The sequence below is a fragment of the Strix uralensis genome, chromosome 4, assembly GCF_047716275.1.
Source record: "Strix uralensis isolate ZFMK-TIS-50842 chromosome 4, bStrUra1, whole genome shotgun sequence".
In the NCBI taxonomy this organism is placed as follows: Eukaryota; Metazoa; Chordata; class Aves; order Strigiformes; family Strigidae; genus Strix; species Strix uralensis.
Window position 1 is genome coordinate 3,954,689 of NC_133975.1, and position 72,089 is coordinate 4,026,777.

General features: G+C 41.8%; 1 long non-coding RNA gene across 1 annotated transcript; it reads left to right on the forward strand.

Annotated features, from left to right (window-relative positions):
* Nucleotides 1-1,213: 1,213 nt before the first annotated feature.
* Nucleotides 1,214-12,229, forward strand: LOC141942056 (uncharacterized). Its single transcript, XR_012628506.1, has 4 exons — nucleotides 1,214-1,309; nucleotides 7,247-7,324; nucleotides 11,084-11,235; nucleotides 11,352-12,229. It is a non-coding gene; the product is annotated as an uncharacterized LOC141942056 (long non-coding RNA).
* The last annotated feature ends 59,860 nt before the right edge of the window (nucleotides 12,230-72,089 follow it).

Here is a 72,089-nt window from a genome sequence, read left to right on the forward strand (position 1 = left end):
TTTTTTTTTTTTTTTTTTTTTTTTTTTTGGTTTGCAGGTATCTCAGTGCTTTCTGCTGAGTAGTAGATCCTGGAATAGCAAACTTAAGTTTGCTAACAATAGTTTTGATTTTTTAATTACTTTTCATGGGCTCAGAAGCAGTCCAGAGACCATGTTTCCCCCTGGGATTTGTAAACAACAGCCTGGAGGCAACTGATAAGTTTATTAAAGTATCTGCTGTTACTCTGAAGCCCTGGAGTTCCTATTAATAGCCTAAAGATACCACATATGTGCTTAGGGGGAGGAAATTCCGCCCCCGTCATCTACTCTCGAATAAAGCTAGTGGGATTCTGACGCTGTTCATGTATCTCTGTGGAGGATGGGGCACTGCAGCATGAGCATGGTTGCACGCTAGTACAGCTGAACAGCTTTGCGAAGGTAGATGACTCGTGCCTCATCAGTCTGGACTAGCGGCAGAGCAAGCGTGGGACTGTTTACCGCAAACGTACAGGCAATTTTGCAGTATTTAATCACGAGGCAACATCGTGTCTACCCTAACCAGCAGAGAAAGGACTTCCTCTGTTGACTTTTGACCTGAGTCCAGTCGTTTGTTTTCTTAAGCAAGTACTTTCAGCCACGTCATTCAGGCATGATAGTAAGACTTCAGGAACGAGGAGGCTATTTGTCATAGCCCTTCAAAACTTGTCTTTAACTCCTGCTATTATAAAAAAGAAACCAAACCTTAGTTCTCATTCAAAAGCTCTTGTTTTAACTCCAGAACCTAATTACACATCTTCAGAGAGCTAAAAGATAGGGTCAGTGTCTTCTCTCTACTAATGTAAGAACACATTCAATGTTCTCATTTTGATCTTCATTTAGATTAAGAAGTACTTTCAGATCCAGGGGGTGAGTTACTCATACCCTGCAATGAAGCGAATAATTTGCTCTATTGCAAGGGAACTCTGTTCTCTCAGGAGCACCTGATGTTTGCTTTTTCTCCTCCACTTTTTGTGCCTTAAGGCATAAATCAACACTGACCTCAGCGGGTCAAAGCAACAAGCAGCACACATGGAAGAAGAAAAGGGACGGATGTCCCTGGCTCTGCTCTCTGGGTCTGATTCCCCAGTGCTTTGCACCTGGAGCAAATCCAAACCTCATTTAAACTATTTCAGAACAGTTGCATTTGTGGGGCTGATATTACGCTGCACTTTTACGAAGGAGGCTCTGAGAAGAAGCTGGTCCTGCAAGCGCCTTGAGATGTAGAAGCATTCCCTGCTTTTCTGGCAGAAGCATAAACAACTACAGAAGATACATTAAGGAACCACCCATGGTGAGTCTGGCTCCTAAGATTTCAGTGATTGGTGCCTCTATTGGGAAGATCTTCAGCCAATCTCAGTAATTGCAAAACAATATATATACTTGGGGATTTCTGCCTCAATTAAGTTTCATAACAGAATTTAATAAATGAAGGGTACAGGGGACTGTATTTGAAAGGAGGTGAGATTATCAAGTCCTAAACAAAGAATCTTATTTCCTTAGGCTGTGGCTCATGTAAGAGATAGCATCTTTCCCCAGCCTCAGCTATTACTGGATGGTTTAATGAGAAAGAAACTTTCAGGACCTGGAAAATACACTATTGGCCATAAACATGGGTTGTTCTTCTGTTCTTTCTTTTTCAGCTGCACTAGCTGACCTAATAAAAAACCATGGCTAATACTTACACATCTTGCTTTTTCCGTGCCCTGTGGCCATTGCCTGCACTTCTACCATCACTTTGCCAAATATACCACTGCCACCCTCCTGTGGTGGACCACCAAGCAGTGATATGAATCTCACAGCTTGGACTTTGCAAGCAAGTGCGAGAAGGAAAACAACTGCCTGTCCTAGTAGTGTTTCAGACTGTGCTCATTAAGAAGCCTTCTGCCCAAGAAGCAGGATGCTGCTTCTTCTCTCGTCTTTCTCTCGCTGCACAGATTGAAAGCACAAGCCTTTGTCTAATATGGAAATGGATTCTGGAAAATGTGTTACTGAGAGCAATTTTACACTGCTAGGAGGGAATATCAGTAAGAGATCAGCTCTTTCCCATCTATATATTCTATTATTCAGCATCACAGGCTTGATTTTTCTAAAGCTCTCAGCTAAATGCTTACCTGCTCGTCATCCACCATCAAAGCAAGATTTTCAAAAGAGTTCATCTGCCATTTAGACTCTGAAACAAATTTCCAGAAAAAACTTCTCTTTGTCTCCCCATTTCTAAGCCAGCCCCTTGAAAACCAGCATTAGTGCTGAATGGGAGGCAAGGCTATCTGAAGAGTCTTCTGGAAGCCCAGGAAGGCAAACTTTTGGGTGTATTCCAGAAAATGTGCAGGGATGGTTTTCAATGAGATATCTTGCCACTTCCCTGCAGCTGGAGTGGCAGTATTTCTATTTCATCACCCCTTTTTGTTTTCCTCCCATAGTTACCACATCCATGCGTGTTTGGGGAGACATCTGTGGGGAGATGTGGGTTTCATTCAGGGTGAGAAAATCTCAGCCTGTTTTTCCAATAATGCAGGAGTCCTGAGGACTCTGTCTATGACCCAAAACCTTCCTCTCTCACCTCAGAATAGATTTCAACTTGTAAGATTTCCAACTGAAAAGGAAAACCAATCTATTACTCATGAAGAAGGAGCACATCTCCTTGGTTTTCAAGGGAATTGAAATGGTAGAAAGCATTGCTGGAGCATTGATAAGCCCACATATGTTTGCAGTTAGCAGGTCCCAAAACACACAATAACATCATTGATAGTTAAAAAAAAGGACCAGAAAACACCCCCAAACCCTACTGCAATTACAGGCAGATGTAGTGAACTAGCTTCAAAACTGCTGTGTCCACACACTGTGTCCTCCCCTAGGCTGAGGGGGAAATACAATTTCTTGTATATTTTTCAAGAAATATGTAGTGATTCCCAGAACAAGGCCAGGGTTATGTTTTCTCAGGTCTTTTTTTTTTCTGTACCTGCAATGAAATATCACCAGAGGTAACCTTCCCCCTCCCTTGCATCTGATAGTCTTGAATACACTCAAGAATGTTAACAGACTAGTGTTCCCAGTTTCCAAAGAAATCCTTAATCATCCTTGGTAATCTGAATTTGGCCTGGACGCTTTGAACTCTGAGCATTAAACATCAAGGCAGCTTTTATTTTTCAAAGGGAAGTGCTTGTGTAGGGCTAAAATTGTTGCTATTTTCCTTGCTCTCCTACCACTGTGTTTTCCCCTGTTTAAGCAAAATCAAAAAATAGAAATGAGGAGCTGAGTATCATCCTGTGGTTGTTTGTGTCTCGGATAATAAAGTCTTTGAGCTATTCTGAATCAAAACACTTTGGTTTACATTATGATGAATAATTTAGTTTTAGTGGCTTCCACACTCTTCTGTGTCCACCCAAACTGTTCCAGTTCCTCCCAGGAGGTACATCTTGTTGCAATTCAGATACATCTTGTTGCAATTCCTTGACGTTTTCTGGTCCTCACAATCAGACTGCATCTCCCATGATGTCCTGCAGCCTTAAGGGCAGAAAGTCTTCTTTTTGGTAGGGAGAGGCAAAGAAACAGAGGGATGTTTTTGGAAATCAAAGGGCCACCAGAGGTCCTTGCCTATAGAGAATAATATTCCTAAGAGGTGTTCAAATGCAAGTCTTGGGTACATTTGACAAATGTTCCAAAATAAAATAAAAAGTCATTTCATACTAAAACTTGTCAGATTTTTCTACATGGGGTATGCTTTGTGTCATCATTAAGAGCTGGTTCGACCAAGAGTTGAAATCAAACTTGTAAACCTGGCATTTTGATAACAGTGCATCTAATGACAAGAACCTGTCACTCCTGTCTGCTGAAAGATTATCCTTCATTTGCTGCTTCCCTTTCCCTGAGCCAGAGAGGTTCCTGTTGCAATCCTTTCCTAAAACAGGGGCTGCCATGAAACCTGCTTGTCTGAGTGTAATCCTGATAATGGCAGCTGTCATTCTTTGTGCAAAGAAAGCTTTATCACCACTTGCTTTGCTTTTCATTTGAAGTGTTTTCCTGGTCACCACTTCCATTTGTGCTGCTGATTATATCCCACAACTGTATAAATCAAATGTTTTATACATTCCTTGTATCATTGGTGCAGATTTGGTTTTCAGATAGAGAGAAAAAAAAAAAAAAAAAGCACAGACAACTTAGTAATTAAATCCTAAAGCCATCTGGATTTAAACACAAAGTTCAGACTAACTTTAATACCTTCAGCGGCTGTCCCATGGAGATAAGGAATAGCTCTGATTTCCCCTCCACCCTTCTGAGACCAGTCAGAAAACTCACCCTAAATCATGGGGACATTGAAAATGAGAGAGCACATGAAGAATAGCCTTCCCACGAAGGCAGTCTCTGCCCAGCAATACTCATTCTCCCATCTGGCCTGAGCACGTACAGCTCCTGTGAGCGACGATCTGGCCAACAACTGGAGCATGCAGGTGGGAGCTAGTTAGCAGAGACGCTCCTGAACAGGGTGGTCAAGCTGCATGGACAGAGTGGTACCCAACAAGTGCGTGGGAGGAATGGGTCCAGAGCCTCGTGAATCGATGCTGAAGGTCGCCAATTCCAGGAGAGAGCACATCAGACTGAGGGGATAATGTGAAGTTTTAATCTGTGCTGTAGAAGTTGTGTTTTTACTTTTATGGTGGTTCCAGAGAGAGAAATGGGGATTATTGTATGCCTGACAAAGGCAGAGGAACTGGGTGTGCGCAGGGTATACAGATAGCACTTACTTGGAGATCTCTGGAGTTCAGGGATTTACAATAATGCTGCAAGGCAATCTGAATTCTGTTGAAGGTGTGCTAGTGCCTGAATATTCTCTATCTCCTCTGGTCAAACTATATGAGACGTGAGGGTGGGTGAGAATACAAGCTGCCACAACCCATCTGTGCCCAACAGCAGCGCACACCCTGTGACAGATGAGAAACTTGCATGCAGAACTTTCCACCTGTTTGTCTGTTTCTATCAACTATCCACAAAATAGTTTCCTTCTGACACAAATAGCTGCAAAAAAAGCCCCAAAGCAGGATCTTCTGCCTTCATATATGAATTGCCTACAAGTATCCTTAGAAATAGTTTTTGATTTTAAGTATCCGTCTTATTTTCACTTGTATTTTGTACCTAGGCACATTTCATAGAATATGTATTGGCCCTATCATAGCATTATTGCATTGTTATTTTATTTATTCTTTGAATTGTGAAGTATGTTGTTAGGTAAACTGCTTATTTCTTAGGGTCAACGCCTAGTCTCTTGTTGTTGCCAAACAGTGCCTGGGGTTCAACAAATATGACCATCAAAGTCAATGCGACTGCAAAGAGCATCACACTTTTGCTAGTCCCACATGCCATATACTGAGCTATCACTAGTTTATTTTCAGGGTTTTTTTGGTAAGCTATGTTTTTCAGGAGCTGTAGGTTGAGAAGATGACAGCACAGCATGGTACTAAACAAGTTATAGCAGTGTGGAAACATTCAGAAATGGTAGTTCACATGGGAAAACACGGGATAGTTTCTTGGATGTTTCAGTAGGTCAATAAGGTTCTGTGATTTCTGATGACAGCAGATAAAACTACTGCCGATGGAGGAACCCCTGATCGATTGTACATTTGGCTACATGAGTACTTGTCTGCAAAATCTGTGTGTTAGAAGTGGGGTGTTGTCACTTGGGAATGAAAATGCATACATGTGGAGATATTCAGGAATCACTTTTAATCAGACAGTACTTCATTTTGTGCTAATTTTCAAATCTATACAAGCCATTAGCTATAGGGAAACCAGATGGATCTTGTCTGTGTTGGTCTCCTATTTCTCTATTTTACCCATGCTGAATCTTTTCTGTGTTGTCTGTGTTATGTCCTCTTGGTCATCTTACAGATCAGGTATTTTATTGATGTTTTGCTACTTCTTTTGTTTTCATGTCATCAGTGAATTTCACAGTGCTTGATCTTCACAAGAAAATAAAAATCCTGGAAAGGCAGTGCTGAAAACCTTTTGCTGTTGAGGATATGCTCATTTCGGAAGTACCCAAGATCCTCGGGAGAGGATGGCTGGTTCTATGCCCAGCCTTGGACTGGTGTGGTGGTTTGACCTTGGCTAAATGCCAGGTACCCACCAAGTCGCTCTATCACTTCCCTCCCCTTCCCCTTTTTTTCTCAACAGGGCAAAGAGGAGAAAGAAAATAAGATAGGAAAACAAAACAACCCTTGTGGGTAAAACAACAGCAGTTTTGATATAAGCAAAGCGAAGCATAGGTCCGCTCGTGGAAGCAAAAAAAAGAAAACAGATTTATTCTCTACTTCCCATTAACAGGTGATGTCGGGCCTTCTCAGGAAGCAGGGCTCCAATACGCGTAGTGGTTGCCTCGGAGGACCAAGGGTGACCCCACCCCCTTCCTCCTTTCTCCCAGCTTTATACTTGAGCAGACGTCATATGGTATGGAATATCCCTTTGGTCAGTTGGGGTCACCTGTCCTGGTTGTGTCCCCTCCCAAGATCTTGCCCACCCCGTCCCACTGTGGGGGGGGAAATGTCAGAAAGAGCCTTGGTGCTGTGTAAGCACTAATCAGCAGTAGCCACAACACCAGTTGTAGGGAGTGGCGTTCGGAAGATCTCGCGATGTACGGAAGGAATAGCTGTAGCCCTCCCTTGTTACGAGGTAAGGTGATGGATAGGCTTGTAATGTTAAGGGCACACCCACGAAGGAGGTACTTGGTGAACGTATATAGGTGAGATACACAGTTTAATAAACGGACATTTTGTATCCATCATATTGGTGTTTGTACTGGTGTCCCCGTGAAGGTCTTAACCTCCTGCAGCATTAGTCTGCGATCTGAGCGCCACTGATATGTGGATTGGCAGGTTTAATGAGGCAGGCTAATTGCGGTGTTGCAGTGTTAGTCTCTGCGACCTGAGCGCCACTGACACGTGGAGAGACAGGTTCAAAGAGGCAGAGCTAACAGCAACAACCAGTGTGCTATCAACACCCTGCCAGCTCCCAACATCAAACACAGCACCATGAGGGCTGCTACAGGGGAAAACCAATTCCGGCTCAGCCAGACCCGGTACAACTGGGCTCTGGATTGGATTGCCACTGTTTGAACACCGATGGGTGCATTTTGGGTGTAATAAGAGCAGTTCTGCTACAAAGAAAAGGACTTGTTGGACCACAGAGCATCCCTGAAACAACCCTGAGAAAGTTATGGTCTTTTTCTTCAATCCAGCAATGAGGACATCCATGTTGATGGAGAACCTTCACCCTTTGGCATGCAGATATGGACTGCTAGAAGAGTATTTATGGAGTAAGTATCCTTGTTCATCATGATGTGAAGCAGTTTAGAGGAGGTATGCACAACATCTATGGGAAATAAGGCCAAAATCTTGGATATCTGTACACGGCATAGGACAGTGGATGTGAGGTTGCTTGGGTGATCACCAACCCATCTGACTCCATCAGGGAGTCATTAGCACTGGATTCCCAGAGCACATCAGCCTCTGAAGCTGTATAGACACTTCTCTGCCTCTGCAAGCATTTGGTAATCTTGTGCAGCTGCCAGAGATCAACCTGTTCCCTGAATACTGGTGAGAGGGGCCAGGTATTCCTGTGTACAATTTAATTGTTCCACATGGGGTAGTCATTTAGGGAGTGTGCCTCTTATATTCAGTCCTGATTGCTTGGAGGAGGCTGCTTAAGGAGAAATTTCCTATTGAAAGTGGGGAACTAAATGGAATCTGACCATTTGGCATTTTCTTCTACAAGGGAAAAAGGTGCAATTTTGAACACATGAAGCAGTGACGTTGAATTGCAGAGCAGGTAGTTATAAAAAGATATGGAAAAGTTCTCCCTGCCTGTTTAAGTGGGGAACTCTAGCTCTTCATAGCCTCATGGAGCAGTAAATCATTAACACTTAGTTTGCTTTTACATCATGGACATGCAAGGCAAGGTCTGCTGTTTTTCTGGGCCTTTTCTATAGAAATCTGGATGTCCAGCAAATGACATGGGGTCCCAGGTTGAGTAGCACCATGTGTCAGGGGAATCAGACCCTGCAGAGGATGCAGAACAAGAAGCAAGAGCTTCTTTGACTCCACATGTGAAAAGGAGTGAGGATGTGGATCAGCTGGGCAGCCAAGAAAGAGAGGGAAAAAAGGTAATTTCACAAAGGTTGACAACACTTGGTGAATGATATGACTAAAAGTTTCAACAAAGGCCAATATGAACACAAGAAGGAAACACGTTAGTGAAAAGGAATGAAAAAGTTCAAAGAGAGTCAAAGCTCAGAGGTTTTACTGATCACCAAGAGATCATTCCAGAGATGATCTCTGCGATGATCAGAGATGATCATGATCCCAGAGATCGTTATCCCAGAGATATGGAAGGACTGTCACAATGCACTGCAAATAAAAAGGCACCATAAACCCAAGCCTGACTTCTGTAGTATAGGGCAGACTTGGCAGGACACAATACTTCTGCCTGTGGTGCTGCTTGTGTCGCCTGGCCGTGCTCTGCAATTGTTTTCTGACTTCTTCTCCCAGTGCAGCAGGTCCTTTCATGCAGCAACACTTTTGAATGTCATACCCCAGCATCCACCACTACAATGATGTTATTGATGTTCCAGTAATGCATGGTCAGGCTGGGACACCTGCGTTCAGCACAGCGCAGACATGGGGTAAAGATGAGCACTCCTCACCCCCCAGGAACCAGACAACTGAAAAAAGGGCGCAAGAAACGAGAAGATAAGACCATTGTCAGCCGAGAGAATTACCCCATGCTCTGGGGGATGCCCTCACATGGTGTGCACTGCATTGAGGTGTTAAAAGCCTGAAAAATCCAGAGGCGAAGTTGCCTTCACTTTGTTGGTGTGGACTGGGAAGGCAGGGGATTAAGCAAACTATCCCTCCTCAGTCAACGGCTGAGCTTGCCCTCACTGAAACTGCCCTCCACAAGTCAGTTTGGTGACAAAAAGAGCTGTTTTTTTAGCATGCAGAGAAAACCAGAAACTCTCACATCATCCTATTGTTGCATCTCCACTAATAATCTAAATGGAGCCAGGACACAGCCTATGATTGACCAAACTATTTAATTTTTAATATGTTGCCCCACACACCTTCAGCCAATGGCAACTAAGAGTCTTCCATATAATACTGGGGAAAGTATAAACCTGACCTGTTTTGGGGCAGTAGGTTTTCAGACTAGTCTTGCCTTATTTTATTTATTATAAAAGGTGAAATATCAAGGGCTTTGAAAAGGTCTTGTGGTTACTTAACTACTCTTGTGTGATACTGCTGAAAGCTGCTGTGTGAAATCTAAGCCACACACAGTTTAGCATTTCAGAAAAGACTGATGATTCCAGGAAGATAATGACCTGCAGTAGTCAGAGCTGCTATTGTCCTGGAGGCTTGAAAATCTTTTTTTTATTCCCCTTGTTTTCTTTCTTTTTTTCTTTCTACTTTAGAGATTATATTTGAAAACCTCTAAGGAAATTCTTATAATAGGTACAGAAAATAAGAACTTAAAGCTTCATCCCTGCCTATCAAGATTGTGAGACCTTGTTTTCTTAAGCAAGAAAATGCATAAGGATGATACGATTAAGAGTTGTCCTTAGAACATTCCTCACCACCTGACCTGTCATGCAGATTTATGGTTATAAATAGACCACACACAAAATCAAAATATAAAATTGTCAGTTTAATGGTGTCTGACCATTTCACATTCCTTCTTAAAAGGAGGAAATTCCTTCAAGTGGAATGTTCAACAAGAGCACCCAAAATAGGACTTTTTTTTTCCCTAACCAGCCTTGGCTTCGAGCTTCAGACTCCTCCCAAGCATATTTCATGTAAGGCTCCAGGCAGTCTCGTCCCAGTAACTGGGCACTTGATTGCTTGGCTGGGTTGCCTATACCAGGCTTGTTTGGAAAGACAACAGGTAGACAGACAGGCCAAGGACTGCAGTCCAGGGTCCCTTCCAAAAATCCAAAGGGAGCTGTTTCCTCAGCCAATATGTGGTCTAGTGACATTAATAAATTGCATTATATGCAGTGAAATGAAAACTAGTTTTGTTTAGGCAATGGTATCAAGAGATTAGCTCATGGGGTGATTGAAAGTACTGAGCGTGAGTCATCAAGGTCTCACGCAGCCCTTTGCGTAATGACTACATAACTAGGATCGCAGGCTCATATGTGCTGAAATAAATAGTTACGCCAAGGCCGGCTTATCGGGTACAACTGTTCTCTGACCCTGTTTATGAAGCCATCTTTGCTGGATACAATTTTTGCCAGTCCCCTCAGAGGCTCAGTAAAATATTTTTGCAATTTCTTCTGCCTGAAGCCATGGGAAAGCTTTGCAGTTCTGGAGGGATGGGAGCATCAGGTGCAAAAAAGAAATGCACAAAAGCTGAAGAACTCCAAAACCTGTAGAAAGGACAGAAGTGGAGAATTTCTGCAGAAGAAAGATTTGTAGCAACTGCAAATATAGAGAGGATCGTTTCTAGCTTTAAAACCTCTACCCCTTTTTCTGTGGGTGTAGATTGAGATTCTCACAGAGCAAAAGAATCAAAAGCAACTGTACCAAGTTCAGGAGTTCTCAATACATCCATCAGCATGAAACCTGCTCGCTAAAGTGGCACTACTTAGACCTAGGGAGCTCCAAAACTCAAAACCAGCCCCCCAAAAAGGACCTGTGTCCTAAATGCACTTGGGGAAAATGAGGGCTGAAAGGGGATTGCACAGCTGTATTTTCATACTCCTGTTGGAAAAGAACATCCTCTGTTGCGAGAGGTCCTTGGGTCTACATCTGTATGACACTGCTGCGCTTCTGCACAGACTGCCCACGCAGCTGGTGGGAAAATCAACTCTGTTTGGGACTGAGGAACTGGGGGAAGTCATATAACTGCACTGCAAACCTGTATGTGCAAATAATAAAAAAGCTAGTTTTACAGCATGTGTTAGGATGATTGTATATTAGCTGTATGCACAAACCTGGACGATTTTCCAGGAGAAGGGGAGGGATGAACCTATATTTACCTTGGTAAATCTGTATCTGCCTACCTGTTGATCTGTCTGTAGGATCTGTATAAGCCATCCCACTTTTGTGGATGACGGGAAAGGAGAGCTATGACTTTACAAGGATCTTACAGGTCTTTAGAAGAAGCCCTTAGCCACTTATTCCAGCCTTGGTTTCCTGGATTTCAGGACATGCTGCAAAGCCCAATCTGGAGGTAATCCTTGGAGACTTGAAAGGTGTTTCAGCCTGCTGGGTTACAGAGATTTATTGACAGATAATTCTTTGGGTGGGAGAGATGGTTCAGTATTAATGCTTTGAAGTGTGTCCTAGAACTTCCTTTGAGCAAAGAAAAGCTGGAGTGTTGCCTTGAACAAGGATGCATGGCAAAAGAAAAGGAGGGTTATCAAAAAGGGACAAAACTGGCTGTAGCCATCTTGGACAGCAGAGGTGGGTTGTCCCCAGTGTCTGACACTAATCAGCAAGGTCCTTTTCTCTTCTGGATAACAATATTTTATCTATCTGTTCTCAGATTAGCAGCAGAATTTCATTGCTTCTATAAATATCAAGGCCCCAGACTCTGGTGGGATTTCAGAGTGTTGCTGCACTCTTGATGAACAAGGATCATTCCTTTGTGGTTCTGTAAAAGGAACAAGCTTTAGAAAACTCTTTTCTCTTAGGATATTATTAATAACAGGAATAATTAATAAATAGATATTGTTTTATAGGCTTAATTCATAGAGCATAGGTGCTCTAGGAACAATACTGACAGCTCAATGCAGTATGCACAGGTGCTCTAGGAACAATACTGACAGTTTAAGCAACTTAGAAAGGCTAGGCAAAGAAAAGCTAGACATAGATTAAGTATATGTTAAATAGAACATTTTGAGTCTTTTCTCAGAAGTCTAAAAGTGAATTATGATGAAGATTGTTCAGACGATAAGTAACCATGATGACCGAAGACTGCATCAATGAGCAGTGGTGTCCGAAGAGGAATTAGAACGGAACGATAAGAACTAGTCGAAACTGTGGAATACAATGGACTTTTGAAATTGATGATGAATTGAGAGCTGAAAGTTCCTGGAAAATCACCAAAGACTCTTTGTATTGTATGTTATATCATACATATAGAGGGCGCTTTTTGTTAGCTGTTGCCACTCACTGAGGTGATGTCCCAACTCTGAGTTGTTAATAAAGCCAGCCTAGAGATACCCACAGTCTGGTGAAATCCTTTAACAGGTTCCCTATAAACATCTCTCATTGTGAAGGAAGGCATCATTTGGAAAATTCCACCTCTTCTTGTCTCTGCTGGTCATTTCTATATATTTTGACTCCAGTGAGTAATCCGAGCATCCTGACGACAGTTGAGATGTGAGCTACGAAAAAAATGTGTCTTGGGATTTTAATCTTCCTTGGGACATTTGCTTGCAGACATCTGCCTGTTTGTGCAATCTGGCTTCTTGCAGCAGAAAATTTGTTCTTCAGAAACATTTTGATGAACCCTGGGACAAACTTGCCTCTGGCATGGGTGGTTTGTCTGTCCCCAGAGCAGGGGGAGGGATGGGAAAGGGGGGTGACTCTGGCAGATGCAGGGAAACTAGCTCTGACCTTCCTGTCATTTCAGGGTAGGATATTAGCAGAGGGTTTCCCTTGGGCTTTGTCCACACCATCCCTGCCTCTCTGCATTGACAACGGCGTAAACAACAACGGCTCTAAAGTCAGAAAACTTGCAGCTGCATCCTCCAAGGGAACATGTTAGTGAAGTCACCTTGCAGGTTGTTGTGGGCAGAAGGCAGCTGAAACAAGGCATGTCTGGCCAAGAGCAGGGCTGCCTCCTTGTCCCACTGCAACTCAACTCACCTTCAGCAGGTCCTGCCAGCCACACTGTCCTCTCCACTTCCTGGATAAAATACACCAAATAATACACAAAATGCACTGCTTTTTAGCTGAGGGGCATAAACCCCTGGTAGCAATGGGAGGGGGTGAGCAGCCCAGTGAAGGGGCAAATGGGCTGTTGTGGTTATCCTCCACCAGTTCAAGGTTGAAGGGATGATGTCCCAACAAGGGAAAACTGAGTCTTAAATGGTCTCCTAAATCAAGGTCATAATTAAAGGAGGACTTTAAGATGCCCTTCAAGACAGGCTCCAGGGAGCAGTGGCAGCAGAGGTAAGGACTGGCTGGAGAAGATCTGTTTTGCAAGTTCCCCATCACCTCCCACCATTCATCTGACAATAAGATTCTGTCCCTCCAGGCTGACTCTGAATGATGCACCACAGCATGGCTGCTCAGCAGTCCTGATCTCCTGGCCAAGCACTCCTGCTCACTGCAGTCCTGGGTATCTTGCTTTGCAAATTTACTGATGAGATCAAATCCTGTGAGCAAAGATTTATCTGGTTTTATTAAAGTTGGGGTGACACACATCATTATCAAGAATTTCACATTCTCACATGAGGCTTTCTTAGTGTCTTCATCCATTCACTGCTGAAGCTTCCCTGAGTTGCACAGAATCATTATTCACATTTTACAAGTATGGCACCAAGGAGAGGTTACATGGGGGTATCCATCTCCCTTAACTCTTAGAAATCTAAAATGAGATGTCTCACTCTAAGCCAGTCACTGTGACCTTCCACTAGAGTGAAAAAAGGAGAAACTGGTGCCTCCAGGGGAAAATTCTTTCATCAGACTGACGATAACGCAGTTTAGGAGGAGATGCATCACCCTCTACTATGTCTATGTAGTTTTTCATGGATGCTAAAGAGGTTTGAGGGTGACTAACTTGCACCATGCAAACTGATGATTCTCATCCAGACTCACCTGCTGAGTCTGGAACAGACCTAAGGGCTGCCAAATCCTCATCCTTATTTTCCAGGACTACTCAACTTCATCTCAGCACTCAGCAACACGCTGGAGGATTTGAGACAGGCATTTAGGCTCTACTCCCAGCTGACTCAAATCAATAGCTGTCTTTTATCTTGTTAATAGAAACTAAACTGAATACAACACTGGAAATATGGAGAACAAGGATTTGTGTGGTCTCAAGTGTTATGTCAAACTGCAACAAACAGGACCTATTTCAAGAGAAAGCACCTGCTATTACACGGCTGAGCAGTTATGCTGTCAGTGCAACACTCTGGTGCTGGTTTCTTTACTGGTGTTACACTGGGGTTAATCTGCTTTATTCTGAGATCTGACACAGCCTCTCATGTTAAATCAAGACCTAGGAAATGTTAGCTTTTGTTGGCTCACTGCAGGGAAGCACGGATTTACTCACTGTGGAAGGAGAAACAGGGAATCTGCTTCCTTTTTTATGTTTTCTGTCTTGTGTTTGGTGGGATGTGTTGGCCTGGCAGACGCAGACACAGAGACGACTCTTCTTTCCCCCCAATATAGGGCATGGTTGTACCTGTGCCAGGATCCCCTACATCATCCGTGTGACCTCAGGGATACCTTCTTACAAGAGCATGAAAAAGCCCCTGAAAAACACCCAACCAGCCAGATGTAGCAACAGGAGAGACAGATTCTGTCTGGTTTGGTCATAAAATCACATCCAGTTCCTAAATAACCTCACTGTTTCCAACCTGCCTTCAGCTTCTGGTCTATCTTTCTGAAGTTACTGATGATTCTCACCAGATCGTTCTCTTCCACTAGCTTGGACTTCAGTCCGGAAGTCTTTGTGTGTCCATACCTCTGTGTCCATACACAGGGGTAGGAAATGTCCATACTGCTTGCTTGCTTCCTGCCTTGGCTATTAGCCCTGGATCATTTGAAAACAAAGAGACAGTTTAATCCTTGATATGGGCACCTTGCACCTTCTTTCCAGTTAGAACAGCTCAGGAGAGCAGACAGAGTGAATGAAGACACAGTGATCACACAGCTAAATGGGCAATAGTTGCATGGTTCAAAGACGAAAAATCATGTGAAAATTTCAATAACAACATCTGCTCCTCCTCAATAGTTCCCGCTCACTCCATCTTCATCTAACTGAAGTCTACTGGGAGTTACTGCAAAGAGGAACTTGAGGACAATTTAACAGCACAGGGCAATGCCCTTAAAGGTTGGGTCAGGTCTGAGACATCAGCAAGCCCAGTAGAACTATTTTTATTTGCTGGGAAGGGTTCAGTGACAGCGAGTTGAAGTGAAAGAAGTGCTGAAATCCAAGCATGGGTGACTGACGCCCTGGCTGAGTGGTTGAGTAGTGTGCCTGGAAATGCAAACTGATAGGCAAGTTTTCTCACTATCTTCCCATATGGGGGAGTGTTTTATAGCCCTGCCCTACTTTTGCATTTTTTAAATGACAGTGCTGAAAACATCAAAATACAAGTTAACCTGGAGAGCCTTGGAATAAAACTTTTGATTGTTATGAAGTTCCCTTTTGAGGTTAAATTTTATTTCCAACAAGATTTCCTCTTTTATGCCGGTTAGTTTTACTACTTCTAAAACTCAAGAGTATTTTTTTAAAATTTGCTACATATTTGAGAAAAAGGAATGTTTGTAATTTACAAATCTGAGTTGCAGTAAATCAGGTTCAAGAGGACTCATTAATCTTTTCAACAGATGTGGACAAAACATATTTTTCAGTAGATGGAGAAGTATTTTATTATTTTTTTTCTTTTATGTACTGCAGAAAACATCTGGCCTACATCAGGGCATTCAGACCCTGCTCTTACATAAGGATCTGGCAAGGTAGACTTATAGTTAGTGCACAGATTTTAACTTGATTAGCAATAATTAAAGCTGAGTGAAGATTTCAGTGTTAATATGCCAACACCAGCTTGGAAAGAAAATCAAAGACCAAGACTATTCCTGTCGTATCTAGTTGGTGCAACTGCTCCCATCAGCTAGGGATGAGCTGTCCCACCATGACAAGAGAAGCTCAGCTTTATAAACTGAACTCCCTAGGACATGGTGAATCAATCAGGGAGGAAATCATCATGCTTGTTCTGCTGACCTGCTGTACGACCAGGCTTCTCTGCTCTCTTCTGTCCAAGTAGATTGCAAGGTCTTTAAAGCATGGTCCTTCCTGCCAAATTTTTCTAGGGGTAAGTGGAATGAGGTTTTCTTCATTATTTTCTGGTAGTGTCATGCCACTGATATGGCTTTAGGAAAGAACCAAAGCACTATAAGAAGCTGGAGGCTAAGTGTGTCATAATGAAGACATTTTCAGAGCTGGAAGAAGTAGGAGCTGGGACGAGATGAGAAATTTGCCCACTCCTGCCTTTATATCCTTTTCTCCTAGTTTCCCCTTAAAGCAGAGCAAAACTCTTCACACTGATAGTTCTCTGGTGGTTGGGTGACTCAGGGTTTTTGTGGCAGAGAGGGGGAGACATGGAGCTTTCATTTTCCTGCTCCCAGGAAGAGCTTTCAGTAGCCCCTTGCCTTCCTTGACACAGAAATTCTTCCACTGCCTTTTTTTTACTACTGACTCTTCCAGCTTTGTGTTGCTTTATGTTCTTTTTTAAGCCAAAACCAAATCAGAATCAGCGTTAGCCACCTTTGCCCACTCACAATTTATAGCTTTTGTCTAGCGCGCACCAAAGCTTTGTGTGTAAAAGGAATTGCAATCTGGAGCTGCTTTTTTGACAGCATGGTATTTTCTGCTCTGTCTGGATACAAATGTGACAGCCCCCTTTCAGAAGAACAAGCATCAAGTGCTGTCTCGGATCCAGTTTTTATGGTGTGGTTGCTTTCTCTGACACACAAATGAATGGTGTGCTGAAAATGACAAGCTGCATAATTGATGAGTAGTCACTGTTTGACCTATGAGAAAAGAGCAACATCTTCACGTAGAAGTAATGCAGAAATTCAGAGATGAGCCAGAGACACCATCCTCGTCAAATAACATTTCCCACTGAAAAACAAATGGTAAGGTGAAGAGTTGCTCTAAAAGCTGGGCTCCAGCTAGTCTGCTGAGAGGTGGGCTGGAGTCTTTGGTGCCTGGGCCCCATCTCCTTTGTGGGACAACCACAACCTGGTGAGGAGGGGAGGTTTCTCAGAGGGGCAGCCTTCACAGACCTTTTAATAGAATCATAGAATCACAGAATCGTTTAGGTTGGAAAAGACCTTTAAGATCATCGAGTCCAACCATTAACCTAACAGTGCTATGTCCACCACTAAACCATGTCCCTAAGTGCCACATCTACATGTTGTTTTTTTTTTTAATACCTCCAGGGATGGTGACTCAATCCCTTCCCTGGGCAGCCTGTTGCAATGATTGACAACCCTTTCAGTTCAATTAGGTCCCAAAGCTCCAGTTATCCTATGTTGTTTGTACATCTTTTTGGGGGCAGTAGCCAGTTTGGGTGAGTCCCAGGGTCCCTGGTGTATCAAGCTGGAGGTCTGGGGTGTACTAAAAATCTCGTTTCCAAACACAACCATGTGTTGCCTGATTTGATATCATACTCTTCACAAGTCATTTCCTCCCCAGGATGACTGTCCCTGAGCCTTCTGTGCAGCAAATATTCTAGAGAAGCTTTTGCCCAAGAAGACTGAAGTATTGTTTGTAGTGCAAAGAGACCTTTTTGGAGGTATGTGGCCCTGTCCACAAACCCCAAAGGGTGTGAGAAAGAGGATTTGAATGTCAGTTGGTACTGGAATGATGCATCCTGAACTAAGGTGGATGTTGGTGCAGGAACTGATTCACTAGCTATGGCCTCACTCAATGTAAGGAGGGTAAGGTGAGTGTTGCTCAGCCAATTTACAACCCGCTTGGGATGCAAACTCATCTTTGACCCAGCAACTTGTGCTTTACCATTTTTCTTCTGTATTGCTTCACATTTTAGAGGATGAGGCCAGTCTTACACAGAGCTGGATATCATCTTTTGTTTTGTGCTGCCCCAATATTGTAGGCCACTTCATGTTAGGTTCATAATTAGGAGACCATCTTCTTTTGGCCAGTGAAGAGGGGTTAAAGAGCTGCAGGTGTTGATTCAGGGCAGATGAATCAGTTCAGGATCCTCCCAAATTCCCCATTCTGAGGAATAGTTTTCTTCCACAAACAGCATGGAACCCACTATCTGCATTTGTTAACTGCCTACAGAGGGCTCTGTAGAATGTCTCCAAGAAGGGGATTTCTTCACCAGAAAGAAATTTGCTGGGGAAAATAAAGTGCTACCAAAAAACCAATTCACTAAAATACATTTTTCCATTGTAGAAACCCCTGAGGCAGAAACAATGATGCAAAGTGTTGGAGGCAGTGTAGTCTGGCTGGCTCAGATCAAGGTTGTTCATTTGTTTAGCCTGTGTTGCAGGGTAACCCAGGAGAAAAATCCTCAAATACCCTCCAGTTTCCCCCGCTCACTCACACACTTTTTGTCCAAAGGAAAGGCAGACCATTTGGTTTTGTGCCACACTTTTTGTATTCAGCCCTTTGGGTGTATGAACACTGAAATATACACAAAGCTATGGACTTCACTGGTACTGTAAGAATCAGGCCTGCCAACTCGACTGCCTGATTTATTGACCATTGCTTGGGTAACATTGACCCTAGATGCACTGTAGCTCTGCAGCAGAGTCTGCCTGGCAGATGTGACTTCTTGATTAAACATGTTGTGTTGAATAGCTGTGAGTACAAAGAACTACACGAAGGCAAATGATGAGATCTTCCTGAGACAGCCAAGGAGAGACAGCCAAGTCTGCTGACGTTGAAATGGAGTACTATCAGCTTGCACCAGCTGAGCATCTGGAACTTGTGATTTCCAACCTTCTCCAGCTTGCACAGCTGTAAAATTACATTAGTGGAGTTAGAGTCATCTGTGTTATGAATTTCAGCTGACTGACAATAGGTAAGGATCTTTCTCACACCCACCAGAGAGGTCCATGGATGGCAGCTGGAAACCACTGATGAGTCAAGACTAGTGGTTCTATACTTTCACTGACACTAAAACTAATCCAAACAAATGGAAGATTTCCAATTTTGTCTGGAGTAAACAAAGGGAGACACCAAACTCCATTATATTCTATGGCTCTAATCTCGGAGTATTCACAGTCTAGTTGATGATCTTTTTATGTATTCATAATGTTTAATTAAATGCATTCATCAAATTGAAGACCCCAAGGAAATTTTTGTAAGCATTACTTCATCTACCATGTCACCTCCTTGCAATGTCAGTTTTACATGTCACTCTGGGAATCCAGGCATGGTTTTGTTATGTTATTTTATTATCAGAGTTCAATAATTAACAAAAAATCATCACATCCCTCTCTCAATTCTGGGACCAAAGCTCTTCCCATCCATGGTCACTACAGTTCTTCCCATCTGTGATAACCAGGGAAGCATGCAGGAAATATAGAGGGAGGAGCCACAATATCTGCTTAACAAAAAATCCTGTACTTTCAGGATGCATTTATGATGCAAGAGGTGTTTGTTAGGCCACTTGGTGCTTTCCAGACTGTGTTTCAACTCCAAATCCAGTTCACCTATTCTGCAGGCTCCTATAAGTTTGCTGAAGTGAAGATCTGTAGAATACAGAGGTGATCATATTTCATAATGCCTCTCAAATATCAGTGTCTGTTAAGCAAGAAGGAGAAAAGCTGTCTGCCTGGGCCAGAAGTAGATGGGATGCACAGAAACAGAGCAGGAATATCTGGAGGAACATCGGAAAAAGCAGCTGGCCAGTGGACTAAAGTATGCTTAATCTTCCACAGTAAATCTACACCTAAATGTTTATAAAGAGGTGAAGGGCAGACACTGTGTGATGTGACCACAACCACAGATAATGTCTGTAGTAGAGCTTGTAATGCCCCCCATCCCAAACTGGTGTTTCCACATTCACACAATTAATTTAACATATTCCTACTTGTAAATTCACTGGATCAGATGTGGCAAGTGCTACACATCAGATGCATAGGGAGTTTCCCCTTCATCAAGTCCCACAATGAAGGGCAAGAAACACCCCTGTTAGGCAGTAGAGTTGCTCATATGTTACTACCACTGCTGTTGCCAGGTTTGAGCTTGGAGAGTGACACTAGATAAAATGATAGGACTATTGTTTAAAAGGCTTAAATTCCACCTAGACCATCTTACTGCCATTCATGGGCTCTTCACCAAACAGGCTTGGGACTTTAATATCCAGCAATAACCCATGACATCGTTTGAGTTTTAAAAGTCCTCCTTTTTCCTTTTGGAATCACTTGAAAATTAATTTTTAAAGCTTGAAATCATGAAGACCCATCATATTCCTTTAGAGTGTGCTGCTTCTGAAGCAGTGGTATATAAACTGTGGCAGGGGAGGGAGTGAGAGACTTCACTTAAACATGATGCTGCTGACTCGACGGCAACCATGGATCAATCCAGACTAAATCACCCCCCCTTTCTTTATTTTTTTCTGGGAGCCAGAAAGCCAGGCAACAGCACTAGTGTTCATTTGTTTGAGTGAAAGCACAAGATTTACTCTCTCCTGAGCTTAACCTCCAGGCTGTTTAGAGTTCTGAAATCACATCCTGGCAAAGGGCCAGCTCTAAATAATAGCTCATCACTTCAGCTTGTCTCCAAAGAAAAAAAAAAAACCCAAAAATAAACAAAAGATGAAAACTCCACCCATCCTCTCTGTAATTACAGGCGCTGAAATATTCAGGGCTGTCTTCTTCTCCAGACTTTCTAGCAGACTTTAGAACACAGCAGATACGTACAGAGGGGTCACCGATAATCATTGCTCTTCCATATTTCCCAGTAACTTCACATTGAACATAAGAAGGTGTTGAACATAATGGGTTCTCTCTTCTTTTTATCTCATGTGGAGTTCAGTAGGCAGATAATAAAAACACAGCATAAAGCCCAGCTCCAGAAAATATTCATGTTCAGCTCATAAAACTGGTATCTCCTAGAAGATGGCTGGAAGGGAACAAGACCACTTGACATAATACATATTGGAGCACCTCATTGGTAGGTTAAAACTCCTCTGAGCTCCTCATCTCCCTGGCTCTTGCAGACCTCCAGACCATCAGCTGGGATCAGGTGCTTATACAGCGCTGCCACCCAAGCCCACCACGTACAAGGTAGTTCAGCTGCCAGAGTGACAGGGCCACGGTTCAGTGACAGAACACTGGGGAGAATAGCAAAACACCAATCCAGTTAAATCTTAAGATCTAGGATGGAGGAACAAAGTACCACATAGTACAGTGAGTTTTATTTTCATTTCAGAGTAAGGTTTCTAACAAAGGTGGGTGTTGAATGGGTCTGCTAGGGGTTTACTGGTGCAACTCTCTGCATATAGTTCAAAGCTGTAAATTGACTTTGCAAATCACAGGACACCTGCAAAAGAGGAGGAAAGGTGGCTCTTTATCTTTGTTTCAACCTTTAAAAGTAGATACTTGTATAAAGCAGCAGCTGTTTTATCATGAAAGTTTACTCCATATGAGAAAACATGTTTTTTTCTTGTGGAAGTGTCAAAGATGGAATACGTAATATCACAGTTTTCCTCCTGTTTTTCACAAATTTTCTGTTTAAAAACCAGGCAATTCACTGAAATCAGGTACTTCCTGTAAACAGTTTTGATTGCACAAAATTGGTGTACTCCTGAAAAGAAATCCAAAATAACCTTACTTTTATCCAGTGGGATTGTTGTCTTTGGCAAAGTTTAATCAACTGAAACATGGAATAAAGGATCAAAAAAAAAAATAAAGCCATTCAGTTTTGTACAGAACAAAATCCTGCTTCAGCAATAAATGACCAATCTGAATAATTTTGTACAATGTTTTAGTTCAGCTCTTATGCCCCTGAAATTGGTAGGTAGTTGAGGTCATCAAGGAGGTGTCATATACTTTGAAGTAACACAGTGCTTCCCCAGCAGATGTGTAATGAACCAAAGTGTCACCTGGAATAAAGAGGCTACTCAGATTTACAGCAGCTATAATTATTTGTCCATATCGTTATGGATTTATGCCACCATCCATCTATGTTTTTCTTATGCAGATTTGTGGTGTAATTTGGGTGTCTGGCCTTCACAGAGACCTCTTAGTAGGTTGTGTTTTGAGGTGAACTGGGGTATTGTCTGGCAGCCAGGGAGCAGTCTGTGGGATGGAGGTTGGCATAGCTTGGGAAGAGGAATGGTCCATACAAGGACATGGGTGAGACAAGAAGGACCATAATGAGCTTGAGGGAGTTGGTTAGGTTTATCAGGCTCCACAGGATAAGATCTGATGGCAGGGGAACAAGGCAGCAGAGGGGATGTAAGAACAAGGACGAACATGTCTGGGAGAACAGCAAAGGTGAGTCAAGAGGTTATGGCAGAATTAGGATAACACTCTTATGGCAGTGACACCACTGCTCATTGGAGTCGAGGGTTTGCATTAATGAACCCAAGATGTGCTCTCAGAAAAATGGAAAAGTAATTTCAAAGCAATTTCGAAAGACTCTGTAGAGATGGATATATGTGCTTGCATCTCTATACCTGGTTAGGACAGAAACAGGAGGTCAAAAAGTGCAAGATACATAGATGTCAGTGTGGGCCAAATGGGAGAAAATTCTTATTTTGTTCAGAAAAATAATTGCTGGTTGATAAAGCTGTTGCCTGCTTCTAAATCCACTCCAGCCCTCAGGGATGATGGCGCTCTCTCTTCTGCTTGCTTTGCTGTGGATCATTGTATCTCCTCTTGATTTTCCAAGATCCCATCAGGAGGCCCAAATGCTTCTTCTGGCAACTGCAGAAATGCTAATTACAAGCCTCAGCTTTGTTCTCTGAGCAGTGTACTGGGCCCATTGTGTCTACAAGCATGAAAGTGCATCACCAGGTTTTGTTTCTCCTTTTGGAATGTGCGGGGATGAAGACAAATCAGTTGTTCAGTCATTTAACCGAAGACTCCCACACCTGGGGAGGATCAACCTCATGCACCCCAGGCACCAGTATGTGCTGGGGGCCACCCAGCTGGAAAGCATCTTGGCAGGAAAGGCCCTAGGGGTCCTGGTGGACACCGAGGTGACCCTGAGCCATCAACGTGCCCCTGGGGCAAAGAGGGCCAGTGGTGTCCTGGGCTGCGTTAGACAAAGCATTGCCAGCAGGTCAAGGGATGTGATTCTTCCTGGAGTACTGTGTCCAGTTCTGGAATTCCAGTACAAGAAAGACATGGACATACTGGATAGAGTCCAGTCAAGGTCCATAAAGTTGATGAATGGGCTGAAGTATGTCTCCTATGAGGAAAGGCTGAGAGATCTGGGACTGCTGAGCCAGCGGAAGAGAAGGCTCAGGGAGGGTCTCATCAATGTACATAAATACCTGAAGGGAGAGTGCAAAGAGGATGGAGCCAGGCTCTTTCCAGTGGTCCCCAGTGACAGGAGAAGGGGCAATGGGAACACACTGAAACACAGGAAACACTTTTTTACAGTGAAGGTGACCGAGCACTGGCACAGGTTGCCCAGGGATGTTGTGAAGTCTTCCTCCTTGGAGATATTTGAAAGTCATCTGGACATGGTCCTGGGCAATCAGCTCTGGGTGGCCATGCTTGAGCAGGGGCAATGGAGAAGGTGGCCTCCAGAGGTCCCTTCCAACCTCAAACATTCTGTGATTCCATGACTTAGTTTCACACATCATCCCCAGCCCTGTTTCTTCAGACTGATGTCCATTCATTGACATTTGTAGAGCACACAAATGAAATAATAACATAGAAAATATTAGGATTATTCTGATCTCAATTCCACTGGCACAAATCTGGAATTGTACTACTGAAACCTGTATAGCAAATAACTGAGGTGAGAACTGAATCTGGCTCATTCGACTAACGTCCACCTGGTACTGAAAAGATGCAGTGTTATGTTTCTTTCCAAATCTGAATGCTTTTTTCTTTTCTTCTCCTTGTCCTTCCTCCCCCATTGTTCCCTGAATTTCTGTAGTAGACCTAAGACAGTTCAGAGGGACAGCTGTGTGCTGTGGGTGGTAATGTGGGTGTGATATATGCATACCACGCAGGCAAATAGGTATACAAAAAATAGTATAAATAAAACACTGACAGACTCCTTTTGTAGCCTGCTTTATCATCGCATCTTACAACTTTATGAGATTATTTCACAGAATGTTTGACATCAGTTTGATACACATTGTTACCATGGCAACAGGTCTTTCTTGCACTTTTTGTGTTGCTTTGGTTATTTCTTGAAATATCTTATTCTTCTTCAGGAACTAACATTGTCTCAGCGATGATTATGCCGTTCCCCATCTTTTCAAAGGAATTTAGCTAATTAGGGAAAACTTCTTAGCCTAAATGATATCTCACTTTCTCATAATTTTCCACTCTTTTTCTGTTTTTATTTGACAGTACAAAGTAAAAAGACAAAAAAAAACCCAACTTGGAAAAAAAAGAAACAAACAAACAACAAACAAAACATGTTAACCTTAGTGCATGGAAGGGAAGAGCACTGAACTCCATGTGCAGAGGCAATATAGTGTGTTGTGGTATAGACTGGGACTTGTGCTCTCCCTCATCTGCCACTTATGGAAGATATGGAAGATGGCAGAGGAAATGCCTCGTTACCACCAGGATTCTGGATTTCAGCCCCTCGGTCAGGGCAGGTACATTGCTGCTCTGGTTTATCATGTTCTGACTATGCAAATGATATCCCATGATACCACCCTTTCACACTTCATCCCCTAGTTGTTATTAAAAACGAATCCTGCTCTTCAACAACAGTGCAGACTACATGGAGTTATGGGCCACATATGAGGAAGTTTATTTCTTGACCCTTAATGTTTTTTAAAAACCTATAAGCTCACTCTGCCTCCCTTCTCTTCCTCTGATGGTGTTGCATCAGAAAGAAAACTACAGCATTAGGACTCTTATGTTTCTGTGAGGAGACAAATACATAGGTCAGAAATGCAGAATTTGGTGGTAGGGCATGTGATTGCATCCGTCAGCAGCAACCTTCATCACAGCACCAGCACTAACTAAAAGGTTTTTTGTTTAATGACCTAAATATGAACTTGGGACTCATCCTTCCAAAACTGTAAATGGCATAAGCATGTCACCAAATGGCCAGGCCTGAGGATGCCTGGGGATCCATCTGCAGCATGTGAAGGGGGCAGATACCAGCAGTAAAGGAAACGATGAGGGTGACCCCTCAGGGACAAACACGCAGTGTATCAGGAAATGTTTCATAGCAGTGAAAGCTATTTGGCTGCCAAGCCGGATCCCAGAGGAAGTCCTCTTGGAGGGTCTCCAAACTACTGCATGGGGCTGCACAAACTGCACGTGAACACACTTTGGACTATGTTATCATTGATCATGTGCTTCATGATGGCACCAAACAAACCAAACCACCATCCAATGCAGAAAAGCTAACTGTTGAAAACTTCTGTATGAATACAAGGACTAGAAAGAGCCATAGCCAGGCTGGACAAGGTGCTACAACACAACCCTCCTTCTTTCATGTTTTGCCAGATTTGTGAATGCAATTCCCCTAGGACATCCACCCCAAAACATATAAACAGTCACATCCTTTCCCCCCAGAATAGAATGTTAAAGAGGGCTGGTGAGTTTTGGGGAGCTTTCTTCTGGCACTTGTGCCATGCACTTCAGATGCAGCACTGGGAACCTGCCAGCAGTATCCAGGTTTGCAGGGTGGGACGACTGAATACCTCTGGGAGGTGATGCTTTTCAGCTAACAAGAAAAAGTTACATGTAGGAAATGGGTAAAATATTTAGGAAGAAAAAAAGATAGAAAAGAGCAACAGTGTTTTAAAGGTGGGAGCAATTGCCTTGCTGCAGTAATTGTCCTCTTAGGCAGCTGGAAATGTCTTTAGCAAATGGCACTTTTCAGTGATGTTGTTTAAATGCCTCAAGTTAAATAATTTTCATGTTTTTTCTTAACACAAGAAGTTCAGTTGGTGTCACTGAAAGTTCGTCAAAAGAGAAACTTAACAGAAGACATGATCAGTGCAAGTTGCTCTTTCACGTCCCCAGGGCTTGCTTCAAAAGAGATTCACCCATCCTTGGTACTGACAGGGTCCTCTTAATGATGAGCATGACCAGAACTCAAACATCATTTACCCTTGCAACACTCCTGTAAAGTAGAGCAGAGCAAGAACTGCAGCAGAGGTATCACTGAGCACTATAGAAACTAAGGCCAAATCCCATGGCTCCCAAAGGTACCTGTCTAAATTTTGTTCTTGCAGTTTTAGGCAAGAAGCCGCAAGGGGCTTTTTTTTTTTTTTTTTTCTCAGAAAACCTTCAACAATTTAAATTCATCTTCTCAGCCTACATGGAGATGTGATTAAGGAACTCCACAAAACTATATCAAGCCTAAATAATCCTGGGATTGTCAGAGTAGACTTTTCTGCCCAGACTGCCCCATGGGCATAATCATATCATATTTACAGACTGACAGCACCAAGAGGGGCAAAGAGCAGTAGCCATAATCCTTCTTCAAGCCATATCCAAGAGTAAAGACACTGGTCCCCTTCTTGTAAGCAGTGGTTTGGCTGTTGGAGCTTTCCCCTGCCTGGGGATGTCCTCCTTAACCTTGAGCTTTTAACCTCTATCTCCAAAACCAGTGTCTAGAACACTGGACAGCAATGGGCTGGAACATCGTTGTGATCCTTTCTGTCCATTAGAGTGGGCCACCAGCCATGGGAGACTGAAGAGGACAGAAAGAGAAGCTGCAGGAACAAAACCTCTTCCTGGCTTACCAGCACACTGTAGTGAGCCCTGAGAACCTTTGACAGAGACAGCAACAAAGAATGAATATATTTTTCCATCACTTCATTGACAACTGCACGTTGTCACAGGCCCTGCTCAACAGCTAGCTCTGGTGACGATGGAGGGATGGGGACGCTTTAGGACAAAAACAGCCAGGAGAGGAAAAATAAAAAAAATCCCAACTTGTTAATATATCCAGGATTTATGAATAGGAAATGCTGAGCAGGAGATCCTTTCAGATTGTTCCTACCTGTGAGTTATCAGCCTTGCTTTCGGCAGCTTTCTACTATGGCCCAGCACCATTTTAACTAGCAAGCCTCCTCTACATGCCCACATTTACTGGGAAGAGTTTTATGGCAACATGGAGAAGAGGTTTTTTCCAGCCCCCTCCAGATTACATCTACCATGGTTCATGGCATCACAGAATGCTTGGGATGGGACGAGATCCTGTACAGTTAAATAGAAATACCTTCTGGCCCAAGTGGGCTTATCCAAATCAATAGTGCAATATGCATACCACCAGCAAGCCCATCTTAGAGCTAGTGGTGTATCCTGGCACACACCCTTCCCAAATTTCTGTTCACAGATGCATCACAAAGTTTACCAAAAGCATCCTATGCCACAGTAAAATAGTTGTGCATTTGCTCTTCCCAAGTTCCTTAGCTCTGATTAACATTTGGAGGTGCTGGCACAAAGGGATTGGAAGTGCCGCTATTGCAAGATATTAGAAAAAAAAATAGCTTTAGCAGCTGTCTCTAAAGAAAGCATTGGTCTTTTATCAGAACAAAGAATATTAGCAGTTTACTAAAACATATGCAGCCCGGGCTTTTGCTAATCCATCAGATGGGTTTGAAAATAAATTCATCTCATGATACAGGACATTACAAGTAGATGTGGCTCATTATAGGTTTTCATCTCCCTTTGAAGCAGATAGCACTGATCAGAGAATGAAGCCTAATAACAGTAGTAAGAGTCTGGAGAGCAGAAAAGAGGGGGGTTTCTGAGAGCCTCTACAGATTAATTACACTGAGAACAGATTTTCTTTATGATCTTTCATGCAGTGGAGTTGCTGTGTGACTTTAAATCCCCTCCTATTAGTGTATCATCTGTCTTTGCCTGGAAATTCCTCATTTACAGAAGTACCTTGATAGGTACATAGTAAGATGCCTCAGATTTAAAGATCAGAGAAAGCAACGTCTGTGCCATTTATGACTTGACTGCTACCAAAATGAACTTATTTGTCTAAATTAGGTGCTATAGCCAAGTATAAATAGATCCTGTCTAGACAGACAATGTAATAGAGAAGTGAGATAAAAGGTTTTAACTGTACCAGGCTCCTGACTTTACTATACTGATCCAGAGGCATTTCCAGGCTGAACTAAGCTATCAAGAAGGGAAAGTGGAAATGGTTTACTATGCATTAATCTGTTAGATTTCCATTCCTTGAATTAAAACAGTTGGAGAGATTAGACCCAAAATAAAGGGGGGGGCACAAAACTAGTGAACTAACAAAGGTAAAGGGAAATAGCCTGCTGGGTGACTGCTGCTGTGCCTAAATTCCCATGTCAGGCATCATCTCAGTGTAGTACCATGTCACCAAGAGCACAGTGAAGAAATAACACTGCAATATCTCTGCTGATTTAAATTAAAGCATTTCAGATTTTAGGCAGCTGAAGTGAGAGGTGAACTATCAACAGACTGATGGATGTGGAGTTCCCATATAGGTAGGTTTTGTATGGCCAGGCCAGATCACCTTTCCAGCCAGTTTCAGGACAGGCACTTTCCTGTAAGCAAACAAGGAAAGACAAGAACAATAACATCATCAACAAACTTGGTGTCATTGAACCCTTAAATATAACAAGAGTTCAGAGGCAGTAGGATCAAGCTTGCACCTTCTTCCAATTTATCTTCCACCCATTCCCAAGGAGACCTGATACATCTGCATTTGTGACTTTATTCCACCCCTGTGGGAAATAGTATTTCGTGATCAACAAGGATTATAAACACCAGCATTTTCCCAAGTCTGCCTGGTTGTATGGGCCATTTCCCTCTGGGGATTTAAAAGTACAGCACTAAAGGGCTCAATAACATCTATGGAGGGTTATAACAAAACCATGGTGGAGAAACGGTTGAGTAGCATGAAGCTGTTGCATCTACGGCCAATGCCATGCTTTGACATACTAAAGGATTATCAGATAGCTTGTATTATCTTGAATGCAGTCTTAATTGGACAATTACAGATGTATATACTCAAGCCTGATATTTATATTTCAATGAGAATACTGAAAACAATGTAAAGAGCTTTTCAAAAAGCAGCAACAAGTGTTCTTTAGATTGCGACTTTAATCAAGAGATTTAAAAGCTTCACCATGAGAGTTAAGAGTTGGTTTGCTCTCATCTCTGCAAGTATCTCTACAGAAATACCCTTTCTGAGAGAATACTGCTCTTTAATCTAGGAGAAAAGGACACTGTGATAGGTGGAGGTCAAGCTAGAGTGAACTGCTGGAGAAATTCAGACTAGAAATAAAAACCAGATGTTTTAATAGTGAGAGAAATTAACCACTGGAACAACCTCCCTACAATCTTTGTGATTCTTCATCAGCTGCTTCCTTTAAATCGTAAGGGAAAGTTTTTTTCCTAAAAGGCATGGATTCACTCAGCAGGAAACTGTAGGCATTTTGTCACCTGCCTATGTTATCTGGTGTGGGTCAGGTAGTGTTTTTTTGAATAAAGATACAGGTTTTTAAAATAGAGGGGATTGCCTAAGTCAGAAATTGCACTAGGGGCTGCCGGAGTGGTTGTGTACGAATCAGAAAAGATGTTAGCATGGATCTTGTCTGATGTTGAGTGTTTTGCTCATTTTTGCCTAACCTTGAGTGCATGTGGGACCTGGCCTTGATTTTTCTTGCATAGATAAGAATATGAAACCAACTTTACACTGCCTTTCAAATATGTAATGACAACTTTTACTTTTGGAGGCAGGAAGCACTGATTATCAGAATAAATTAGAGATGCAGTTCTGAGACAAGAAAGGGCCAAAGAGCTACAGAGAGATGAAGGTTCATTTCCTGGCAGTTTTAAACTGCAAATCAAAATGGCAATTAAAAAAACTGTATTGGACTTTCATAACACGCAAACAGTAAAAAGTCTCATTTTTCTGCTTCAGCTTTTAGCCTGGGCAGCCAGGAGTAGTAAAATCACTTTCTGATGTGACCACGCTTTCCAGATTGCATGGGATTGTGCAGATAAGGTGGCAGGCAGGATGACTCATCAGCCAGTGCGTAGGATCGTGCATGCACAAACAAGTGATAGTCCCAGAAGACATCCCTGAGATGGAGATTTAAAAGTCAGTTTATTTCCATTTAAAGTATTCTCAACCAGATTGTAAAAATAGTTCTATACCTGGAGTATAGAAAGAGTTCTTGTTGGAACTCTTCAGAAAGCTAAGTGGGCTAACAAACGTCATCTAAAAGTGATTTATTCAGAAAGTTTTTATCCTGATGGAATCATTGCTTTGAACGTGTAAAGTAATTAGGAGATTGACTTGATCCCCCACAACAGTAAGCACTGCTCCATTTGGTCACTGAAATAATATTTCCTTTTAAAAGAGCAGATAGTGAGTTTACATGTCTGTCATAATGTTGTAGGAGATCAGAAAGTGGTTACCGTGGGGGACAAGCTGATTCTGGGTATTCAATAAGACATTTTCCATCAAGAAAAATAAAGCCTACTTTTAAATTATTCTGGAATCTTGGTTATGGGAATGGATGTGAACAAAACCAACTGTGATAATTATACTGTTCGGCAAGATGACAGCCAACCAGTGAAATCATTTAGGTTTCCAAAAATCATCTGGTGTACTGTCTCAAAGGAACGTATAAGAGTTTTATAATTGATTTCACACAGGAAAAGATACGGGATTTTGAAACCAATACAGGGAGTTTAGCTGTTTGATAGAAATGGCTAAAGGTGTCCTGCAAGACTGTTTCCCAAACCAGTTGTGGTGAATTACAGTGTGCACAGTGGGGAAGATGATAATTGGTAATTGGAGGTATTTGAGCTGTCTTCTCAATCTCATAGGTCTTTTTCAACCCAAGTGTCAATCACAGTAGTCCCACTGCCTGAGCTTAGACTATAGTTGCGATTAGTATCAAGCTCTGAAGATGTCGGAGGAAGGCTGAAAGCCTCAATCAAGTCAAGGATAATCATGGCTCTACAACATCGAAAGAATTACATGGATTTAATGCTGCTGAGCATCCGCAAAAAACCTTTGTTATTTGTGCCTGTATTTTGAGGGAGCTGAAGGGTTTGTCTGTTATTACATAGCTCCCTTTATTTAAAGTTTGGAGAAAAACCAGAAAGGACAAGATGATGGATGAAATTCTGAAGGTTTAGAAATCCCTCAGAAATGCTGAATTCCATGGAGACAAGATTTTACTTCTGATACTCTAGGCAAAAAAGATGGATTTTATCACAAAAAACTGTAGCAAACACTTTACAAAACCAACAATATATATCCCCTTTTCTTATCTGATTTTGAGATGCTCTTTTAATCAAAAAGATGTGCCTTCTACCTGAAATCTCAAGCTCAGGGGTCTTCAGGGTTATTTCTGCTTCCCCTATAAACTTGCTGATTCACCAGACAGAGCCTTTTAGAGATGGCAGGGTTGATATGTGAGACTTGCCACTTCAAAAAAGTACTTCTTTCCCTCTGTTTAGAGGGAGAAACATTTTCCTTTTCTTCTGTTTGGTTGTAGGAAATGAAAATGTATTTTACATTCATGTCTCATCAATGGGAACTATTGAAGTGTGACAGGGTATTTTTAGGAAGGCCGAACGGTTAATTTTAGAATTCTCTGTCTAAAAATATCCCCATGTATTTGAAACACTGCAAAATCTTGGCGGGATTCATAAATAGAATATTTAACCCTTAATATCCCCTTCCTAACAGAAACCATTGAAAAAAAAAGCTGCCCTGGCTGTGAGCTATTCGTGACTAAAAAGGGGGTAAGCACAGCAGTCAGGTGTCCCAGGCCAGGCTCTGAGCTTGATGTAAACCAGGGAGTGCCCAAGTTTGGCCTTGTTTGTTCTGTGAAGTCATTCTTATTGCCTTGAAACTGTATTTGATTAAATCTAAATTTCACATGAAGGTTGAGTGTCTATGATCAATGGCCCAAGTTCCACGGTGGTCTGGAGAACAGCCTTGCCATTCAGAACATTATACTTAAAGCTACTTCTACATGATGTCTTACACATCTCATGAGCTCAAAGTGCTTTTAGCCATGCTTTGTTCATATTCAAGTCTTAATGTCTGAGGTTAGGCCCTAAACTCTGGTCTCCTCTTGGGACAATAACGGCTTCACACAAATCCCAGAGCTTTCTCCAATTCTTTGCACTGTCTTGAGGCTCTTGCTGAACTTGATGTGCAGGAGTTGAGGTAGTCAGAGGGAATTACACCAGGAGCTGCAACTGAAACTTGTCCATCACTACTGGGAGCTCACCAAGATGTTAGTTCATTTGCTGCACCTATAGATGAAGCCTTACAGTGAATTCCTATCATGCTTGTTCCACCAGAAGGCCCTGAAGGTCTTCAGGGTTTCTGCGACACTCTGAAATAGTTTACATGTTATATAAAGACATGCTAAATGTGCCTTCCTTTTTCCATAGGCTGGCAGTGCTTTCCTGACTTTCCTCTCCTTCTGCAGCATTGTGGTGTCTATCTGATTGCCCTTCCTCCCCTGCCTGTGAATGGTTTTTTGTTGGTATTTGGAGATGAATAGACTTCCTCTGGGAGCCACTTCTCCTTCTACCAGTATCCTTTCATGAAGGTCTCATAGTCTAATGTCTAGAAGGGTTGTTCTGCTGGAGAAGTCATACCCCCACAACCTTTTTGCATTCATCTTATTTTGGGGAACTGTGAATTGTGGACTCATTTGGGTACAGTCCAGGCAATTGCTTGATGAATTCCCACCCCTTTGATGCATTATGGTTTCCTCAGGAGTTCATGTTCCCACTTAACAACAGTGGTTGTGTTTTTGTGCCATCACAGGATGCTCTTGCATCCAGACACCTTTTCTTTGGCTAAGCATGGTGTTTGTAGCAAATCAGGGAGATCCAGAGACAGAGTAAATCTACTTTTCCTTTCCCAGCCCTTATGAGGTTTTTCTCCCATTCTGAGAGGATGAGGTTTCTTATCTGATCTCTTCTACTTTCAAAAGGCTAGTAGAAAAATTTTCCTATAAATAACTGTACAGTGGGTTTACTGGTATCTTAGTAAACAATAAAGTTCAGACTACTTTTTGGTGCTCAACCTCAGGGTTGCAGATCAAATATTTAAAGGCATGTAGAGGTAGGGAAGGAAGGATTTACCCCAGTTTACCATTCCTACATCTTGGAAACTTGAAGATCTTACCAGTTTTCTGGAAGCAGTTAGAAAAACAAGTGAAGAGAATTCTGTTCACATTTTTGAGGCCATTTTAATACAGCTAGAAACCTGCCAAAAGACAACTGGGCATGAGAGAGCTTGTGGGTATGATACTCCATACAGAGCAGTGATTATCACATCTCTTTGACAGAAAGTCTTAAACAGTCGTTCAGAATATCCATGGTTGAGGGATTCCCAGCTATTTTTCAGAAGTGCAGTAATTGATCACCAATCATGTAATTACTTTAATTGGAGAAAATTACATGCCTGGCACCTCTTAGCATTACACCTGCCACAAACTGTTAAGAGTCCTGTGGTCTGATTTCAAGTCTGCTTCATCTAAATCATGAGTATTCAAAAACATCACTGCATCATGTCAGACCTCTATCGGTTTTGGTTTTGACTGTAGCTTTGTTGTACTCTATTCCTGAGAGAGACTCAGCCTCATATTTTTTCCCTCTAGCCTGCTAATGAAATTTTTGTTTTTAGAAGCTTAAAACATATAATAGAGTCTCTACATAAAGTAGAACACAATTCCAGGACTGGAGATAGCTCTCTCTAGCAGAAGCCGTGGCTGAGTGCCAGGAAACCTGTATCTCGAAGAAAAGACTACAGTGAGATGCAGAGGTCGGTTCACAACTAAAGGAGCAGTGGAGCCTGGTTTGCTGATGTGTGGCTTTTTGTGAGCACGTTAGTGGGTTCTTCTTTCAAAAAGGACATTAAGCAGAATTTCCCTCTTCTGTGTAGTCACATAATTATAAAGCATAAAAAGTCTTAACATATCTGAGACTGCTCTCCGTCCATAATATTTTATTGAAGTTGCCTTATAGGTTCAAGAGTTGTAGGGTAGGGGGAGTGTATGTCAGGGTTAGTTTCACCCACACATTGGACTTCCACAAGTCTTTTTCCAGTGTCTAATCCAGTCTTGAAGAATTGATAGCTCTGAGGCATTTATTCCAGAGACATTAAGGATCAGTTGAAACACTTTTTCCCCAATACAGCTGCAGCTATTTCTTAGTTTCATATTGCATTAAGCAACATATAAAAGAAAAAAAAAAACCAGATCGTCTCTTAATTTTCATAAGTTTCACACCATTGTTACAGTTATAAGTTAGACAAACAACTCAACTAAGGACTAGCCAATTTTTGTCCCCAGGAAGCTTTAGTTAGAGGTATTCCCAAGACTGTTGCATGATTTTCAGCGCATGGTTTTCATTCTTTGGGTAGTTCTTTCTACACCTGGCAGGGGCAGAGTTAGATCTGAGTATGCCAACATCCCCACTGATGATCAGATACTATGACTGTCTGGAGAGCATTGTGAAAAACCCATTGTGGTGCAAAATCATGAGGATGCAGTGTCATCTATAGAAATGTACAGAGTGAGAACATCATTATTCCTGTGTAAATGTCGAAACTGTAAAAATGTGCAATCAATAGGCTGTAGAAATAGAAAAGATTAAACCAAACCCAATAAAAGTTGTTTGTTATGAAGCACAGCAGGAGAAAAGGAGTCTGAAAGACTGTCTAATTAGAGACTCAAAGAGAAATTTAAGCAAGGAAGGGGGTGTGCATACAAATCTATTCATGAGTGAACAGAGAAACCTTTGTAAAGAAGCACTTTTGACCATAAATGAAGAGCCATCAGTGGACCTGCAGATATAATTTTACTCACTTCTTCAAGGATAATGATACCAAGGGATGATAAAGGTGCAAATGGCACAGGGTTCATATGTGGCTAATGAAGTGCTGAAAGGGGTGTAGGAAAGTGAAGGTTCAGGAAAGAAGACATGCAGTGAGAAGCTAGGATGTCTCTCTTGAACTTTCACTTTGCTTCCCCCTCTCCCTTTCCAGCTTTCCTCTATCTTGCCATCATACTCTGTTCATTTTTTGTATCTCTGTAAGAGCTGGGAGGAACAGATCTCATCTCTACAGGCAAGACAGCGCAGTGTGGAAGACAGCCCATCACTCCCTGCTCTGAGACACCTCCTAGACATGGGTGCTTGTGGGAAAGGCATGTCCTGTGTGCCCCAGAACCTCTTTATGACTTCAAAGTGTAACCATCGTGGAAAATGCAGCAATATATCTGTGGGGTTTGACATGGAAAATCCTTCTCTTGAGCTTTTTTGAATGTTGTAAGCATCCAAGACACCCCTTGTCCACAACTATGGGGAAACTCCCTTTTGGCAGAGTGAGGACTGTTCCTGTGGTAGCCTTGGAAAGTTCATCCACAGTTGTTGCCATTTTTTTTTTAACCTGTGGACATAACGTGTCTTGGCTGTGTGGTGCCCACACTGCCTGCAAGGACAGAGACTGAATGTGAGACAGTTGCCTCCAGGACTAACATTTCCATTCCTGTGTGGATGGTTGTCTCTTTCCAGTTTTGAGGTAGAGCAAGAGTTGGCATTTTGATAGAGTTGACCATGGAGGATAAATTATGTGTTAATGTGGACATCAGACTCTTTATCTCAGTTCTTGTGTTCCTTAATCATCTGAAAAATGAGACTTCTGGTGCTTCTGTAGAAATATCATTCTTTGTGAGGACACTGATAGAGAAAGTTATCCTGATGGGTAACACGGCTACTGTAGAACTGTAAAACCCCATACATTGCTTTCAGAAGAAAAGGACAAGTTTTTTTATTACTGCCTAAAGATCATGTCTTGCTAGATTTTTAAAAAGAAAGTAATCATTGCATGCAACAAATTTCTCTATAAACAAGGCAGAAAGATCACTTCATCTGGGAACAGAATGATATGCAGAGAAGCAGTCATCCAAGTGGATGACTGCTGAATACATATTTTCAGCTAATACATGTGTGTGCTTCAAATGTCATGCTTATGACCCTTTTGCATTCAATCTCTTTAACATTCAAAGATTTTTATGTTTAAGGTCAGGAGTCACCTGAATTGACTTACCTCTTGCAGAACAAAGGCAGGAGGGGGAATTTCATTGAGTTTTAAGAGAACTAAATGGTTGAGCTGCGTCATGTTTTAGAAAACTAACCTGTCTTGACTTAAATACTTAAGAAAAAGTGACTTTGTTATGTCCTGGGGTAACCTGACGTAATGTTTAGTTACTTTGGAATGTAAAAAATGAGAGCCTTGATCTTCCATCTGATTTTACTCAGCTTTCCTGGCAGATATTTGATCTTGTTTTGAATCTTTCTGATAAATGAAAGTGTGCAGTCAAATCAGAAATCTTTACTTGGCTTGGCCAAAGATATGGGATCAGGAAGGCTTCTAACTTTCTCCTGGATAAATTAGATTGAACATCTATATTCTCACCCATCCATGAACTTGAACGACATTTGAAAATTTAGAGAAATGCAGAGAAAAATGTACAAGAATAGCTATTGCAGCACATTAAAACTAATCTAGACCATGACTTTCACTATAACTATTTTCCCAAAATTGTGGTTCTTTCTAATTTTTTCTCCAGCATCCTAACCTTCAGAAAGTGATCTGTCGCTGTATCTTCACTGCTGGCGGCAATTTTGCGTAGAGCGCAGGCATAAAGGAATCATGTCTCCAAGACGGGCATTAAAACCCCTTGAAATGAAACACATACAGTCCATAGGAGGTTGCACAGAGTCCCAGCAGTTCTGCTGTGATCATGCACAAGATCAGTACACTCAAGAGAAAAATATGAACCTATTTGCTCAGTCCTTGCACTGTGGTGTGATCTCCTACACTCTGTCTTTAGAAAGTCAAACCTAGTCAGTCAGTCCCGACAGATCAAGAACATGCAAGATGTCCCCTGCCTTACCCTCCACCACCAGACTTGTAGTTTGAAATATTCCCCAGTTCCATATCCACTGGTATAATGGTCTCATCCACTTTGCAGAGAGGTAATTTTTCATCAATAACTTCAGCACCAACTGACCTGAGGCCACTAAGGAGAGTGTTGTCATGCATTGCTGCTGGTATAGCCATCGCTGTGCTGAGGGCAAACAGCAATCTGGCAATCCACAGTGAAAATGGAGTTCTAAATCAGACCTAATTATATTACCGCTATACAAATAATTACTTAATGTCAAAATCAAACCCCACCCCCCCATACCCTTTAAAATAGCAGAGTAACAGGAGGAAGAACAGCTGCTGTGGTATTTCTTTTTAGGTCAAGCACACACTGAGGAAAGCTAATTCTGAACTCACCTGACTGCTTCCAAGTCAAGATCATTCCAGTGCTGTGAGTTTTCCAAATTTACTCCTGCAATCTCTATGGAATGGAAGATGCAGAAAATGATGCTGCATTTTTTCAGTTCAGCTTTGAATGAGTTTGTACACTTGAAGTCAGTGTGAATCTCACTCCTTAGTGCTATATGCAAAAGCAACCTCATAATGGTGTGCAAAAGTTAAATATATGCCAAAAGCTAACAATCCTGGATTTTTATTTGTCTCTGTTCTAGCATGGAATGCAGGTAAAATAAAGATTTTTGCTACATAATAAAACTATATTCATGACATCATCTGAAAGACTATGAGTTAGTCACAGATAAGATTTATGACTTCAAATCTCTTACAGATGTTCAAGAGGGTTTCAGTCACTGCAACCATGGGCCCAGGGAACTGTGCACTGAGAATTTTCACTACTGAACATGTTCTGCAGCAAGGCATCTGAGCAGCAATCCCTCTGTTAAAGTTTGTGTGAATAAAGAAAGAGAATTAATTGAAAGCTTTTCAGACTTAAATTGCCTATTTTTCCACAGAATATTTGACTGCAATGCACAAGCTGGCAAGATTTCCACCTTACCTTGCCAGCTTTCTTCAGCATCCCATTTTGGGAATATCAGCTAAGACTAGAAGATAAGCACAGCAAAAGATGTGGTGAGTTATCGGCAAGGTTATTTGTCATAATTTTATCCATGATTATTTTCTTATGAGTTGGATATCTGTGCTTCAGAACCTGGGCTAAGGTAAAATTATTTTCAAAGTATGACATATATCCTGGATAAAGGGTCATTGCTACTTAATCCTCTATACTACACTCCAAAGACATGCATTTCACTAAGGCGTGTAAATTAATTTAAATCCATTACTTAGTTGCAAAATAAAACTACTGTTAGACCAGTTAGGCTGATCGTTAATAAAATGCAGACTTCAAGTAATAGAATCATGGAATGATATGGGTTGGAAGGGACTTTAAAGATCATCTAGTTCCAACCCCCTGCCATGGGCAGAGACACCTTCCACTAGACCAGGTTGTTAAGCCCTGTCCAACCTGGCCTTGAACCCTTCCAGGGAGGGGGAAGCCACAACCTCTCTGGGCAACCTGTGCCAGTGTCTCACCACACTCACAGGGAACAATTTCTTCCTTAGATCTGATCTACCCTCTTTCAGTTTAAAACCATTACCCCTCATCCTATTGCTACAGTCCCTGATCAAGAGTCCCTCCCCCCTTTCCTGTAGCCCCTTTCAGTCCTGGGAGGCCGCTCTAAGGTCTCCCCGGAGCCTCCTCTTCTCCAGCTGAACCCCCACAACTCTCTCAGCCTGTCCTCACAGGGGGGTGCTCCAGCCCCCTGATTGTCTTCATGGTCGCCCCTGGCCCTGCTCGAGCAGGTCCATGTCCTTCTGATGTTGGTGCCCCCAGAGCTGGACCCAGCACTGCAGGGGGGTCTGACAAGAGCAGAGCAGAGGGGGAGAATCCCCCCCTCGCCCTGCTGCCCACACTGCTCTGGGTGCAGCCCAGCACACGGGTGGCTTTCTGGGCTGTGAGCGCACGTTGCTGGCTCACAGTCAGTTTTCCATCCACCAACACCCCCAAGTCCTTCTCCTTGGGGCTGCTCTCAATCCACTCATTTCCCAGCCTGTATTTGTGCTTGGGGTTGCCGCGATCCATGTGCACTTGGCCTTGTTGAACTCCATGAGGTTTGCACATCCCACCTCTCCAGCCTGTCCAGGTCCCTCTGGATGGCACATCCCTTCCCTCCAGCGTGTCAACTGCACCACACAGCTTGGTGTTGTCGGCAAACTTGCTGAGGGTGCCTCAATCCCACTGTCCATGTCTCCAACAAAGATGTTAAACAGCACCAGTCCCAACGCTAACCCCTGAGGAACGCCACTTGTCACTGTTCTTCACTTGGACGTTGAGCCGTTGACTGCAACTCTTTGAGTGTGACCATCCAGCCAATTCCTTAAACGGGCCACCGAGTGGTCCATCCATTAAATCCATGTGTATCCAATTTAGGGGCAATAGCCAGTGATTCTTCAATTGTGTCTATTTTTTTTTTTTTTTCCCCAGGAAAACATAAACTACCTGTTCAGAGACTCCTGTATGAAAGAGAATGTAACTGCATTTGGTGGATGTTTATGCTAGCGATTGAGTATGCTTAGAGAAATAAGACCAAATATATAATATTACATTAGAGTTCTGTCAGCTTCAGCTTCCAATTCATTACAACTTTACAGAATAGCAGATTAGCAGAAAACTAGAGCTTGATTCACATCCGTGTACTAGTAAGATCCAGAGCCAGCAGATCCTAGCACCCACATGATAGAGGGGGATTAAAATTTATTTTCCAACCTTAGTCACCTGACCTTGGTCAGAGTTACAAAGGTTAACTTACTCTGTCACATACATCACTTGACAATGTTATTGCTCTTTCCCTCAAAAAAATTTGAAACGAAATACCATCTCCTTAATGTTTTTGTTATGATAAAACACTAATGAACTACAAATGGATAATCTTCAGCTGTCAGTGAACTGCATATTTATTTGGACAGGTCCCACTTTTTTAAATATCTCTGAGAAGTTTCCAAGGAAAATGTCCTGATTTTTTTGCTCTAACATTAATTCATGCTTTCATCTCCTTGTTCTCTTTGAAATACAATACCAAAATCTCTGTCAAGGATCAAGACTCCAATAAACTAGATGTTGAACCTGAAATCACTTAAACAAACACAAAGGCCATGTGTACATTTAGTTTTTATATTAGAGGTCTTAGATCACAGCTGCCAATGGAATAGCCAAGAGTGGCTGAAATATCTAGGAGTTGACTAGGATGTATCTTATCCTAGGATGAACTTCACACCTCTTTAGTAATGCAACTAGTACATGGAGAGCAAAGCATCCATCAAAGTGCTCTACGTTCAATAGGAGATGGAGGACTGCAAGGGTAGCCCTGGAGTCTTGATGTTTTCTTCTCGCCTCCCTCCACAATCTTTAAAGATATTTATCTCAAAGTGATTCGGTTTTTTTTTTAATCATTGCTTTTCCAGCAGCCCCAAGAGCATTGAGCAATGTGGAAATGGCACAGAGTAAATCATATGGTGCGTTTAGCCAAGTTGCTTAGCAAACTCCAGGCTTCCCCATAAGGTCTTTCCATTATCTGGGGATTGTTCTCACGCTATACAAGCGGTAAACTTAAAGTCACATCTGCTTTGCTGACCTTGCCTGAAGACTGAACATTGTTTGCGTGTTCTCTGACTTGGAACACGCTGTGTAGCTCCTGCGCTGAAGTGGGAAGGAAATATTTTTCTCTATTTCCTGTGTCCTGTGTGAACTTTTCCATTGTAAAATATGTGCTGTGCTTTTTTTTTTGAAAAATAAAATTGACTGGAAATCAATATTTTCTATCTGATACACCAATTTAAAATTCATCCACAGGAACTCTGTGGTTTTTCATCTGTTACAGGAACTTTAATAAAAAATCAAATCAACACATAATGGAGAGGGAGGAGATTTGGGAACAGCCATAATCATTGTTCATTGGATAACGTATCATTTGCGTTATTAAAGTGTCTACTGCAAAAGACTATGGCTGTATCATTTCTGAGACAAACTGAAGGCTATAGGAAAGCTAAAAGCAAAGTGTCTTTTTTTAAAAACAAAACAGGTTATAAGTGACAAACACACACCTCCAGACTGTCACATTTCTAAGATTCAGATACTGTTGTGCCAGCAAGTTAGACACACGCTTACGAAAAGGCAAACCTACCATGGGAAAATTGCCATCTAGATAGAGAAAACAGACAAAAATCTGAGGAGCTCAATAATTTCTTCCATTTTATAAAAGCCTTACTCAAGTTAAAAGGTTAAATCCAGCAGAAGTTAGATGCTCTCAGTAGGATTTATCTCACCTAAGTAAAACTTCTTGATGTGAGATACTGGGTCTGATATAGTCTTTGAGAGACCGAGTGGAGGGGAGAGAGAAAGGGAAACCTCTAGAAAGTAGCAGTACTTCACCTAACTTAGGATACAACCAGATGTACCCTGGAGGAGCATCTTTCTACACAAACCTTGGATTAGGTGACAGTCGTTGACAGAAGATATACTTTAAAAGGAGCTGAATAGGTGAAATGAGTGCCAAACAGTCACAACATCTAACTTTGAGTTTCCTGACTCCTGAGCACATCCCTTCAGTCTCAGAGCCCTCATACACTCAGGAAGAAGAGATGTCTCCAAAAGGGATATTCAATGACTGAGAGACTGAGGGCAGTAGATGTCAGAGTAAACTCCAAAGAGAGACGTGTGTCTTAAACACTTCGCTTTCCATAGGCTTGGTGCTTGGTTTTTACACATAAGGAGACCCTTGCTAACTGGGCTACCTCTTCTAGCACTAATGTATACATTTTTGCTTTTAAAAGAATGAAAAGGGCTCTTTCTGCTCTCTTCAAGTGCCACAAAAAGAGAAGATAATTGCTGCCCCCTTTTGAAGCATATTCTGGAAAGTAGAAAGTCTTCCAGGCCCTATCATCTGTGGAGGTTCAAACTCTCCCATGAGGCTCTACTAATGGCTTTGTCAGCAGACAGCCTACGTGTTGGGGAGATGGGGGAGAGCATTCTTTGCCTATCATGCTGAAACTGAGCCTTTATGCAGCAGATCTGGGATTAAATCTCCTCTGGATGAAAGAGAGGTAGCAGGAAGGCCATCTGCTAGCCAAAGCAATAGGACTGTCACCTGAAATGCGGAGGCTGGTTTCCAGTTCCTGTTCCAAGGGCTATTTATACCTTTTAATCTAGTAGCTTTTAAAAGAGTGATTATGATTACGTGGTGTCCTTCCTATGTTCCACAAATAGGCTGGAAAGCCTGAAGCTAAGATATTGGCCGGTCCATGATGGAGAGGCAAATGTTGGAGCCAGCTTGGAGATCAGACACCAATTCTGCCTCCATACGACTGTAATTATGTGACAGAGGGGCAGGAAATCTCTCGCTCTTGGATTTTCAATCTAGCAACATTTGCTGGAATAAAATCAAGTTGCGCTTAGAGGCTGGAAGAGATCACATGAGCACAAGCTGCAAGAACAAGTTTCTTTCCAAAGTAAACCCTTATGGAATGAAATGGGTTTCTAGTCATGGGAACTTATTATACAGTAAACTCTTCTAGAGTAGGACACATGGAGATGTTGGGATGACATCTCCCATGCCTTTGTGACATGGATCTGCTGTAATTTTCCTTTTACATTAAAGACCATTCTGTTTCTCCTTTGTTTATCACATGAATGAAAGTTAGAAACCCATCAACCAAGTTTATCAGACCAACACTGAACAAAGCAACTGTTGATCAAAACTTGCTTTCAGTGAAATCATCTTGAAGATACCTAAAGTTTTAAACAAAATTAAACTAAAAAAAATACAGGAACTAAATAAAAATCATGAGCATTGCTTCATCCCTGTGACTCTGCTCATTGGAAGAAGCCAAACCAAACTAAATTCTGGAAAGATTTGTTACCAGTTGCACAAGTGTAAGATGTTTGCCACACATGCTCACACATGTGTTTTCCTGCTAATGTTCCGTGAGAAGCAAGCTCAAAACCAGTCTTTAAAACCTACTAATTACTGAACATTTTCTCATTTCAGGTTACAGGGTCTTGCCTGAGTTCCTTGGAAACTTCCACACAAGATCAGCAACGTGTATATATGGAGGGCAGCTCTACTGTACTCTCTTGCTGTCCTGTGCAGAGACGTTTGAGAGGCTGGGAAATGGTCTCAGAGCCACATGGATAAACTAGAAAAATAAATTATTTCCCTTTAGGTTTGGAAGGGGGAAAAGTCTGGGCACTGTGAAGGAAAACTGAGGTGGAAGAAACCCTCTGACCCTATACAGTGTGATACTTGAAGAGTGAGGACCTGCCCAGGCTGTGTGGAAGCTTGGGGAATGAGGGCAAGTCTGGGGGACGGGACCTCAACACAGTCTGCCAAAGGCCCTTTAGACAGGAAAATCAGCTCGTTTGGAATCAGGCAGGTAGGCTCAGGAGAACAGTAGTTATCATTCAGTAGCAAATTTAAAGGCAAAAAGATCTAAATTTCTTTACTGATTTTATACAGCATAGCTATAGGTAACACAAAGATTCTGAAGATTAAGCTTAAATTGTATTTCTAGAACAACTGTAGGCAATATCAGGATTGTACTTAGGATTACTTTATCTTTTCAGCACCTAAAGATGATTTTTATCTCACATCTATTATGGGATTCATACTGGCTGTATGAAACACAGTATCTAAGGGATTGTTACCTTACTATGCAGAGAGCACAGTTTATCTCCAAATCCTAGTTCTCTCTGTTCTTAAAACTTTGAAGTGTATCATGTCCATACCTAGCACAAATAAAACAGGCTTGTGTAAACAGATTTAGATTAAAGGAGCCTGTTTAATAACACCTGTTAAAGTTCAGTCACAAATCAGAATTAATTGTTCCTGTAAAAATTCTATTAATTAACTTAGGAAGAAAGATCTGTTTGAATGTGTGAGAGCTGCTAAGTGCCACTTTCAATAGTGCATAATAATAATAATAATAGGCTTGTCATAACTAAATTCTATGTGAAAGCATTAAAAAGGCACATTATTAGAATATTGTCCCTTACTTTCAGATATATGTGTGCACATGAACACACACATACACACAGAAACAGTTTTGTTTTTCTCTCACCCTAGAAAGATAATGACTCTTCACTGAGGATTCATGTACTTGTTCAGATGGGAAAGCCAAGGATCACCGGGGAAAAATAAAAGTCTGGCAGGAAGCCATAGAGATTGTTTACTGTGTCCCCCTTTGAGAGGTGTGACAAGCCTGTCCCCTTTCCAAGGGATTCCTCTCACTGCTGGTGGTCTGACTCAGCCACCAGCCTTACCCAGAAGGGTTTTGTTGAGCCTCAGGGCAAATTAATTCTTAGGCCTAGGATTTTGTTCATGCTTTGTTTTATGACATGTCCTCTCCAGTGACAGGAGCATAGTTTTACCAATTAAAGTAATCTATGGAAACCAGGAAGCAGGGAGGACTCCTTGTCCCCATGGCTCTCCCTGTCCCTGTTGAGGTTTAATAATGTCAAACATAGCTATGGTGCTGTGGCTCCCACAGGGTGGTTATTTAAACAGCTGCAGACTCCTGGGAAAGGCCATCCATACAACTCATCTGCCACCATCTGACCAGAAGTATCTGGAACTGGCTGCCAACAGTCAATATCAATTAAGATGGACCCTGCCAGTCCTGACCAGGTAAAACATGCTCCTGAACAATTGCTGGTTCAATTGCTGAGCAATGGCAGGTCCGTTCTCTCCTTGTGGAGGACACCAGACTATGGATGGACTATCATCCATACCACACCTACCCTTAAACATCCACATTGCAAGACCCAAGTTGGAGAAATAGATTTTGTTGACATTTTACCTCTATACAGTCATCTCTTTTTTTTGCAGACCTTTATTCATGTGATGTGTTGGTCTGATTATTCTCTGGTCAATACATGCTTAGTACTTTGCTGCATGTCATGGATGCAAACTAAGCAGACGTTCTAAGTCTCCCTAAGCGTGGGAGCTGTCAGGAAAAGGGCTTGGTATCCTACTAGTTGCTGGATTAAGGAAATGTTAAATTACTGCTTTCTTCTTCTCAGTTCATTTAAACAGGATTCACACAGTGTTGGTAATTTGTAGATTACTGGCTGTCTTATAAATCTAAATAATGATAATGAAAGTTGGCACTTTCTAAATTCAGTTTCCAAGCTTTTATATTTTGTCTCCAACTTGACTAAAAACAATAGACACTCACTGTAAATAAATAATCTCGTTGTGTTTTGCAGCAGAAGCCCATAGAGAAAGGTATATTTTCAAGTGAAAACTGATCTTCCGAAACTGAAGTTGCCCTCTCACTTATTCAAGGCAAAAGATCAGACATGATAAGACATCTTTATTAATGTTCTTTCTGGTAGGTAAGTACAATCAACTGGCAAATGAAAAGTGTTCTCCCTTTAGCACTGCCTCATGGACGTGCTAGTTTTGCTAAAATTGACCACAATCACTTTTCATCTCAGAACATGTAGAACAATATTCTCTTCAAAAATAAATGAAAGTATATGAGCTTAGCTATTTGCTATGTATCATAGTCAGTCCTTCTCCAGAGTATGAGTACTCAGATATTGTAATGGTTAGATCATGGCAGTGTCTAGATACACCCTTAGACAGATTAAATAGCACTTTATACATTTCAGAAAGTTAGTCTGAGTCTTCCTGTGTCTATCAAGTGTCCTCACTTATTCCTACTGTTTCCAAGAACTGGAACACAGGAGCCCGTCCTGATGGGCAAACAAATAACAGCAAAGGATGATTTTTGTCCATGCTAATATGAGATAATCCACTCATGTGCAACAGCAAGAGAACCTTAATGCTGAAGTAGATATCCTCAAGTTGGAAGATTTTAGTGAGAAGAAGAAGAAAGAGTGATTTACCCATACCAGTGGTTTTCCAAGTCTAGGAAGACAAGAAGAAAGAAAACTCAAGGAAACTTCAGAGAATAATTCGTGATGATAGTGTTAAAGTATCCAGCAGACCCCTTCCACATTTCAAGTAATCCATGATGAGCCAGAATTCTGTGCTCTTAATTGAACGTGTAGTTTATCACACCAAGAGTTAAAACATCCTCTAAGTAGATAACTTAGGGCTAATATCATCACAAAACAACTCTTTGGGGTTTGAGAAAAAGTAGTCTGAAGCAAAATGTCATTCTCTTTTTCCCTCTCTCTTTTATTCAGTGAAAATGCAAATCATTCAAACAAGTCTGTTCTCCAGTAGCCACAAAGAACCACCACATCCCATGGCCCAGAGGTTTTTAATCACGTTTCTTCTAGCCTAATCTGGATAATTCAATTCAGAATTTCTTGATAAGAGATGATTCAAAACACCCGAAATGTTTTCAGATCCCTTCCACTACTTTGTGCTCTATGGAGGTCATCACAAAAATCTCGACTCAGCTGTTTTACAGTCAAAAAAACGTACTCTAGAGATATTTGATAACTGCAACTTATCACAGACAAAAGAATCAGGATGAGCACAAGAACTAAAAATGTAGGTGCTTCTTACTCCAAATCATGATTTCGACCTTTTCGGCTACCTTCACATCATCATCTTTTGCAAAAATACCAGACCATTTTGGGCTTTGATCATAAGACTCCCATAGTTTTGCATCTGCCCCAGCAAGTTTTGTATCACACAGATTCTTTCCTCGTCACAAGAGCCAAAGGCAACTAAGGCCACTCTGATTCAGGACTCATTGACCAGCTGTGACTGGTGATTCTGGTGATAGAGTGGAAAAAAATCCTGTAGAGCTGTGTTTGCATCTTCAGGGAAAATTACCTAGAAGAACCTGAAACCCAGGTTAGTGAGACCTGCTTCACCTGTAGCTTCATGCCCTGTGTCCTCCTCTGTTGTGTGACCCCTGTGGCAGACATATCCCCAGTCAGACGATCAAACTCAAAGCTGTCTCTGGCACAGGGAAATGCAAATCTTGAGTGGCCTTACTGGGTTGTATCAATAAAATAAATCATAACAGGAGGAACGTTTGAAGCCATATTTACCCAAAATATTTAAACTAGCCTACAAATCCTGTATAATTTACCTTTTCACCAATATGTGGCACCAATAATTCACACTTCATGTCTTCTGTTGGGCAAATGAGTCAGAATAGATAATTTAGCTGCACTGACTGTGAACAGACCATCTGCAGGGAGAGTTTTGACCCAGTAAACTGCTAGGAAAGTGGATTTCATTGAAGTAGCCACAGCATACAGGTAGAGAGCAGTGAGAAGAAAACCCTTATATTTCAGGGCAAGAGTCATATGGCTCAACTAGAATATGCTTCCTTTGCAAGATTCAGTAAAAAAATTGAAATCTCTTCTTGGCGAGTCATACATCATTATGTGCATTAATCAGCGCAAGACTTTCAGAAATGCAACTCAGTCTTAGCCCTTCTTTTTGCACTAAGTCAATAGTAGTATGTCACAGAAGGCAAGAAGAGATGTCAAGAGGGTATCCATTCATTGAAAGGAAAAGTGTCAAAAAATATCCCTTTGACAAAGCCTTTTACATTAGAAACCCACAGCTGGCATATCTGTTGGGGCACACATCAATTTTAGCTGGAGAGCAAAATACTGAGACTTTCTTCACCAGGTTGGATATTTAATTCCCTGTTTAAAATAATTTATATCATTGCATTTAGTTATTTGGTTTTTCTCATTCTGTTGAATTAAACTTCTTCATCCCTTCCCATCATAAATTTGTGATCTTGGATCAATGTTATAGTGGAATAAAATGTCACTAATTACATAAAAGGTAGGATAACCTTTGAAATATGTTTAAGCAGCTTAAATGTATATTTTTTTAAAAAAATATTGGATCTCAAGCCAATACGTTCAATATTTGATTGGAGAAGGAAAGACTGGACGTTGTCAGTAGAAATCTAAGAGTGCCAGAAAGCAGATTCTAGAAGCCAAATCCTTAACTTCAAAAATAAGTCTAGTTGGCTTTGGAAAGTCTTTATTATTAGAGGTCACTAACTTTAAGTTGAATGAGGTATTCTTGGGTGTTTGTTGAAGTGATACCATTCCCTAGCAGGAAGAGGCATTAGACAAACTCTCAGCAATCCATTCAGCAATACTTGTGTGTGTCACAAAAAAAAAAAAATACAGTGAGTTTTTCCCTCCCAAACTGAGTAAGGAGGAAACCTTCTCCTCCACACAGACCTCTGACTTATTTTATTTGGAAATACTGTTTCTTGGCTGCCCACTCACAGAATAATTCTCCTTATGTCTTTAGTGCTGTTAGTTAAAAATCAGTGTCCTATCTCTGGTGCTCAGTGTTGGGGGGCAGAGGAAACGGTGGTCCTGTCTTGGCCAAATCATATTTACTCTCCTAGAGTCTTGATTGTCAAACCTGGAAAACATAGCAGTTTCTTTTCTTGTTGTAAAGTTTTCCTGCTCCCTATGGTTGAGTCACAGTGTACCAGCCAGCTTTTGCCAGCTATTTTTATGTCAGACTCACAGCAGATATACTTTTTGAAATAAAATTGTACATTCACAGTGGGAGAGTGGTTGTATGGAAACAGGGCATGAACTCATAGCCACCAGGGCATGAACACATAGCAAGTGTTTGTACCATTTAGGCAATGGGTCTAACCGTGAGACAATTCACAAATAGGATGGGGTATGGGTGGAATCACAAGAGTCTTTGCAACAGTGATTAAATCAGTACATCTATTTGTTTCTGCCAGCAATTAATAGAAAACTGTAGGTGCCTGGTCCATATCCTAAATATTTATTAACAATTTCTAAACTTATTAAAGAAGGGGAAAACAGATCTTCAGGGGATGGGATCACATTTCAGATCTATTCTTTGGTTTCTCCAGTCTTTTTCTTTACACTCACTAAAGTTAATCCATGCACAAAAGCCATCAATTCAGTATGAGCCTCCTCATGCTACTTGACCCTCTGCATTCAGGCAGCACAGAAAATTTGGAAATCCAAGTGTCAAGAGTTTTTCTCCCCCCTCTTCCAGTTCCATATCAAAGCACAGTATTTCTTTTCTCACAGTTGAACTCTAGAGAATGTTGACCCTATAACCTCACAAAGTTTCCAAAAAGAAGACAATCTGATGTCTATGGCTGTAGCAGCAACCTGCCCAGGCATGCTCTTAATTAAAAAGGAATTAATTGAAATGGAACTTTTGAGCATTGAATTTAACGGAGTTTTCCTTTTACACAGCTACAGATCTGGCCCAGTGACCACTGCTTTAATTCATTTTGGCTGGAGTGTATCTTGCTAACGTGGTGCACTTTTGTGTGTTTACCTCTTATTTTTAACATATGTTTGAAAATATTAATAGTTCTTTACCTTTTTAAAATGTCCAATTGTGTCAACCATGAGCAAAAATTGTATGAGTTGATACTGATTATTTCTTTTTGATAGACTCGGTGATGTTACAGCTACCTCAAATTTTCTTCAAATATTGATCTCTCTGCTGCTTCCAGAGGAGCTGTCTAGGGAAAATCAATGAGCTTGAACTGAAGAGGTGGTGTTTTCATATATGTAAATTGCCACGTTTGTTCATCAGAAGGAAGAAAAACAAAGAGTAAAATTAAAGCCTATAGGAAAATACTTTATAAAATCAAATGAGTCTCCCTTGCTCCTGTAGAAAATAATATGTAGGAGGGTCATGGAAGAAGGAGGGAAGTCATTATAAATGCAATTTAATTCCTTCTTCCACAGAAAAGCACTGATCATAAACTTTCTATTTTAAGTGCATAATGAAAGTAATAAAATATATGCACAAGAAATATCTTTAGTGGGTAAACTTCTACATCTCTAAATATAGTAACTCAGTACCAACTCTATTAAGCCTGTGATCCTTATCTGGAGCAACCAGAAGATGGATAGTCTCAGTCCCTCATATTTTACAATTTCAGGGACTTTATACAGAGCAATAATTAGCTGTTGACATGAGACAACACTAGAATCCAGTTTGCAAAGTTCCCCGGGAGTGGTATTTGTCCAGAGTTGAGCTGTTGGTTTGTCTGGGGACTGTTTTCTCTTCCAGCTAGTGAGATGTGCCAGCTGCCCATGGAAAGCCTCAGGCAGCCCAGTCTCTGGCCTGCGCAGCCCTAAAAATCCTTCCTTCAGTGGCTGCCTCATGACTTCCAACTGTCCTTGTGATTCTGTCTGAAGACATCCACTAAACATTGTTGAGTTTCTCTTTCTTACAGATGTGACATCTACATAGTAAATGTCTCTTTCAAACCTAGGAACACATCAGGCTAGTGCAGTTGTTGTTTGCATGTCCTATCTCCTTTGACCTGTCAGGGTGGATCCACAGCTTTTTTCAATAGTAGAGATTGGGAGGAGTTGTAGGAAGAAATCATAAGTTGTCTGCCGTCTCAGCCTGGAATACCCCAGGCCATCATCCTCTTGTACCAAGCTATTTATTTTCTTGCAGGTGAATGCATTTTGTTCAGTTAAAGTTGTTGCTGAGATCTACAGACCAAAACACCATTTTAGAAATGGTCCTATAACAAGGATTATATGTGTATGACCACATCTATGAAATATTATCACTTCTATTTTTCAAAACCTTAAAGCTCCCAGCTCTGCTTTATCATGATTAGCAGGAGTTTGAACATTTCACTTTCTGTGACTTATCGTGAGGAGCAGGAGCATGAAACCCTGTCTTCCATCAAACAGCTATTTTCTACTCCTGTCTTTTTGAACTAAGCTGCAAGGAGCTGTTAGAAAATATATACCTGTTGGCTCTGAGCTTTTGACTAAACATCCAGTAGCATAAGGACTGAGTTTGCACCTGCAGAACAGCAGTGCACAGCACTGTGTTGTGACCCTTTTAGATTTATGCTACATGGCTCCCCAGCATGGTTGTATTTACTCAGTAAGGTCCTGTAACCATGTTATCAATTTTAAGCCCATCACCATCCAGTCTAATACAGGTCACTCAGTAAATTTTGCATCAATTTCCAACTTAGGTAGAATGTCTCATTTTGGATAAAGTAATAATATAATTAAAAATTTCAGCAGTGGAAGAACCTGCTGTTTGCCTTAACTATCCCCATCATTCAAATTTGTGACCTCGTTTCTTCTCCCCCATCCCAGTTACTGGATCTTGGTGTAGCAATTTAGATGGAAGAAGAGATAACTGAGTAGTAATCTCCCTTGTGCACAGCGTGCCAAGGAAGAGTAACCACATCAACTTGCAAGTGCCTAAGGTAGAGTAAGTTTTCCAAATTCCTTGACATAATGGTCTCTCTCTCTTCAGGAACTTGACAAAGGCTATAAAAGCTTCCTTCCGCTACCAAGCTCCTAGCTCTGGCACATGCCTTTAGCATCCACAACATGTTCAGGATGGAGATGAGACAGTGAACATAGATTTGCTTACTGCTCTTCCTTCCTCAGAAGCTCAGGTTGACCATAAGGTGACTTTCCTTCATTTCTCTATCCAGATCTTGGACAGGAAAGCTACTCTGTGCCATTACTACTTACTCATAGTCTCCTGGCAGGACTGAACAGTCCTTGAAGAAGGAAAGAGACTTCCAAATCCTTCCATCAAGGATCTTGGCTAACTTTCCATCCCATTTATCTCCAACATCTATGATGTCAAGGTTTTCGGCCAGGGATTTTGCTACTTTATATTTTGCTTTGTGTATAACAACTGGGATGAAGCAGGCTGAATACAGGCCCTCTTCTCCACTCCTAGTGTGATCCTAAATACCCATAGGACAATAGCCTTTGATTTAGTCTTTCCTTCCAGCATCTGCTGATGCATCCTTAGAATAATACCAGGATTAGGTTTTGTATTACATAAAAACCCCACAGAATACTTTGTTATGAATCAGATCAAAAGATTTTTGTGACTCTTATTTCAGAAACACAATCAATGTTCCCATTCCCTTTATTTGTTTGATAAAAACAAACTAACAAATATTCCAAGTGAAAGACTTGTGTTAAGTCATCAGAGAAGATGCAGTGAATACATGGCTATTTTAGGACCTCTGAGAATAGCAGTGGTCTTAAGGGTAAGTAGATCCATTCTGTTGGTTCATCAACAAACAACACCTCTCATTGAAGGGAAAGACAGCTGTTCTGGGATTTGGCCCCTAGAAAGTAGAAATGTGCAGGAGAATGAACCAGATGAGAAATCCTAGAAAGACAATGCACATCTTGGGCTGGTCTCGTACACTCTGTTCTCAGCTTATGGAAGCAAAATGAGACCTCATTAAAAGGTCAGCTTGGAAAGAGAGGAAACAGTCTAGTTCTCAGGAGACATTTTTGTCAAATTTCCAAGAATCTAAATGCAGTTTGGTCTGAGAAAGGGCACTATTCAATATAATAAACTTCTAGAAAAGAACAGGCGGGTGAGAACTAAGTCACTATGTGTTTTTCTTGCCTCAGAGAGTCACACCACAGTTGTTCTGCCACTGCCATATTCCACTCCCTCAGCATCTCAGTGCATCTCTCCCAGCTATTTTGTTCATCATCCAAACCTCCACTTTCTCTTAATTGCATAATTCTTCTGTCTTTCTTCCATTCAATTATTATCACTCAATTAGGAGAGCTACCACTCTCCAATCTTTCAAAGACCTATGGTCTTTGCACTGGAGAGTTCATGCTTCAGACTGTGCTTTCATGGACAATGTCTAAGCAGGAGGCAGTAGAGAGCTAACTCCACCCCTGGTTAGAAGATCTGTTGAGGAGCAGAAGGGGGAGGGGACATTTAGCATTCAAACAACCATCTCCTCTTACCGGGTGTTCTGCCACTTCTAGAAAAGCTGATGACTGAGGGAAAGGAGGAGCTGAGAAGTTCCCAGTTAGAGATGTGGTCTTAATCCCTGTCTATAGTGGACAAGCAGCAAAAGTAAGTTGCTAGCACCTTCCTACCATTTTATGGATTACGTACAACTAGCAAAGGAACATCTTTAAAGACTATGATGTGCAATGTCAGTGTTAGCCTTCTGTCACCAAAGTAGATGTAGAAAACTGTAAGTAAATAGCTGATGTCTTCAACTTCTTTTAAAGACATTAATAAGCACAGATATCTAGCATGGTATATGTAAGTGCAACCGTATTGAAATTTGTGACATGCTACACTTTATAATCATTGAGGATCAACCAACTGATCCTTGTTGTTTTCTGAAACATTTAATTGAGTTATAAGAAGTGAGATCTTGGCTCTGTTGAAGTACAGGGGAAATTTTACCAATCACATCAGTAGGTGTCCAGATTCATACAGGGGGGCTCTGTAGACCCTGAACTGCTCTAGCCCAAATCCAACTGAATCCCACTTGAATCTGGAGAGTGAACTCGCATTTACAAGGAAACAGCTGAGAGAAGAGTTTAGACTATTCAGTCTCAGTACTAAGGGTAATCCACCATTTTAGGAACTAATCCAAGTTTCACATTCATGAGTGTAAATCAGGAGGAATACTATAGTAGACAATGGATAAGTTTGAAATCTGAGTCAAATAAAAGAAAAAATTAAGGACTGCCAATTTCTACAATTAAGTTAAAGCACAGTATCTTAAGTATCTTAGCATGTGACATATGTAAGCAAAGATTAGATTTTCTGAAGTGCTCAGGTACCTAGAAATGCAAATAGAAAAGTCTTTCAAAAGTCCTCAAGCTCCTTAAATCATGCATTACTACTCAAGGAGGTGGCCACATGCCATAAAAATTTGTTAAATGTCACAAAAACACATGGAGCTGGACAACATAAGTGTTCTCATGTTCCTGAAACCATTTGTCATCTCTCATTCTTACTACTTTATAGAAAATTGTGAATGCAGAGTGGAAAATAAGAGAAGAATATCATGGTCTGAGTTCAGTACAGAGCCCATGGACTCAGATGATTTTTTTCTGTGGGAGTAAGAGAGAAATGATATATATAATCTTGACTGAGAAAGGTACTGAAATAAGGAATGAGACAGATCAATGAGGAAACAGGGAAGGAACAATCTGTTGAGACCTCAGGAAATAGCACCAGCTGAGCCAGGGAGAGGGCTTAGTGACACAGGTCCTTTCAACCACCAGCATCTTTGATCAGAAACCTGAATCGGTTTTAAAATGCCAGTTTCCAAATAGCAAGTTCAAATTACAAAGCAGAAGCAGAGTTCATGGAAAGACAAAACTCCCTTTAAAGGTTAAAGGAAGGAAGCGACAAGGCTTATTCTTTTCATGCCCTGTTAAAAATTGTTCTGCTGAGGTTGAAAAGCAGGAGCAAAATGTTAACTCTTTTCTCTTGCTTTCAAGGAGGAGACAATTCAGCAGGAATCTGAAAGGTCAAAGCCTGGTAAAATGCATCTACAGAATACAATAATGCTTTGTGCTTCCCCAGCGCTTTTCACCCACAAAACTCCCAGTATGTACACGGGGCTCCCTGGAGTGCTCTGGAGAGGTAAGCAGAGCACGGGGAGAGGTCTGGTTTTTTGGCAAATCGTAATCTGCAACTGGGGCTGCATTGGGTCTGTTTGCAATTAGATACCAATGTTAATGCTCATATTCAACACAGGAAAGACGTCAGCCTGTTGGAGCAGGTCCAGAGGAGGCCACAAAAATTATCAGAGTGATGAAACACCTCTCCTATGAGTGACAGGCTGAGAGAGCTGGGGTTGTTCAGCCTGGAGAAGGGAAGGCTCTGGGGAGACCTTAGAGCAGCCTCCCAGGACTTAAAGGGGGTTACAGGAAAGCTGGAGACAAACGTTTTAGCAGGGCCTGTTGTGATAGGACAAGGGGTAATGGCTTTAAACCAAAGGAGGGTAGATTTAGAATAGATATAAGGAAAAAATTTTTTACAATGTGAGTGGTGAAACACTGGACCAGATTGCCCAGAGAGATGGTAGATGCCCCATCCCTGAAACATTCAAGATCAGGCTGGACAGGGCTCTGAGTAACCTCATCTAGTGGAAGATGTCCCTGATCATGACAGGAGGGTTGGACTAGATGTCATTTAAAGGTCCCTTCCAACCCAAACCAGTCTATGATTCTAAGATTCCATATTTAAAAAAACACTCAAGAACGCCAAATCTTTGTCACATATTCCTTTGCAAACTGTTCTTGGAGCTGATTTTGAATGAGGTGGGGGAAGCAGATGAGACAGAGTCTTTGCCAGGGTATACTGAGCAGAGTTCTCTCTACAGCAGCTGTCACCAGGTGGGAATCAAGTCCAGATCCTTTTTAAAAAACTCCTTGCTCTAATGTGGCTTTGAAGTTTTTGCTAGGAAGCGAGACAGTGTAACACTCTAAGTGCTCCTTTACTGAAGACCCTGGAGAGCCATCCTTGCTGGTGTTCAGAGCATAGCCACTGCTGCTAACGTAGACAAGACTTCTCATTGAGTTACTTTCTCAGTTTTTGGAGTACAAGTTTATAGCCCCCATGTAATTTTGGGGGCTATTACCCACACTGAGAAGCAAGCATGGCTAAGCATGTATCTGAGCAGAGTTTCTTTACTCACACTGTTTTTTGTGAGATATCCTTCAGCCTTGCTGGTCTGCAGAAGTTGATGTTAGTGTCACTGCCCCATTGTACCTTTATTTCCAAGCATCTTACACTACCCTGTATTACTGAAGAGCTCCTTAAAGTATCCTTGCACAATAGAGGTATGTTAATATCATGAGCTTGCATCTGGAAAGATGAGATAGACTAAGGGCACAGGCCCACCAAGGAAGTATAGACAAAATTCCTGGATACTCCAGAGCTGTAAGTGTAAAGCTCTACCAGTAGTTGATGATTGGATTGAGAGATGTCATAGCCCCATGATATCCATCTGGATTTATAGTCTCTTGATCAAGCTGGCTCTGATCTCCAGCATCTTGCATAGCCTGGGAAAAGTTGAGACCTAGATCTTCAGAGTGTCCTCTATTCTGCAGAACTAAAATAATTTCTGTCTCAGTCAAAACTAGACTACGCTGAAAAAATAGCTTGGTTATTAGCATCATTGCCCTGGACTCCAGTTTTGTGTATGTGGGTCGTCAGCTCCACCAGTGAATACCAAACTTTGACATACAGGGTATTTTCCAGGTTCTTTGCATTCATATGCAAGAACGCAGGGAGTGCGGAGCTCAGAATGTTGGATGGTATATTATGCCTAAGTATGACTGTCAGTAAGGATATATCTCACTCCCAGGTTGTTCTTTGACAAAAAGTGTTTTACCCAGGAAGCCAAAAGCATAAAAACCCCTCCAAACTCAAGAAAATCTGCATGCTGTTTTCTTAACTACCTTAAATAATTGTACCTTCAGTAACAAAAGGGTTCAGAATCTGGCCCTAAATCAGGGACTTTTGATTCTTTAAAATAGGAAACAGGAAATGACAAGCCATGAATTAGAAATATATGCAAAAGATGTAATTAGTTATTTCTATCAACAACTGAGAATTGGCTGAGTATTTTATCCAGAAAGCCTCAAACCTATTACTCCAAATTTTTTTCCAAAACAAGATTGTTTTCATAGATACTATTGGAAATCCATGAGCCTGCACCAGCAAAAGCAGTTGCCTGATAAAGGGAAGTGTGCTGTCTGCAAAACTTGCCTGCACAGATCACATATATTATTGCTGTATAACGTCACCAAGTTGAGACATGGTGACCTGACTGACACCTGGAGGAGATGAACTTCATCTTCTAAAGCCTCCAATTTTGTTCCTTGTCCTCAAATCTGCAACTCCAATCTGCAAGATCCCAATCTGCGTCACTCCTCATTTGCATGAGTGTGTGGGTTTCTGCAGCAGTCGCTGTAGCCAAAAGGATTTTACTGAGGAAATGGAAAATGCTGCTTGCTGGACACACAGAGAGTGAATATTCCAGCTGGCACTGTTTTCTAAGAGTACTAAAAATTTCCATCAGATTCAGAACAATGAACCCATCTCGGCAACAGGGACCATGTAAGTACTGAAAGTAGAACTTAGTCTGCATTAAATTTGAGGATGTGAAGGGTCTTGTGGGGAAGGAATGGAGCCATCTTAACAAAGTAGCATCAGCCCAGAGGGTGGGATGGGGCTGTCCCTCTCACCATAGTAGTAAGGATGCTGGAGGAGACTGCAGGAATGAGTCCTCCCTTGGGTTGCCCTGAGGACTATTAAGGTTGTCTCTTAGATTGCAATGAACATTAGGTTCAGTCCAAAACTTGGAAGAGCTGGGACACTTTTCCACTAAGACAGATTGTGCCAACTTGCTCTAAGTACATTCCCTCAAGTCAGGCAGTGGGAAAGCTGAGGAGTTACACTATCTAACCCAGAGAAAGAGAGACCAGAATCAATTGTGCATTGCAGACAGACATCCTTTGTCATAGCTGTGGCAAGGCAGACAGGAGCCAAGCCAAGTTATGTTAAAGAAAAGACAAGGAGTTTGACTGATAATGTCTCTCTGACACCTCTTAGGAGGAAAAGGGTCACTTAAGTGCAAATCAATCACTTTTACTGTAGTGTGAATCAGCCAAACTATATGAACAAAAGGTATGAAAGGCTGATGATGAGTAGGTGTGGGCTTGAAATGACTGACCATTGCCAGGAAGGGATCTCCAGTGATTGGATTCCTTGTTCCATCTGCAAGCTACCTTATTATGGCTGCAATAAATAAAATCAGTATATCCTATGGACTAGCAGGGTATGGGAAACAACATGATCCACAACCAAAATAGTCCAGTATGTGGGTAATCATTCCTCTTCTTTCTTCTCTTCGGAGGAACCACTAAATTTGAAAGTTGGTCATGAGCTCTCTAATTACCTTGCTGGTAATTGCATTGCAAAGCACTTTGGTAAGGCTATGAACCTCTAAAACCATTGGCTATTATTTGGCTTCTTGCAAGATAACTGGATGGGATTTCTGAGTAACTCAGGCCTTAGAAGCTGGAGTGATTAGCTGATATATGATCTAGCCTTGAAGCTAACAAAACCACTGTCCATTTTGTGTCCAACAAACCACTGTCCATTTCAGAGAAATATCAGGAAGAGGAGCCTTCAAGAAACATATAAATTGAGAATGCATCATTTCCATGGTCCCTCTTCTTCAGACACACACAGTTTCAAACAAATGGGGAAGTTTTCACTTGGCAAGGGAAAAGACAAGAGAGAAAACCACTAGAGATGGTATAAAAGTTATATGACAACAAGAGACTGTTCAGATAGTAAAACTCCGCCCTCCCGTGCAAGACCTTTGCATTTTTCTTGGGAATTCTTACTATTCATTACAAGTTTTATACAAGATTATATAGGACAAGGCTGAAAGAAGCAGTATTTCTGGGTGGTGGGAGCAAACTACCACTGAAGAAGTGTTTTTTATAACAGCCCTTAACATTGGTATAATCTGGCTACGGAAAGACTCAGCTTCTCAGGACTTCAATTTCCTATACAGGACATCCCGAAAAATTGCTACCAAATTTTCATCAGTTTATATGATGAAATCATATCGTGTATATATATATATAAAAATGGACATTGTTGCCTCAATTAAAATTTAGATAATTTCCCTTGCCTTGACATCACACCTTGACTGTACCTACATTTAACACAGGTACTTCTTGAATGTGGGGGAACACTGTTTTTTCTCAGACATCTTGGGACGATTAAACTCACCCTGGAGTTATGTCTGTTAAAATGAAAAGGTCAACTTCACTCGGCTATTTAAATCTACCTCTTCTTGCTCCTGACAGTACTTTGCAGCAGAGTCACAGAAATATTTTGTGTATTTGAGCCAATGGAGGATTCTCTATAAAAGGAGAAAAAGAAAAAATGGAAAAGTTACAATTAGAAGAGGGTAAATCTCAAACCATATTTATTTACACCTTCTTTAAGTTAATTTTGTTTTTCTCCCTAAGTATGAGAGCTGATAGCCTGGAAGACTGAACATAGGATGATAGTGTTACCATCATCTGTTCATCTTCACAGAAATCACGAGTGCAGCCTGGGAAGTGTGTTTGCTCAGAAACTTAATAGAGTTGTTGAAAGCTATCCAAACACGCACAAAACACACTTGTTTGTCAAGTGCTGGAAAGAGGCCAGAGGAGGCTGGAAGACAGAAAAAAAGGAGGAGAATAGATGTTTGTAGGAAAATTAAAAATAATTGTATTCTTGCTAGGGCTGAGAGGCAGTTCCCATCTGCAGAATGAGCTGGCATTAACTTGCTGCCAAAGGGGGACGTGTGCTGCTCCCTGATGGGCAACGTTGCTGTTAAACTGGAGGAGACCTGCCTTCTGCCTTTAGTCCTGTCACCCTGCAAAGAAATGCAGCAAACATGTCTGCAGAGAGGGTCTTGACAGCAGAGAGTTGGCAAGGCAGCATGTGTGCTCTAAGGACATATACCAGAAGGGACATGCTCCTTTCTTGAAAGGGGAAAGAAAATAAAGAAGATGTGATTCATCTTCTATCACTTTAGATGCCTAGAACTTCCACATCTATTCTAAGTGTGTCATCCAGAGTCCCTCTGTAAAAAGGGGAAAGGTGGACTCTCTCCCTGGCATGGCTCCAACTCTTTTGCTTTAAGGCTTATATTTCAGAATTAAATTGTTTTCTGGAGGAGTTTTCTTCTCCCCACCTGTTTTCAAGATTTCTGAGATTAGATACGTTGGAGCTTTTTTAAGCTGAATATTTGGTGGGATCATTCCTATACACAGGGCTTGATTTAAACTGTCATTGTTAGCCAACCTCCAATGCACGCCTAGTTTAGCGTTCACCCCAGCAATGTCAGAGGCAGCTGGCAAATCACAATTTGTGATGAAATGGTCAGTGGTCTCTTCAACTGAGACATCACAGTAGTTATAGGGACAAAATTAGGCACTCAATAAGGAGTCTGCATACATCACAGAAACAGAAAAAAAGGTGTTTTATTGAACCTGGGTGAAAACTGCAACCAGCCTCTTTAGTAGCCATCTTAGAGTTGTAGATGATCGGAGTTTTTTCCACATGAAATGAACAGCAACACCAAAGTGACCGGTGAACATTGTGATGATGTTGAGTTTCTTTTTTTTTCCTTTTCTTTTTTAATGAAACACAAAAGTCAAGGGATTCACTTCATCTGCTTTGTCTCTTTGAATGTAGTGTGATGTCAGATCTTGAACTTCATTTTTAGGATACAAAAGCTCTTCTGGGATTTTTTCAGTGTTTCTTAAAGACTGCCAGAACCTGTGCCTCAGTTCCCCATGCCACCTTTCTTCTTCATGCCACTTCTTTTCTGCTGGATTAAATCCCATGAGAAAGAAAAAGGTCTGAGATGAATAAATGTTGAAAATATGGAGAGAATTAAAAAAAACCAAACCAAACACACTTTTTAAGGAAAACAAGCCAAACCTCACCTCTGAGATAACCTAAGGTGACCTGCCTGCCCTTTCACATTTAAAAACCCCCTCTGCTAAGCCACAGTTATCTCTGTTGCCTCCCACAGCTACAAACACACTCCACACTCAAGCACAGCTTCTGGATTTGCTCCCGGTGCCGCAGCCAGAGCACTCTGCCCGTACAGAGGGAAGGTTCAAAAGGGACAGCGTGAGCAGGTCCTGTTATGGATTAGACAAGATCACTTAAATCACATTTCCTGCTCCCCAAAGAGATGGTTCAAGAGGATAAACCTCTTTTGACTGTCCTTTTCCACTGAGGGCATGAAAACTGCTGCTACAATTACGTTGGCCAGGGGAAAAAGTCAAAAGCTTATGTCTGAGTCTCCATATTATATGTTGTCCCCCAGACTCATTCCCCATTTGTTTTTTTATTTTCCTCATAGGTTTTGGCAGCCTTGCTGGCTACAAATTTTCTTACATATTCACTGATTCTGATGTTCAGTTTGAGATACTTCTAGGACTTTTCTGTCAGTCATCCTTATAGAAGAAGAAGGTTTTTTTCTCCTCTGTGTAGGTAGAGATCTGATCTTCTTCAGTGCCTACAGATGCTCAGATAAAAGATACTGTGTCCTGCAGATATGCACACAGGTAAGGCTCAAGCTCTGTGCTTTTAGACTTTTTTGTTTATCAAGAAGTAGTGAAAAACTATATCCCACCAAGCATGTATGTTTATGTAGGTTGTCAGTAGAATCTCCTGATGGACCAGTAAAGACAAGATAAAATCTCTAGCATATCACTATGAGGTATATTTCTAGCGTGGAATTAGCAGTCTCAAAATCAAACAGACTCTTCTCGGATATGCACAAAAGCAAGTGGAGAGATAACAAGAACCTAAGAAATATTCATTTAGTACTATTGCATACATGCACCTTAAGAAATTTCTGAATTACAATTTAAAAGGAGAATTTCTAAATCAGGATGGATACTAGTTTCCTCATTTAAAATAGTTCTAATTATGCCGTTGAGATTTCTGCTTTTATAGCCACAGGGTTCAACTCTTTCTTCATCCTCTCCACCATAACTTTGTGACCTTGTGTTAATCTTGCAATACAAATAAATATTACTATGTACACAGACAGTCAAATAACCTTGGAAATATGGTTAAGCTGCTGAAATGAATTACAAGAAAAAAAATTGCAACCCAATTTTCAGTCTCTAATAGGGTGAAAGAGCATTCCACAAAAAAAATGGGGACTGTCATACAGTGCTGGAAAGTAAGATCTGGGATCCAGTTTCAAAATTAACTGGAGTTACAAGCCTTAAATTAAAAATCCCAAATCATCTATTTCACAAACATTAATAAAAAGCAAAGCTAAACTAGTTATGTGAGATAATTTGTCTTGCACTTGCCTTAGGCCAAATGCGGGCATGCTGCCATTTCATAAAATCATAGAATATTTTGGGTTGGAAGAGACTTTAAAGATCATCTAGTTCCAACCCCCCTTCCCCCAGCTTCCATTAGATCAGGCTGCCCAAAGCCCCGTCCAACCTGGCCTTGAACCCTTCCAGGGAGGGGGCAGCCACAGCTTCTCTGGGCAACCCGTTCCAGTGTCTCACCACCCTCACAGTAAAGAATTTCTTCCTTACATCTAATCTAAATCTACCTTCTTTCATTTGAAAACCGTTACTCCCTGTCCTATCCCTATCCCCTGATCAAGAGTCCCTCCCCCCTTTCCTGTAGCCCCTTTCAGTCCTGGGAGGCCGCTCTAAGGTCTCCCAGGAGCCTTCTCTTCTCCAGCTGAACACCCCCAACTCTCTCAGCCTTCCTCACAGGGGAGGTGCTTCAGCCCCCCAAGCATCTTTGTGGCCTCCTCTGGACCTCCTCAAGCAGATCCATGTCTTTCTTATGTTGGAGACCCCAGACCTGGACACAGCACTGCAGGGTGGATCTCATGAAAGCAGAGTAAAGGAGAAGAATCACCTCCCTCAAACTGTTGACCACATTTCTCTTGATGTAGCCCAGGATACAGTTGGCTTTCTGGGCTGGGAGGGCACACTGCCAGGTCATGTTGATCTACTCATCAACCAACACCCTCAAGTCCTTCTCCTTGGGGCTGCTCTCAATCCACTCATTTCTCAGCCTGTATTTGTGTTTTGGATTGCCCCCACCCATGTGCAGGACCTTGCACTTGGCCTTGTTGAACTTCATGAGGTTTGCACTAGCCCACTTCTCCAGCCTGTCCCGTTCCCTCTGGATGGCCCATCCCTTTCCTCCAGAGTGTCGACTGCACCACACACCTTGGTGTTGTCCGCGAACTTGCTGAGGGTGCACTCGATCCCACTGTCCATGTCACCAACAAAGATGTTAAGCAGCGTCTGTCCCAACACCAGCCCCTGAGGAATGCCAGTTGATATCCATTGATGTTGAGCCATTGACCTCAACAACTTGACTGTGACCATCCAGCCAATTCCTTATTCACTGAATGGTCCATCCATCACATTCATGTGTCTCCAGTTTAGAGACAATGATGTCATAAGAGCAGTGTCAAATGCTTTGCACAGGTCCAGGTAGATGACATCAGTTGCTCTTCCCTTATTCACCAACATTGTAACTCCATCATAGAAGGCCACCAAATTCGTCAGGCATGATTAGCCCTTAATGAAGCCATGTTGGCTGTCACCAATCACCTCCCTATTTTCCATGGGCCTTATCAGAGTTTCCAGAGGATCTGCTCCATGATCTTGTCGGGCACAGAAGTGAGACTGATTTGTCTGCAGTTCCCTGGGTCTTCCTTTTTTCCCTTTTAAAAAATGGGGGTTATGTCTCCCCTTCTCCAGTAAGCAGGAACTTTGCTGGACTGCCACAGCTTCTCAAGTATGATGGATAGTGGCTTAGCAAATTAATCCACCAGTTCCTTGCAGATCTGCAGATGTATCTCATGAGGTCCCATGGACTTGTGCACCTTCAGGTTCCTTAGATGGTCTGGAACCTGATCTCCTCCTACAGTAGGCAGTTCATCACTCTCTCAGTCCTCGCTTTCGTCTTCTGTGACTTGGGTGGTGTGGCCAGAGCACTTGCTGGTGAAGACTGAGGCAAAAAGGTCATTGAATACCTCAATGGCCCAGGTAACCAGATCTCCTGTTTCCTTCTGAAGAGGGCCCACATTTTCTTTAGTCTTCCTTTTATCACTGACATACCTGTAGCATCTCTTCTTGTTGCCCTTGACAGTCATGGCCAGATTTAATTCTATCAGTGCTTTAGCTTTCCTAACCTGATCTCTGGCTGCTTGGACAGTTTCTCTGTATTTCTCCTAGGCTACCTGTCCTTGCTTCTTCTACCCTTTGTAGGTTTCCTTTTTGTGCTTGAGCTTGTCCAGGAGCTCCTTGTTCATCCATGCAGGCCTCCTGGTGTTCTTACCTGACTTCCTCTTTGTCAGGATGCATTGCTCCTGAGCTTGGAGGAGATGATCCTTGATTATTAACCAGCTTTCTTGAGCCCCTCTTCTCTCCAGGTCTTTATCCCATGTTACTCTACCAAGCAGATCCTTGAAGAGGCCAAAGTCTGCTCTCCTGAAGTCCAGTGTAGCGAGCTTGCTGCACACCCTCCTCGCTGCCCTAAGGTTCTTGAACCCCACTATTTCATGGTCACTGCAGCCAAGGCTGTCCTTGAACTTCACTCTCCCCACCAGCCCTTCCTTGCTGGTGAGAACAAGGTCCAGCATAGCACCTCTCCTTGTTGGCTTCTCTGTCACTTGGAAAAGGAAGCTATCATCAATGCATTCCGGCAACATCATGGGTGGCTTATGTGCTGCAGAGTTGTCCCTCCAACAGATATTGAGGTGGTTGAGGTCCCTCATGAGGACCAGAGCTTGTGAATGTGAGGCTACTCCTATCTGTCTATGGAGGGTCTCATCCACTTGGTCTTCCTGGCTGGGCAGCCTGTAGCAGAACCCCACTATAATGTCACCTGTCCCTGCCTTCCCTTTAATCCTGACCCATAAGCTCTCGGTCGGCTACTCATCCATCCCCAGGCAGAGCTCCATGCACTCCAGCTGGTCATTGACATAGAAGATGACACCCCCTCTTCATCTTCTCTCCCAGTCCTTCCTAAAGAGCCTGCATCCTTCCATTCCAACACTCCAGTCACAGAAGCCATCCCACCAGGTCTCTGTGATGCCAATGAGATCGTAGCCTTGCAAGCATGCACGTCTCTAACTCCTCTTGTTTATTCCCCATGCTATGTGCGTTTGCATAAAGGCATTTAAGTTGGGCCCCTGTTAAAACTGATTTATTGGCTGGAATTCCTTTGTGCTGCTCTTCAGGTGCTCTCCTGCTGACCTGTGATACCTCTCCAGGCTCTGGACATTTATTGCTGGCACTGATATCAGACTGGTAGAAGTGGGATGGACTGAGGTTCCCTTCTCACAGTAACTTTAGCTTAAAGCCCTCTGCATCAACTTGGCAAGCCTGTGACTGAAGATGCTCTTCCTCTTCTCTGACAGATGGACAGATTTACCACAGATCAGCTGATGTATAATAAATTCAGTTAGTTAAGCTCTCTATCACTAAAGGCAAGTAACTTTTCACAAACTCATTTTCTCTATGGTCCAGAGGCAAAAAACCAGAAGTGATGCCTGTAGAACAGCTTCTGTATATGGAACAAATAAGTTGACTAAGTTTGTCTTTCAAGTTAAAAAAAATTGATAGAAGGGGAAATATTAAATATTAAATCTAGAATTTTAAATCAGGAGTGAAATGGGAGAGTGAATGCTGGTCTGCGGATCAGCATATAGATATCCTGAAACATTGCTTGCTGAATGTGAGAAGTCTGTGGACTCCAAAATCTATGAGACCCCTGGAAGGGAAAGTCTTTGAGGATTGTTAAATACAAAGACAAAGATTGTGTTTGAAATTCATGAATCAGCAGATCCTGGGGTAGGATTCCTGGAAGAAGAACCAAGTTTACCTTGTCTCTGTATGTTTCTCCAAGTGTCTGCCAAAGGCTGCTGTTGGAAAGGGACTTAATTAATTGTTAATGAATAGTTAAATACAACTGTTTTTCCTGAGTCTGCTCAGCCTGCAGAAAGCAATGGGAGCCTATGCAGGAGCTGCTCCCACTCACAGCTGAATGCATCAGCTTAAATTTATGGGAATGAGCATAAACCAAAGAGCTGGCTTTATATGGAATCAACCATCAACCAGAAGATAGTACCAATTAAATGATGTGACACAGCATCTTAAAACTCTGCAACCATCACCAGAGAGAGCAGCACTCAAAGCTGGAGTTTGGAGGCATGCAAAGAGCCTGCCCTCCAGTGAGATGGCTGACTGGGCAGACACAGCAGCTTGGCACAAATGATCCCAGGATTTTTTCTGAACGTGCCAAAGCGATGAGTGAGTGGAGCTTGAGTTTCTGCTGCATACGTGGAGTTTCCCAGTTGGTGTGAAGATCTGCAGCTCGGGCTGGAACAAAATTCCTTCATACAGCACCCACTCCAATGGCATTACATTAAACCCTTGAGCAACACATGCCACACGTAGCTGGAGCATCACTCAGCTTACAAACAGCATTCCTTTGCTGATCTTCTCATACAATACTGAGAAGAGCCTTGCTATTTTTCATGGTGCATTCAGATAACCTCTGTACTCATGGTGAAGGGTTGTCTCTTGAGTCTTGCAGCTAGTGGGAGCATTAGGTGTCCAAGGTCAGGTCATGGTCACCCATACTATTTGTAAAACAGACCAGGAATGAAGAGAGAATGTATTTGCTTGGCTGGAGAAGTGGAAAATCCTTCCAGATGTCAGCATGCTCTTTGCAGCGTTTCCCAGGGTGTGTATCTGTAAACTGGTATTATGGGTGATTTGGGATGAAGCTGTCCATTGATAGCTATTGTAAAGAGTTTAATGTGGTAACAGTAAAACTCTCAGGAGTTACCTCTATCTTATTCTCATTGTAACAAGGAAATTGGTTTTCTAACCACTGGACTGAGGTAGACACTGAATTATTTAACATTGTGGAGCAACCTCAAACAGGTATGCTGTGAAAACTTGCTTTAGCATCTCATTCCTTTCCTTCTCTGTCCTTTTACCAAGCTTGGCCCACAGACTTCAAGTTTTCATTTCCCATGTGCCATCTTTTCCAGGAAGTCCCCACCAAACACTTAAAGAAGGCCTTGTGCTCATGCAAACTTCATTAAGCTCAAGAAAAAACTAATCCTTCATTTGGGATGGGATGTCCAGAGTTGTGTAGTAGAGACCCTTGTAGTCCTTCAAACACTCAGTTAGAAAAAGCCACATCTGACCTGATCTACTGTTGCCAATACTTTAATTTGGGTTGGAGGTTGGATTAGAGATTTCCAATAAGAAATTATTTCCAATATGACAAATACATGTTTCTTTTGAAGCTGTCTTCTGCACAAGGGGGACCCTGGAGAAATGCCTTGCACACAGCTTGCCAACCAGTCCCTCTACAGTGAATTTCAGAAGCATGGCAAGAGATTCTTCTTCCTAATGCGAAAAAAGTGTATCAAGAAATCCACCACTCATTTGCAGATTCAGATGCAAAGCACATGTGAGCAAGAACAAAGGCTCTTTCTACATTGATGTCCTCTCTCTGGGTGCTGGATGTGGTGCTTGCTGGGCCCTGTCAGGCTCACAGTGATGAGGAACATGTAAATATGGACATTTCTCAACTGCTTCTGAGCACAGTAGTTCAACTAGCAGCTCCAGCAGTGACACAAAAGGTCTCCTCCGAGGGCATTATGAGCTGCTGGTCTTTTGCTAGGACCTCCTCAGAACCTTGAAGTTCTTTAGTGATATCTAAGCCACAAAAGGGAGGTTGAAGGGAGAAAAATCTCCTAGCTGAACCACCCAGTCCATATCTTCAGTGAAGTAGTGGTTCCCCGAGCTAATTTAGTAATTCAACAATAGATGTCTTCTCCCTTGAGTCCTAAATTCTATCACCCAAGACATCCTTTGGCAATGAATTCCCAGGTATACCTCATACTGTAGGAATACTGCCCTTCCTACCCTAACACCTGCCAGACTGGGTCTTGAATTTGGTGAGAAAGTAAGTAATTCCCTGGTCTTCTTTGTCCACAGTTCTGTAGATCTCTGTCCAATCCCTGAAATCATCTTTTTTCCCAGGATAGTCAATACAACTGCACTTTGGATGGAAGCTACTCCATGTCTTTAATTGTCCTCATTGCCCTTCTTGGTAGCTTTTCTATTTATAATACATCACTTTTTCAAACTGAGTGGCAGAATGGTTGATGGTATTCAGAGTCTGGGAGAACCATGGATTTATACAGTGTCATAATGATCTATTTTGCTTTCTATGTCTTTGCTAATGATTCTTAGCATTTGATTTAGAAATTTCTGATTACTGTTGAACTCTGAGCTGATGTTTTCATGGAACTGCTGCCGTAGTATCAAGCTCTCGCTTCAGTTGTAATGGTTTGATGAGAGCCCATCAGATTTGTTTTGAGGCATCCACCTTTACATTCTTCTCCCCCTTCACTTCACATTTATCCACAGTGAATTTATTCTGTGATTTTATTTCTCACTCAATCTTGTAAAGTGTTTTTTCTAATTCTTCACACAGTTGTTCGGGAATAGCTTTATATCTGCAGAAAATTTTGTCAGCCTTGCTGTTTATACTTTTTCTAGGTCACTAATGAATGTGTTCAGCAGCACAGTTTCCTACACAATCCTTTTTGTTACTTCCTCCATTATGAAAATCAGTCATTTACTCCTACCACTCAGTTCTGATCTTTTAACCATATCAGGACCATACCTCCTGGCACTCTTGCATAGTTTCTCTTTTCAAGTATAATAGCAGAATTATCCTGAAAAACATCTGAAGTGTCTCCTGTTGCCCTTTAGAGTAGCTCATTAGATTGTGTACTCTGGTGGGTAGAAAAAAGGGTTCTTATCCTTGCTAAACTTGCTAAAATCCTGAGGAAATCTTTAACTAAGCATTTTTCTTGTGGGTTTTGGAAGGAGTTTGTGGTTTAGAGGTGGATTTTGCCAAGTTGTTCTCCTGCCTCACTCCATGCCTTGAAAGTTTCTTACTCTAACAGTGTATGTATCTAGAGAAATTTTCACCAATATAACAATGACCAGCCAGCTACACTATCAAAGCATGTCCAGGCCCAGATTCATTTTGGATCAAATGAGTCTAGATTTTGACTTTAATATTTCTAAGCTCCCCCTGTGGTCTGCAGAAAAAGGAGTTTCTTTCCCCCTCCACCTATTTTGGGATAGAAGGGATATCTTAAAAGCTATTTCTCTACTGATTTCAGGGATAATCTTGGCAGCTGACTTAACTGACAGGGTTAGTCTCCCATAAATGTGGCTGTGATTAATCCAGCATAAATCATACTATGTAGGGCTTAAGTGAAGTGAACCTTTCTGATAATAGTACAGATTTGCAGAAATAGTTTTGCATTTCATGAAGTGCCTTATGCTGGCAGAAATTTTCTAGTCAAGAGGTATATTGTGTCCTGTCTCTAACACATCGAGCTGTGCTGGCAGGAGGTACAAGTAACCTAAAAGATCATTTACAGCAACCTCTAAGAATTACAAAACCAGTGAGATTTGTTGCAAGAACATTGTGGAGTGCCTCAGTGGCTCAGTAGATAAAGCCTCATACAGGCAAAACATCACTGTTTTGTAGCTGAGCTATCAGACAAAATATTATCGCAGAAAAGTTTCATGCAACCCTTCTGGTGGAGAATGAAGCCCAGCTGGACAGAATCAGCCTCTTATGAAAAGAGATCTGAACCTGTCCCCTTGGACTGCTAATGTGAAATTCAAAAGGAACTCATTCTCTAACACTTGTCACAAGGAGTCTTTGAAGCACCTATATTTACAAGAGCAATGAGGCATTGGCGTTGTTACAGTTCTGGAAGTCTGCAGAAAGCTAGCAGTAAATTTACTGCTGTTCTTTTTAAGGGTTTGCTCTAGTTTGTTTCACATGATAGTGTGATTGTTCTTTAAGAGTTTCTGTCAAAAGTTAGAAAAATGTAGAACTGAAACCAGTTCTAGCCATATTTAGACATAAAGCAAATCCAGTGTTATGAGATGATGGTTCTGGCATGAGTATTCAGATTTCAGGAGCTCATGTTGCATCAGTTGGGCTGACTTCAAAGCCTTGCTCATGATGAGAGAAACCCTCCCTTCTAGGAATCCTGTTCAAGCAGATCCCAAATTGCTGCTCTTCTGGTAAGCTACAGTTGCTTTTTTGCTGTGGAGGTTGGTACAGCACCTGCATCCAGCTGCAATGGTTGAATGGTGAAGGTCCACAGAGCAGGACGGTGTTCTGTGATGGACTGACAGAACCTTTTCCAGGACATACAAAGTCTTCCAGAAATAAACTAGCTCAAGCTCCATGCAGGAGCAGGAAGGTTGACAAAGTAGTGTAAAACATCCTACATTTATTAACCATCTTAAATGCAAAAGGATGTAATTCTTTACAAATGAAAGTAGTCCAAGTATTAGGACCAGAAGAGATCGACCAACAAAACCCAGATGCAGTCAGGACAGCTGACTAGTGTTAGACAGGGCAGCTGGGCTGAGCAGAGTAGCCAGGAGATTCCCATCCCTCAAAGCTCTTCCGACTGCTCCATGGGGTCCAGGAGAGGCAGCACCAGATGCTGTCCAAATCCAGTCACCTGCATAAAGGAAAGGACTTTCTTAGATCCTGATCTCTTTCTTCTGCCAGAGGCAATTTAGTCCCAAATCTTCACATGAAGATGAACTGTCCTAACTTCACAAGGGTGCTGACCTTTTCACCTTATAGTGCATCCAGTGAAGACTGCCCTCCCTCTGTTAAAGGTAGCGTAGAGCATTCTTGTTATCGCTCCATCCAATTCATGCGTTTATAGTCAGTTGCTTTGCTTTTTGTCTGCGTGGAATTTCTGAGTGTACCAAGCAGACTGAACTCTTCACAAGAAAACTGCCAAACCCTCATACAGTCTGTCCTTTAATGACTAGATAAGTAGCACATCTGATCCATAATCTCCTCCTGCTGGTTATTCTCTGGCAGCAGTGTATAAAATGAATATCACAATAAGCTCCTGGAGGGTTGGCAGTGTCTCCATCGACTGGCTCCGGGCCTGATGTTCCAGCTTGTTGTTATTATGGGCAGCTGGAGTAACCACAGAGAGCACTGAATGAAAGGGAGCACCGTCATCCCAGAAGAGCTTCTCAACAGCGGAGTCACTCTCCGACACAGCACTTACGTGTGAGAGACACTAGAAGATCTGGATACTGCCATAAATACCTGAAGGGCAGTAATTACCAAGGAAGGAATGGATTACCATAGGCAACATATTTTTCTGAGATTAAAAGCATTTCATAAAAGTAGGTGAACAGATGGGATGGGATGAAATGATGGGCCTAGAATGAGCAGTGAAAATTACACAGGTATCGCATCTACATGAAACAGAGCTTGGCAATAAAGATATTTTACCCACCTTTGTGAAACAGTCAGTGCTCAGGAGAATACAGCAGCTGGGTAAGATTACAAAGACCTGTTACATCATGTTCTAGTTCAGAAAACAATAAATAATATTGACTAAAGTATTAAGGAGGATATTTATAGAATATATAGTATTTTTGTGTTATCTGACTAACATTGGCACTGCATTAAATATGTATAAGACTCAAAAGACAGAGTTAGCCTTGACTCATTCTGGTGGCATGAGTCAAATCATGAAATGTGGCTGTGAGCTTTTCTAAACACACAGTCCTTCCACATTATTAAATAACAGTTGAAACTAGTTGAAAAGGAACTTTGAAGGTCTTGAATTACTCTTTAACAACACAGCCACTCATAATGCAGATATTCCAGTGTCCTTGTCAATAAATTATACGCACATTTCCTAGTTACGTAGAGAATGCAAGTTAGTATTCATAAGACCAGCTTTCATTTTTCATAGCAATAGAAGACTGTCCTAAGGAGAATCAACCTGGACTGTTATAGAAATCCTCATCAATAATGCATCTGCAGACACTCCCAGTTTCAAGGAAAGAACACTATGTACTTTTGGCTCAACCTAAAACTTGCTATACATCACAGGAGTGTCAAAGCTTTAGTTATAATTACAAGAGCTAATTAGGACATAGTCATTAGAGGAGGTACAGGCCTCCTCAGAAAGCGACAATGTGAATTCCTTTTTCAGGATTCTTTGTGTGGGTTCAGGAGCTGTCAGGGTCATTAAACACAGCCAGCAAATTAGCACACCCCCACGAAAATCAAGACATTAGTCTAGCTTCAACATGAGCAACTAACAGCTCTGAAAATCAGAAGAATCAAGCTCCCTCTTGTTGGCATTCAACCAAAGTCAATGGAGCTGTTCCAATTAATACTGCTTGGCCCAAGGCTCCCACCCACCAAGCATATGCAGCATATATCCATAGACTTTGTAGGTACCGTCTTTTTAGTGCCTTATCAGTCTTCCTGAACTATGAGATGGCAATAGAAAGATAGATATCTGTGGAGAATTACCAAAACGTCCTACCATAATAAACATTGTGTTTTAGGGCAGGGACTGTCTTATCACTAGAGAACCTAGAAGGATGTCTTGTAATACTTCTTATATTTCCAGGAACTTCAAGCCAAGATCCACCACTTACTTTCAGGAAGCAAAAGCGGACACAAGAGAACTGTTTTTATGACCATACTGTGTTGAAACATGAGAGTCCCTGTTCTGGAATAACCACGCTGCAGGTGTTATACACACAGGATCAAGGATGAAGGTGAAGAACATAACATCAATAGCATAGGATCATATTGTCATGGAGTCATACATTAAGACCAAAAACCTACAGGAAAATCTGTTCAGAGAACAGTCCTACTATTCACTGTGTATAATATGGAATCTAAATCTCTCTTGATTTTTTTGATCTCTAGCAGAAGGAATAGAAAGGACAGGGCTAGAAAATTGAGTAAGTGCCATCTTCAGAAGAATCAAGCAAAGAAAATATCTTCCACAACATT